We start from the raw sequence: 72089 nt of genomic DNA on the forward strand, positions 1-72089 counted from the left end.
TACAAAAATTAATACTTTTATTTCGTATTTTATCACACATGGTAAGCACACCAAAAACAACATACACACATGACGATACTAACGAAATTCACACGTTTCATACACATCACTAGCCAAACACTACTGTATACTTCCGCACAAGACATGATTCAGCGTCACATATACAGTTATTATAACTACAGAGATAGGATTACATTAGATAAACTTCGCACGATATTGCGTGAAGCCGAATTTTTGAAGGCTTCAGTTAATCGTTGCGACTGGAGCACCACAGTAATAAATATAACTGCTCAGCACAATGTTGTGGCGTGGCGCAATGGTTAGCGTATAAACCGGCCCTGTAGAAGGTCATGTGTTAGAATCCCTTCAAAGGTTTCGAGATTTTTTTCTTATTTCTAAATCTAATCAAAAGACTTTAATTATTGTTTTTATTCAATGTATTGGTTTAAATGTAATTTTAATATTTATAATTCCTTACAGTGTCATTGTCATCATCGTACTGACTTTATTTGCTTTTATCATTCTTCCTATCATTCTTTTTGCGTTTGAACTCTGCCTATGTCACTTATAATCTCCAAGTGCCATCGAGGACTGCTCATCGATTGGTAATGCGGCAGCTCGTATAGCTAGTGTCAGGACAATTTCAGGTAAGCAAGGATAGCGAGTAATTACAGTTTATTTTTGCCGCTGAAACTGGATTCTTTCTGTCTTGAGTTTGCTCGTAAAGGTTAGCTTTAATCGCCGTGAACAAAGCGATCTTGATTTTAGTACTGCCGCAAATTTCTGACCGATGTTTTTTCAGATACATTGCACACCGTAGGTTGTGGTTAGTTTAGGAAATGAGCTTAACTTCAGGGCTACAAATCGCGTTGCCTACTACACTTCAGTCTTGATCATTTAAAATCAGCTGTAGACAGAGCATTCCTCATTTTCGACATACCTAGCAGCATTGCTCCGCTTTATACATAAACGGCATTTATGGAGAGACCCGCTGTGAGTGAGTGAGTGAGTGTGTGTGTGTGTGTGTGTGTGTGTGTGTGTGTGTGTGTGTGTGTATGTACTTACTGGCAGCCGATGAAGCAATACAGTAGTGGCAAGTGACAGACACCAACTACCTAGTAATTTTAATCGGACTATAGCATTACAGCTTTCTTGTATACAATACCATCACCTGCGTACAGCTTCACCAGTGTTCCGATGTTAACAATCAGATAATTTGTACACAGTTATCGTGAACTGTAACGTCGACAACATCAAACGGTACTTCTCAAGTTTCTTTTACATCTGACTGTTGTACTGTATCACCATAAAGATGAGAATTCGCCAAAAAACGGTTATCTGTTTTTATGGTCTTCTGTCAGAAGACAAATTTAATGCAACTATGCAGCCTAGTGTATACAGTGCATTGCTCTCCAACCTACATCAACTGAACCTGTTTATTGTATGCAAGCATTCGTTTCCCTGTACAATTCAAACCCTCACCCCAATTTCTAATAAAAATTCTTTGATGCCTAAGAAATTTGTGGTAAGATCTTGGAAACAAACTGCAATTTGCGATGCTCAAGACAGTGTCCTATCAGTCGACCCCCGCGTTCAACTTTGGAAGGTTGTGTCACAAATTTCTTTTCTCCACGATCTTCTTCGTACTTCCTCATTAGCTGTCTAATTTATCCTTCTAATTATTTACTATTCTTCTTCCCTACTTCATAAACTTCCGTTCCATTGTCTTCCGTGCGTTTATTGTCCACGTTACACTCCCATACGAGGCTACCCTCCCGACAAATACTCAAGGAGAAAACTTCCTACAACTTGAATACAGCCGGCCGGAGTGGGCGAGTGGTTCTAGGCGCTTCAGTCGGGAACCGCGCGACCGCTACGGTCGCAGGTTCGAATCTTGTTTGGGGCATGGATGTGTGTGATGTCCTTATATTAGTTAGGTTTAAGTAGTTCTAAGTTATAGAGGACTGATGACCTAAGATGTTAAGTCCCATAGTGCTCAGAGCCATTTGAAGCATTTTTGAACTTGAATACATATATCAGATGTTGGAAGATAGCCACTTTAGTGCGAGCATCTTTCATAATCGCGCTCTCACGCGCCACATGTGAATCACTTGTCGTCTCAAAGTCGACCACACCCTAGTCTACTCTGTCTGCTTTTTCCAAGAGTCGGCATATATTTGTTAAGAATTCAAATGGTTTAAACGGCTCTGAAAACTATGGGACTTAACATCTGAGGTCATCAGTCCCCTAGACTTAGAACTACTTAAACCTAACTAACCTAAGGACATCACATACATCCATCCTGAGGCAGGATTCGAACCGGTGACCGTAGCAGCTGCGCTGTTCCGGACTGAAGCGCCTAGAACCTATCGGCCATCTGTTAAGGACACAGAAAGCTTTGATCGGTGCCAGGCAGTCAGAGCCCTGGGCTCATATTTTTCAGTTGCCTCGTGGAGTTTGAGCACGAAGAACTCTGAATCCGGGCAGCACATCGGGTTGGCGTTATTTCAACAGTTGCCTTGTGCTTTCAATATGGCTGCGTTAGACCGACAGCTTTCAGCACTATGGTGAGACTACAGGTAACGTCGAGCATTCTCATCCTATTAATGCGGTAGGAATTCGCTCTTGCTTTGAGGTTGTTTGGAATTGTGTCCTTTCTGCACTGCATTTTCCATTCTAACTAGTCGAGCGGTTCTGGGCGCTTCAGTCCGCACCCACGCGGCTGCTACGGTCGCAGGTTCGAATCCTGCCTCGGGCATGGATGTGTGTGATGTCCTTAAGTAAGTTAGGTTTACGTGGCTCTAAATCTAGGGGACTGATGACCTCAGATGTTATGTCCCATAGTGCTTAGAGCCATTTGAATCATTTTTAAACCATTCTAACTTGCCGTTAATAACGATATCCGTAATTATCGGTTTTGATCTCTTCAGAACACATTGTGATCGGTATGCATTTTTTAGTTAACCATTCAAGAGTCTTATAGCTTCTCTCAGTCGTGGTTCATAAATTGGTAACATTATTTTAAATATCCTTGTGCTGTGGCTTTTGGTGCGGATGTTAAACGATTTTATTCGGTACGTATCCCTGACTTCTACCCTTATGCAAGAGACAATCAAATGAAAACGAGGCACATGGAAAAAACTAAGCAAACTGTTAATTAATTCAAAAGTAATCGTCATAACTGTTAATGTATTTATACCGCTGTAAGACAGGATGATCAGTACCATCATGGAACAATGTTTGCGGTTGTCTACAGAAGACGATTGTACCCAGGTGTGCAAATCGACGACCATGAATGTCTCTGCAGAGCTACAAAAATATTGAAAATCCATGGGGAGAGATCGGGACTGTATGTAGGAGGTGCAATGGATTCCGTACGAAACTTCTGCAGCGTACTCGAAATAATCTTGGCTACATGTCGGAGAGCATTGTTCAGCGAGTTGGTTTCGAATACGCTGCAGGAGTCCCGCTGGGAAGGCCTTACGCATCTTCCATACAGTCCTGATCACTTCCCATGCGATTTCCATATTTCTGGAGCTCTGAAGAAAGACTTTTGTGGCTGTTTATTTTCTTCAGACGAAGAGGTGCACGCCTGAGTACGGTCATAGTTCCCTTAGGCAAGCGGAAACACCATTCCATGAAGACATTTACCCTCTTGAATCACAATGGCATTACTTTTGAAATAATAAACAGTTTTCTTACTGTTTTCCATTTGTAACGTTTTCATTACACTTTGAGGCAGGATAGTTTGATGTAAGCAATCCGTGTTGCAACTCAAATTTGAGCAGCATTACTTCCGAGTAACCTTTCCCCTTCTTTCGTTGAACTTTGCGGGAGTTTTGTCATCTCCGAAACTCCATATGTGTAGTGAGACTGTCTCAGTTACGTGACTGGATTTGTCATTTCCTGTCAGAGAAGTCACAGTTCGTAGTAAATGACGGAAAGTCATCGAGTAAAACAGAAATGATTTCTGGCGTTCCGCAAGGTAGTGTTATAGGCCCTTTCCTGTTCTTTATCAATATTTCCTGGCATAGAGGTCATAGTACGTAGTAACTGACGGAAAGTCATCGAGTAAAACAGAAGTGATTTCTAGCGTTCCCCCAAGGTAGTGTTACAGGCCCTTTGCTGTTCTTTACCAATATAAACGATTTGGGAAACAATCTGAGCAACCGTCTTCGGTTGTTTGCAGATGACACTGTCGTTTATCGACTAATAAAGTCATCAAAAGATCAAAACAAACGTTTTAGAAAAGATATCTAACTGATGCGAAAAGTGGCAGTTGACCCTAAATAACGAAAACTGTGAGGTCATCCACATGAGTGCTTAAAGAAACTCGTTAAACTTCGGGTGTACGATAAATCTGTCTAATCTAAAAGCCGTAAATTCAACTAACTACCTAGTAATTACAATTAAGAACAACTTAAATTAGAAGGAACACACAGAAAATGTTGTGGGGAAGGAAAACCAAAGACTGCGTTTTACTGGCAGCACACTTAGAAAATGTAACAGATCTACTAAGGCGACTACCTACACTACGCTTGTCCTTCCTGTTAGAATTCTGCTGCGCGGTTTGGGATCCTTACCAGGTAGGACTGACGGAGTACATCGAAACAATTCAGAGGAAGGAAGAACGTTTTGCATTATCACGAAATATGGGAGAGAATGTCACAGAAATGATACAGGATTTGGGCTGAAAATCATTAAAAGAAAGGCGTTTTTCGTTGCGTCGAAATCTTATCATGAAATTCCAATCACCAACTTTTTCCTCCGCATGCGAAAATATTTTTTTGGCACCGACTTACATAGGGAGGTACTATCACCACGATAAAATAAGGGAAATCAGAGCTCGTACGGAAAGATATAGGTGTTCGTTCTTTCCGCGCTATACGAGATTGGAATAATAGAGAATCGTGAAGGTGGTTCGATGAACTCTCTGGCAGGCACTTGAATGTGATTTGCAGAATATCCATGAAAGTGTTATTAGTAAATCATGTTCAGTTTCTCAGAGTGTATAGTGTGTAACGAGTATAAGAGCAGATATTTCTATTGGTGACTGAGGACACTGTAATAAACAATATTATATCAGTATTTACGTCATTTGAAAACTAATAATTATAGCTATTACAAGTCGTATGTTTTTAGGTTAGCTCGTACCTCCAAGTACATGCGGCAAGAGCAAGCCCAAAATGCTTCTTTTTCTCTTAGCAGCAGGTCAGATGTTGGAAATGTGGACGTGTGGATGCAAAACGGTTAGTCTATACTGACAGGTGCTGTTCACTTAGAGGTGCAGTTAAAGAAAACATCATGTCGTAATGTTCATGACATGTCTGTGGGAAGACTATTCGACGCAGTAAAATACGACTAACACATTGATGTGTGAACATATTAAGGTACCAGATATAAAAATATCTGTCTAACAGGTATATGTTACACCCTGTATTTCAGGACAGAACCTAGGTACATAGTTATATGTCAGGACTCATGTTCAGTTTCAAAATGTTTATATCTTTATGGTGTTGGATGAATTATGAGGTTTGAAAACGAAATATGAAGACACGAGGTTAACTCCTTGATCGCATCACGCACACTGCTGTCCTCATGAGGGAACGTGCAATTGCTCTCACACAGGCAACATATGTTCGTCCAAGAGTGCCCAAAGGCATTGAAATTGACAATGGGGTGTTCGAAAATTTACTGTGAATTGTACGACAGCTGTAACGTGACGTTTACGATAATGCTTAGAAACTCATTTGTCCTGCGCGAATTGAGGATATAAGGCCCAGTTTTATTTTATTTTATATCTACTAAATATCTACTTTACTTCTGTTATCATTAGTTATTTTGCTACCCAAACATCAAAGGTGGTCTACAGCTTTGACTGTATCCCATTGACCTTCCTTGCCACGAGTTCTCCCTTGAGCAACGGTGTGTGTGTTGTCCTTAGCGTAAGTTAGTATAAGTTAGATTAAGTAGTGTGTAAGCCTAGGGACCGATGACCTCAGCAGTTTGGTCCCATAGAACTTACCACAAATTTCCAACTCCATCGCCCTTGTTCCACTGTTATTAACTTTAGTCAACTGGTCTTCTACGTCCTTTGCGTCTCGTATAAAATGTCATCAGGCAAGTATTCCGGTTATTTTTTTATTTCTGCTCCTTGTACAAACTGCTTCTCCAAATCTTTGCTTAGTTTCTCTTAATGCTTTGTCAGTGTACAAATTGAATACCTTTAAAGATAGCTTACAACACTGTCTCACTCCTCTTTCAACTACAGCCTCCTTGTCATGTCTTTTGGCCCTTATAACTGCAGTCTGGTTTCTGTAATAGTTGTAGACAACTTTTCTTTCCCTTAGTATATCCCTGATAACTTTATAATTTCAAATATCGTATTCCAGGCAGCAGTATCAAAAGCTTTTTCAACATCCAGAACCGCTATAAGTCTAGGTGTGTCTTTATTAAATCTATCTTCCAAGACAGGTCATAAAATCACTATTGCCTCGAGTATTTCTTACAATTTTTCTTTCTCTTCGTATATCCCTGATAACTTTATAATTTCAAATACCATATTCCAGGCAGCAGCATCAGAAGCTTTTTCTACATCCAGGACCGCTATAAGTCTAGGTGTGCCTTTATTAAATCTATCTTCCAAGACAGCTCGTAAAATCAGTATTGCCTCGAGTGTTTCTATATTTCTCCAGAACCTAAACTGATCTTCACCTAGGTCATCACCTTTAGGTGGCAGAAATCTATTACGGACACGGACCGCTTTTCGGAGAAGACAGCGAGTTTTGGCCGGAAACTCGGTGCATGCGAGAATGCGGCTGGCGTAATGAACGGGGCGCTGGGAGCGGCGTGCAAACTGCCAAGCCACGTCTGCACTCACGTCCCGGCATTGGCTCTGCAGCGGCGGTACCGCAAGCGCCAGCCGCCTCCGTGCTGCAAACATTTACATTTCCTTCCCGGGAGCGTCCCATCCCAACTGCACCACTTGTCGCAACGTATAGATGTTACGCATATTCGTGAACACGGAATGGGGCGCAAATTAGGGACTCGCGTAAGTAAGAGAGGTAAGTAATTTGCTTGCCAGTGCAATGTAGCGAAAGCACGGTCCCCGCGCCACAGCCATTTGTGACGACGCGTTCCCGCTATGCCGCGTATTTGCACTACCGCCGGCGAAAGGGAAACTACACTCCTGGAAATTGAAATAAGAACACCGTGAATTCATTGTCCCAGGAAGGGGAAACTTTATTGACACATTCCTGGGGTCAGATACATCACATGATCACACTGACAGAACCACAGGCACATAGACACAGGCAACAGAGCATGCACAATGTCGGCACTAGTACAGTGTATATCCACCTTTCGCAGCAATGCAGGCTGCTATTCTCCCATGGAGACGATCGTAGAGATGCTGGATGTAGTCCTGTGGAACGGCTTGCCATGCCATTTCCACCTGGCACCTCAGTTGGACCAGCGTTCGTGCTGGACGTGCAGACCGCGTGAGACGACGCTTCCTCCAGTCCCAAACATGCTCAATGGGGGACAGATCCGGAGATCTTGCTGGCCAGGGTAGTTGACTTACACCTTCTAGAGTACGTTGGCTGGCACGGGATACATGCGGACGTGCATTGTCCTGTTGGAACAGCAAGTTCCCTTGCCGGTCTAGGAATGGTAGAACGATGGGTTCGATGACGGTTTGGATGTACCGTGCACTATTCAGTGTCCCCTCGACGATCACCAGAGGTGTACGGCCAGTGTAGGAGATGGCTCCCCACACTATGATGCCGGGTGTTGGCCCTGTGTGCCTCAGTCGTATGCAGTCCTGATTGTGGCGCTCACCTGCACGGCGCCAAACACGCATACGACCATCATTGGCACCAAGGCAGAAGCGACTCTCATCGCTGAAGACGACACGTCTCCATTCGTCCCTCCATTCACGCCTGTCGCGACACCACTGGAGACGGGCTGCACGATGTTGGGGCGTGAGCGGAAGACGGCCTAACGGTGTGCGGGACCGTAGCCCAGCTTCGTGGAGACGGTTGCGAATGGTCCTCGCCGATACCCCAGGAGCAACAGTGTCCCTAATTTGCTGGGAAGTGGCGTTGCGGTCCCCTACGGCACTGCGCAGGATCCTACGGTCTTGGCGTGCATCCGTGCGTCGCTGCGGTCCGGTCCCAGGTCGACGGGCACGTGCACCTTCCGCCGACCACTGGCGACAACATCGATGTACTGTGGAGACCTCACGCTCCACGTGTTGAGCAATTCGGCGGTACGTCCACCCGGCCTCCCGCATGTCCACTATACGCCCTCGCTCAAAGTCCGTCAACTGCACATACGGTTCACGTCCACGCTGTCGCGGCATGCTACCAGTGTTAAAGACTGCGATGGAGCTCCGTATGCCACGGCAAACTGGCTGACACTGACGGCGGCGGTGCACAAATGCTGCGCAGCTAGCGCCATTCGACGGCCAACACCGCGGTTCCTGGTGTGTCCGCTGTGCCGTGCGTGTGATCATAGCTTTTACAGCCCTCTCGCAGTGTCCGGAGCAAGTATGGTGGGTCTGACACATCGGTGTCAATGTGTTCTTTTTTCCGTTTCCAGGAGTGTATTTTACCGGCGAACCCAGAGCGGACCTCTGCACTGCTATAATGTTCAAATGTGTGTAAAACCTTATGGGACTTAACTGCCAACGTCATCAGTCCCTAAGCTTACACACTACTTAACCTAAATTATCCTAAGGACAAACACACACACCCATGCCCGAGGGAGGACTCGAACCTCCGCCGGGACCAGCCGCACAGTGCACTGCTATATTAGTGAATATTTTTTTTTTATAAGGGTCCCCATTCTCGTCTTAGCCAGCCGTACAAGGCTAAGAAGTCGTAGCTGTGACACAGCTGAACTGCCCTGTAGCAATACGACTACACTTACATGGGGAGCTCCGAATCGGATCACAAGTTTCACAGCATGCATAAAAACCACCTGTATGGATTCATGTACGTAGCGCGTCTACTGAACTGTAGGCGTTTCCCATCGATGGTTTGGATACAAAACGCCTTTAGTTTTCAAATTTAAAAGTATTCTTAGCGCGCCAGTTCTTTTAGATACATGTATCTAGAGGAACAATAAAGTACAGTAATATTTTACTGTCTTTAATTAACGAAGTTACGCAATTCACTCCAACGCAATTGGTGTTGGCGCTGTAGCAATGCGGAGAAACGCTCGGTATCCCATGCGAAATGTAACGAAAGATGTAGAACGTGTAAAACAATCTAATAAAATCTACCACTGGCAGAAAATTTGTTCCAAACTGGCGAATCATTTGATACATGTTCAGGACGACTATCGTCCTAAAACTGTTTAATGTAAAAATGTTATTGTTGTTGTTGTGGTCCACAGTCCACGGACTGGTCTGGTGCAGCTCTCCATGCTACTCTACCCTGTGCAAGCCTCTTCATCTCCAAATACCTACTGCAACCGACATTCTTTTGAACCTGCTTATCGTATTCATCTCTCGGTCTTCCTCTATGATTTTTACTCACCATGCTTTCCTCCAGAACTAAATTGGTGATCCATTTATGCCTCAGAATGTGTCCTACCAACCAATCCCTACATCTAGTCATGTTGAACCACAAATTTCTCTTCTCCCCTATTCTATTCAGTACCTCGTCAAGTGTTATGTGATCTACCCATTTAATCTTCAGCATTCTTCTGTAGCACCAAATTTCTAAAGCTTCTATTCTCTTCTTGTCTAAACTATTTATAGTCCATGTTTCACTTGCATACAAGGCTACACTCCACACAAATGCTTTCATAAAGGACTTCTTCGGAAACGGCTTTCTTGCCATTGCCAGTCTACATTTTATATCCTCCCTATTTCGACCATCATAAGTTATTTTGCTCCCCAAATAGCAAAACTCATTTATTACTTTATGTGTCTCATTTCCTAATCAAATTCCCTCAGCTTCACCTGATTTAATTCGACTACATTTCATTATCCTCGTTTTGCTTTTGTCAATGTTCATCTTATGCCCTCTTTTCTCTGTCCATTCCGTTCACCTACTCTTCCAAGTCTTTGCTGTCTCTGACAGAATTACAATGTCATCGGCAAACCTCAAAGTTTTTATTTCTTCTCCCCAGATTTAAATTCCTACACCAAATTATTCTTTGTTTCCTTTACTGCTTGCTCAATATACAGATGGAATAACGTCGGGGATAGGCTACAACCCTGTCTCACTCCCTTCTCAGCGACTACTTCCCTTTCGTACCGCTCGACTCTTATAACAGCTCTCTGGATTCTGTACAAATTCTAAACAGCATTTCGCTCTCTGTATTTTATCCCTGCCATCTTCAGATTTTGAAAGAGAGTGTTCCAGTCAACATTGTCAAAAGCTTTCTCTAAGCCTACAAATGCCATAACGTAAAAATAAACTGCCGTTAATGGAAGTGTTACACATGACCACATTGAGCGACTGCCACCACAGTGAAAAATTGCAGTTTATTGTTTTCTATATGTTTATTAACCTCAAGTCCGCTCCTGGTAGCTGAGTGATCAGCGCGACAGAATGTCAATCCTAAGGGCACGGGTTCGATTCCCGGCTGGATCAGAGATTTTCTCCGCTCAGGAACTGGGTGTTGTGATGTCCTAATCATCATCATTTCATCCCCATCGACGCGTAAGTCGCCGAAGTGGCATCAAACCGAAAGACGTGCACCCGGCTAACGGTATACCCGACGGGAGGTCCTAGTCACACGACATTTACATTTATTAAGCTCAAACAATACATAAGTAAATGCAACTAGTAAATTCTGGATTCCTCCAAATTTACAAACTGGATGTGAAGGGTTAATTTATTCCAGGGTTTCAGTTGGAATTAGTCTCTATTCTTTTTGCAGGACCTCCCACAAATGTGTCCCACACATTACTCTCCGTTTTGAGATCTTCCTGTCCAACTCACCCAACAGCAGCATGATTGAGTTAGTCAGATGACTGTGGACGTCATGCCAAGTTTTTCAAAATTTTTGAACCTCTAGAGACTTCACATAGTCCTGAAGCAAGCGAGGTGTATGTTTCGGGTTGCTGTCTTGCTGTAAGTCAAACCCTTTCGCAATCCGATGCAAACCAAAGGTCGTGACATGTCGCTGGAGAATAGCATGATCATCCTTTTGTTTCATTTTTCCATCTGCTTTCACCAAATCCCCGACTTACCTCCCTCCAAAAGATCTCCATACCATCACAGAACCCCCTCCATGCTTCAGAGTTGGAATGACGCACTGAGGATTGAAGCGTTCGTGGGGTAAACGGCCTACGAACAGACGGAATTTACTTCCAAATATTTCGAATTTAGATTCATCAATGAATAAGATTCTTTGTAATCCCCTGCTGTCGAATGTCGGTGTTTCGTAGCCTACTGAAGCCGTTTCTTCCTATTAACTGTGCGCAACAATGGTTTCCCTGCTGCTACATAACCCTGAAAGTTGTTTTCTGGTAGGCGTCGTGTCACTGTTGACTCATTGACTGGTGTATATCTAGTTGTGTTTAGCTCAGCAGTAAGTTCACTGGTAGTTTAGAATCTATTACATATACTGGTCACTACAAAATACTTTTCCTGACATTCTGGCGTTTTCCTGGGTACTCCTAAGTGAGGAAGATTATAACAGGAGCCTATATCTCGATGGCGGTGTATGGTCTTGACAACTCCGCTGATGGAAATCTTCTATTTCTTTGATATTTGTCGAACGCTATTGTATTATTGGTGCAAAGTGATTTCTTTGCCCGTCACTCACTTTGGGGCCATTTTGAGCTACTTTCACTGCGCGTACTGCTTTCTTTCGTGGCCTTCAAAGAAACGGAACTAAAACTGAACAGAACTGTAAACATGTAACTCCACACAGTCTACTGGTGGCACGTGGCGTGTTTAGTAGAACTTCTCGGACAGGTAAAATCAGTTTATATAAAAGAGAAAAATTCCAACATGTACCAGTATGTTTGTATATGTACAATAATTATCGGTACAAAATGTGTCATTCTTAGTCGTTATTTGAGCATACTATTCTGTATTCTAACCAGTAACTCACATACATCTCTCCCATGTCGCTCCGTTGTTATACGCAGCATGGTGTTTCCAAACTTATGCTGGGTTGTGTATACTAACAGAAATGGAAAATGTTACACCCTGAAGCACCAATCCGGTATTTATCAAACTTACTGGAATGTTTATCACATAAGGATTATTAAATGTATAAAATTTAATTTCACTCGGAAGTGAGGTCCTTCATCAACACCACTATAAGGTGTGACCTCCACAAGCACTAATACAATCTTGTACTCATTGTCGTATGCAAGTAAACAGCTTCCGAACTTCACCTTTAGGAATTTCCTGCCACTCTTGAAACGTGCACTTTCAGTTCATGAAGATTGCTGGTTGGAGGCTGGTATAAATTATAGCTCTTCCTATCACATTGCAGACGTGCTCTGGAGGGCAGAGTAGTCAGTTATCCGTATACTTGTGGTGTTAACTGCAGTGGCGCTGTTGCATTATCTTGCTGTAATATGCCATTTTGTATCCTGGTCAATGGATATCACAATAGGGTTTCCTGTTCTTGCCACATACTGGTGAGCATTCAGCCTCTCTTCAGCAGTTATCATATCACTCCTGTTGTCAAATGGTTCAAATGGCTCTGAGCACTATGGGACTTAACATCTCAGGTCATCAGTCCCCTAGAACTTAGAACTACTGAAACCTGACTGACCTAAGGACAACACACACATCCATGCCCGAGGCAGGATTCGAACCTGCGACCGTAGCGGTCACGCGGTTCCAGACTGTAGCGCCTAGAACCGCTCGGCCATCGCGGTCGGCTCCTGCTGTCATCTCCATTAGCTTCCGACACCGCGATCCCAGCAGTTGGGACTTGTGACTCGTAGCTTCCTTTGACCTTTCAATACGTCGTCTGCGGACAGGTTGGTGTCAATCTGACCGCTACAAATGTGAACTAGATTCGTTCCTGAACTCTATAGGCTGCCACTCAATGTCTCATTTGTCTCTGGCTCTATACCTTGCAAGAGTCTGTTGTCTCTGGTATGGTGTGAGCGGTGGACGATCCATGACGACTCGAAATCTCAACACAGCTGACGGTTCGTGGTGACTCTCCGCCTGCAACCTAAAAACAAATTTCAATTATTTTCACCTGTCTATTCGTCGGAGGCAGTGGAACAATACCACTATCTTCTCGTAGTGCATATCTGGAAGGAGCCGTGGCTCCTCTTCTTGTCACACTGTTGTCCTGAGTCCAACTCGTCACCACTCGTTTTACAGTCATTACCCTACGCAAAAGTCTGACAGCGAAAGGTCTGACATGACTAGACTGTACTCACGTGCAATCGAATGAACGGTATGTTCGAAATCCAGGTGAACATTATTTTTGTTTTAAGAGATATGTCATTACACGGTCCAGTCGCATTAATGTGACCACCACCTATGTTCGACGTCAACGTGCAATAACCACTCACAGACGGCAGGTGGCACAGTACTAGAGTGGACCGTATATAAAGTGCGTCGGAGGGACGCGGAAAACAGTGCAGTCATTGTCGCAATGCGAAAACTGACTAAAACTAAAGGTCATGATCATAGGCTTTCAGACCAAGGGTGGAAACATTTCCGAAATGGCTAAGTTTGTAAACTGTTTGCGTACCACCATGGTTAAAGTATCCGTGCACGGAAAAATGGCGCTGTGCAGAACTCACGCCAAAGCGCCTGTCATGTCCCAAGGGCCATGGTTGACAGAGATGAACTAATGTTACAGAGATAAGTACGTGCTCATAGACGTGCAACTGTTGGCCAACTGACCGCCCAGGTGAACCAAGGGGCTCCTCCACAGCAGGCGCTTGGTTCATGCACCCATGCTGACTGCCGTTCGTCGGCGACGAGTGTCGAGTGAGTACTCACCCACTCAATGTGATCACGCCAGTACCGTAACAGGTCGTCCACTGAGCGGCCACAGATGGCGTTTTCAGATGAACGTCGTGAAACATCTGAAAGCAAACATCTTTCAACAATCGTCAGAGCGTTATGGTCTGCGGAATGTTTTAGGGACATTCCCTGGGTGATATAGTCAAGCTGAAAAGCACAATGGATCAACGCAAGTTCGCATCTCTCTTTGGGGACCATGTCCACCCGTGCATGCAGTTTGTCTTCCTCGACACGATGGCATCTACACTCTTGTTCATAAATTAAGGATAACTTCAAAATATGGTACCACACAACGTGGCACTACACAAAACTGGCGCTAATAGCAAAGGCACATAGGTAACACACACGACACAAACCTGTAAGTCCACAGCATTAGTGATAAGTTGCGACAAGCGTCCCGAAACACATGTGCTACAAAACCCCACTGTTTCCTGCGCATGTACCCCGACATTAATATGGGATATAATCACTATGCACATGTACACAGGCCGCACAACGGGTTGGCATACTCTGGATCAGGTGGTCGAGCAGCTGCTGAAGTATAGCCTCCCATTCTTGCACCAGTGAATGTGGAGCTCCTGAAGTGTCCTAGTGGTTTGAAGACGTGCAGCGATACGTCGACCGAGAGCATCCCAGACGTACTCGATGGTGTCTAAGTCTGGAGAACAGGGTAGCCACTCCATTCGTCTGATATCTTCTGTTTCAGGGTACTCCTCCACGACGGCAGCTCGGCGGGGTGGTGCGTTATCATCCCTCAGGAGGAAGATGGGGCCCACGCTTCCCTGAAAAGGCGGATATACTGGTGAAAAATGATGTCCTGATACACCTGACCTGTTACAGTTCCTCTGTCAAAGACATGCAGGGGTGTAGGTGCACCAATCATAATCGCACTCCACACCATCAAACCACGACCTCCATACAGGTCCCTTTCACGCCAGATGAAAACCCGGCGAGAATCACTGTTCAGACTACACCAGGACTCGTCCGTGAATATAACCTGGGACCATTGTTCCAATGACCATGTACTGTGTTCTCGACACCAGGCTTATGGGCTCTCCTATGACCAGAGGTCAGTGGAATGCACCTTGCAGGTCTCCGGGCAAATAAACCACGTCTGTTCCAGTGGCTGCGGTAAGGTCCCGACCGAGGCTACCTGCAGTAGCCCGTGGCTGTCTGCGGGCACTGATTGTGAGATATCGGTCTTCTTGTGGTGTTGTATACTGTCGACGTCCCGTACTGTAGCGCCTGGACACGTTTCCTGTCTGCTGGAATCGTTCCCATAATCTTGAGATCACACTTTGTGGCACACGGAGGGCCCGTACTACGAACTGCTGTGTTTGACCTGCCTCCAGTCGCCCTAGTATTCTATCCCTCATAACGTCGTCAATGTGTGTCCTTTGAGCCATTTTCAACACACAGTCACTTCAGCGCGTCTGAAAACGTCTGCACACTTACTCGCAGCACCGTACTCTGACATGCACCAACACAGCTCTGCGTATGTGGACTGCTGCCAGCGCCAAAGTGCGACGACCGCAGGTCAAATGCACCGCATGGTCATACCCCAAGGTGATTTAAAACCGCAAACCGCCCACCAGAGCGTTGTTTCACCATGTAGCTGCATTATCCTTAATTTATAAGCATGAGTGTGGCAGTGGGACAATGTAACATGTCACAGAGTTCGCATGGTACGCCCGTGGTTAACAGCACCAAGATGAGTGTACCGTACTTCCCTGCCCACTTTTTTTTTAATCTAATTTTTTCTAATTTTTTTTGTTCGCTTTTGTTCGTTTCGTCTGCTGGGGACGGACGTCGTAAGATATCCTTTTAATTTCATTGATGATCGATTAACTCATTTTTTTTTTATTACAGAGGGCACGTAACCCTCTGACCGAACACGCTGAGCTACCGTGCCGGCTAACTCCCCGGATCAAAACCATATCGAAAATCTGTGAAACTACCTCTATCGGGCTGTTCGTAGCATGGATCTTTCACCGAGAAACCTAGCGCAGCTGCCACCGTACCTGGGTTGGCATTGCTCCTCATCCTTTTCGGTACCTTCTACAGACTCACTGATTTTCCTCCTGCACATCCGCGCTGCAACAGGTAGTTATTAAGGCTTTTGACATGTGGTCACATTAATGTGGCTGGATTGAATGGATGTCTTTTGAATGAACGTATGTGATTCAGTTCTCTGATACGGAGGAGGGGCGGGGGGAATCAGAAAATCGTTATCCCGCTATGAAATAGGATGAAGAGAAGGTTGCTGCGAAATGGAATGGAAGATGTTAAAAGCAAAAGAGTTAATGCGTCCGACATCACAGCATTTCGGCATTCAAAATGCAAAGCGACGCTGTTCACGTGCCAACTGTTGGCTGGGGTAGCTGCGATTCGCAGACAGTTGTAGCCCAATGCAATGGAAAATGTGCCATCGGAACAACCTGTAGCAGCCGACATCCAACCACAGACACAGAAGGACCTTTGCAGTGCTCCTGCAGTGACGCAACACCTTGGACGGAGCTGTACAGTGTGGTGGGACCGCGCAGACAAAATGACGACTTCCCGCTCTGTGGCCACATTGAGTGGATTAGTACTCACTCGGCCCTGCTTCCTTCCCTCTTCTATCCTCTGTTCCCGCGGACGCATCACTGGCGTAGTAGCCGCCTTTTCCCTGAGGCTTAGAGGCTATTCGTACTGCCTCGTTGTAACTCGTACTGTTATGTGACCCTTTGATGCCAAATAAAAGCAATGGCCTTGTTTTCAAGTTTCTGTTAGGGACTCTTTAAGTGAAGGAGAACGGTGTAACGTTGTTCTCTCCTATTACGCAGTAGAGGGTGCTGCTGAGTCTATGATCACGAAACGTTTCTACTATCTTCCGCACTTTCACCGAGTCTGTATTAATTCGGGGTGTTCTCTATGTTTGTAACAGTTATCACAAAATTCAGTATATTTCGAAGCGCTAGAAAGTACTTTCTGAATAAGAAATGAATTTAAAATCAGAACCCTCCCGTGTTTTGCGATGGATGTTAATTTGTCACCAAGCCTCAAAGGGTTATTTCATTCTTAGACGGTGAGTTTATTATCAACAAGGGAAGTGTAACTCAACATTGCCGTACATTACAGTGTGTCGACGACTGCTGAGCTAACGCCGTTTCCAAGTACTCGTACACCATAATTATTCTACCACGCAAACATTTGGAATTACACTAGTCTGGTATGAGACTTTCCCGGGAGGTCCACTGGGGGCCGAACAACACAGCAACCCTGGGTTCGGTGTGGGGCGGCGATGGGGTGGGTGGACTGCTGTAACCTGTTAAGGAGTTGTGAACCACTGAATGCTACGGTGGGACGAAGCCTCTCCGTCGTTTCTATGACCCCGGTTTCATACATACATACATGCATACATACAAGTACAGGAATACTCTACCTTTTTCGACTTCTTTCTAATAGGTGATTTGCTGAAAGTACCATATCTACATCTACATCTTTACTCTGCTATTCACAATTAACTGCCTGGGAGAGGGTTCATCTAACCACCTTCAAGCTCGTTCTCCACCGTTCCACTCTCGAGCGGCGCCCGGGAAAACGAGCATTTAAATCTTTCTGTGCAAGCTCTGATTTCTCTTATTTTGCCATGATGACCATTTCTACATATTAGGTGGATGCCAACAGAATATTTTTATAATCGGAGAAAAAAGTTGGTGACTGAATTTTCACTAGAAGGTACTGCCGCAACGAAAAACGTCTTTGTTCCAAAGATTCCCACCCAATTCACATATAAATCCGCGTCACTCTCTCCCCTATTTCGCGATAATACAAAAGGAGTTTCCCTTCTTTTCACTTCTTCGATGTCCTCCGTCAGTCCCTTCTGACATGGATCCCACATCGCACAGCAGTACTCTAGCGGATGGCGACCAAGCCCACTGTAAGCAGTCTCTTTAGTAGACCTGTTGCACTAACTGTTCTCCCAATGAATCGTAGTCTTTCGTTAGCTATGCCCACAAAATTATCTACATGATCGTTCCTATTTAAGTTGTTCGTAATTGTTAGTTGAATTTACAGCCTTTAGATTTGTGTGATTTATCGTCTAACCGAAATTTAGCGAGTTTCTTTTAGTACTGAGGTGAATGACTTCACACCCATTTTTCGGACCATACAGATATCTTGTCTAAATAATTTTGCAATTGGTTTTGATTGTCTGATGACTTTACAAGACGGTAAATGAGTTCATCATCTGCAGAAAATCTAAGAGGGCTGCTCAGATTGTCTTTCATGTCGTTCATGTAGATCAGCAAAATCAGGAGGCCTGTAACACTTCCCTGGGGAACGCCAGATTCTACTTCTGTTTTGTTCGACGACTTTCCGTCAGTAACTACGAACTGTGATCTTTCCGACAGGAAATTAGGAATCCAGTCGCACAGCTGTGGTGACACTCCACAGACACACAATGTGATTAGAAGACGAATGTTAGGAACGGTATCGAAAGTGTTACGGCGTTAAGTCAAGCGCTGACACTCCAGTAGAGAACGACAAGGGAGAGAAGGCTGTGAGACGCCAGCCAATCGCACACTGACCGACCTCCCTTCCAGGACGACAACGTTACAGCAGCGGCCCCTAGGTGAAGAAATCATAAGCTCCGCACCCGAACGGTGGCGGCCCAGTTCGACAACAGCTTTGAGATTAGTGACTTGCATAGTATCGTCAACGACAGCAACTTCGATAGCAGTTGCTTGCGACACATCTGTGTAGTAACCAAAGTTAAGTATTGTATTTGATTAACTGTAATAAAACTCATTGATACAAGTTGTTTGATTGTTTGTCTAGCAAATGGAGTATGCGGACTTATTAGACACAACAAGATTGACGACGAGTCTGAACGAAACAGAAAGCCTCTGAATATCTGAAAGTATGGAATCAATTTGATATCCCCTGTCGACAGCATTCATTACTTCGTGAGAATAAAGAGATAGTTGTGTCTCACAAAAATGATATTTTCTGAATACGTGCTGACTATTTGCAATAAATCGTTTTCTTCGAAGTTAGAACACATTAGATGTTCCAAAATCCTACTTCAAATTGACGTTAGTGATATTCAGCGGATTACTCCTATTTCCTTTCTTGGGGATTGGTGTGACTTGCGGAACTTTCCAGTCTTTAGACACGAATCTTTCGAAGAGCGAGTGGTTGTGTATGATTGATGCATCAGCATTCTCTCAAATGAATCGCTACACCGCGGGTATCTACTTCCAAGTTACTGACGTTGGCAGTCGTTATGAATTCGAATAATTCTGTAATGTTTCGTTTGCTTCTTTGGTGAAAGAGTTTCGGGAAATCGAGTTTAGTAACTCTGCTTTAGTGGCGCTGCCATCAGTGACATCACCATTGTTGTCAAGCGGTGAAAGTACTGATTGCGTCTTGCCGCTGGTGTACTTTACATATGACCAGAACTTATTTGGGTTTCTGCCAGATTTCTAAACAGAGTTTCGTTGTGGAAACTGTTAAAAGCATCTCGCATTGAAGTTCATACTAAACCTAGAGCTTCTCTGAAACATAGCCATCCTGGGGATTTTGCGTTCTTTTAAATTTGGCATGCTTTTCTCGTTCCTAATGCAACAGTGCTCTGACCGTGTTGTGTACCATGGGGTATCACCACCACCTCTTATTAATTTATGTGATATACGTATATATCTCAATTGCCGTCGATACCAGTTCTTTGAATTCAAACCACAGCTGGTCTACGTTTACATAATCAGATCAGGAGTGAAAACTGTCTCTTAGAAAGGCGTTAAACGAATTTTCATTTGCTTTCTTAAATAGATGACGTTTTTTTCATCTTTGGTGGTTTTGGATGTTACGGTATGCAGTCTCGCTGCAACTGCCTTGGGGTCACTAAACCCTGTCTCCGTCAGGATGCTCCCTGTTTGCTCAAGATTATTTGTTGCTAAGAGGTCAAGTATGTTTTCGCAACCTGTTACACTTCGAGTGGGCTCCTGAACTAATTGTTAGAAATAATTTTCTGAGAAAGCATTGAGTGCAGTTTCGGGCGATGTTTTGTGCCTACTGGGGGCTTTAAAAATGTATTTCTGCCAGACTGAACTCACCACCAAGTATAATTGTGTAAGAGGTGTACCTATTTGAAATAATACTCTGGTTTTCTTTGAACTGTTCAGCAACTATATCATCTGAGTCATGAGATCTGTAAACCGAAGCAATTATTAATTTATTATGGTTGTCAAGTATAACCTATACTCATACTAATTTACAGTAGCTATCTACTTCAAATTCACTATAAGGTAAACTACTTCTTACAGCAATAAACATTCCAATACCAACTGTATTTAATAGATCCCTTCTGAACACGGTTAGATCCTTTGATAAAATTTCGGTTGAACTTGTTTCCGGCCTTAGCCAGCTTTCCTTACCTATAACGATTTGAGCTTCAGTGTTTTCTATTAGCGCTTGGAGCTCTGTTTCTTTCGCAACACAACCACGACAATTTACAACTACAGTAGCGGCTGTTGCTAGGTCTACCCTTTTAATCTGATATAACGTGAAAAACCGCCCAGTCCCTTCCACACATCCCCTGCTACTCGTGTAGCCATTTCCTGGGTGTACCCTATAATGGTACTCGAGAGTAGGTCTTTTGCTTGAGGCCTCCATTCCAGGTTCACTATACTTCCAGAATGCTCCCAGCAAATCATAGCCTTTGTCCTCCTTACAGTGTCTTGTGTGTCTTCCTTTAACTTTACGACTCTCGCTGAGCTATTCCTTCATTATTATTAAGAACCCTGTAATTAAATAGTACCTGACATTTTTTCTTTTTTCGTTAATGACATTTCTTGACAGGTACTATGAGCATTCGCTCAGTATATGAGGTGTTTTAACCACTCGTGACTTTCCTTATCGTTAGCCAGATCATTTCTCGTGGACAATGATATTGTCAGACCAACGTATGAGGGTGCTGTACACTTACACTACCTTTAAAGTTCCCACGCAGATGCTCTCAACATAAATTGTTCGAGTAGCCCAAGAAACAAATCAAAGGATCGGAATATCTATTCTGACAGCAACTTATATGTAAATGAAATAAACGGGCATTGTTTTTGTTCACTATACCTGTACTGTACTGAAAATTTCATAGTTGGCACGTTAGTTGGCAGAAGTAGTATGCACGAATCTGAGCCACCGTTTGCATTTTTATTCCTTAGTGGCACGTTTAACTAAATATGATCACACTCGTCGACTAAGCGGAGAAAAGACTTTAATTCTTGTTCGTGTGTCGTAATTACGATGAAAAGTATTTAAGATAATCTAAAGTAACAAAGACAATATTGCGTAATCTGTAGTATTCTGGTAACCGTTTTTTAGTTCTGATATAAAGTGCCTCTTATTTCCTCGTGTATCTTTTTCCGTCGTCCCACGATGTCATGTTTTAGTAGCTGGTCCCACACTTCCATAAAATGCTCTGGTCGTATCTCAAGAGTGTTAACATCTATGTTAAACTCACTCAATTTTTGCAATGCTTCTTTCTGATGTGATCAGTTTTCCTGTTTTTATAGTTCTGCATTTTTAATCACTACTTACTTGTTTTATTAACCACTGCGAATAATTCACATGTACCGTAACTTTGCTCTGTTTATTCTTTGGTACTTGAACTTCGAGTAGTTTTATAGGGTAAAGAACACAGATCTTATTAAAATTTCGGAACGAAGTAGCGTAAACACATACATGAACGTTGCATATCAGTAAAAAATATTATTGTTGCTGTACTTTGGTAAAGATAAATTGAAAGACTTCCTCGAGTTCAATATATCACCATCAATTAGTAACTAAAGTCGCTGATATCATGAAGATTCATATTCTGCTTCTACTATTCACGCTTTTATTTATACACGTTTCAATTATTTTGGGAGATTGCTACTGCTTTCTGAAAAAATATGGACAACCGATAGACAAGATGTAACTGTTCCTTCATGTCTGTGCTGGATGTGATGCAAATTGTGAGTGACTGAGAAGAAAATCGAAAAACAAGAATAGAGAAAGGGAGACAGAGGTAGAGAGACGAATGGGCTGTGAGACAAGTGACATCGGAAGATGCAAGAACAGCGCAGTGTGAGCAACTTCTGTTTTCATATTAACGCTCAATAGGAACTAAGAGCAAGATAAAAACCGTGGCGACAGTTCAACGGGAAAACCGAGAAAACAAATTACCTAACTCAGCAGGTAGCCTAATGTAATCATATGTTGTTTCCTCCTTACGAGCCTTTCCACTTGTTTTTATTCAATACGAAATGGCAGTATTCCCAATTAGAGCGATTATTAGCAGAGGCTCACAATGACACAGCGGGCTGCCTCGCCTCGCTTGACACATTATTAATAAGCTTCCAAACAAAGAAGATCGAAGCGAAGGAGCAAAAAGAGCGTCCCGTGTTGCCAGACTGCGCTTTACCGGATCTCGAGCCCAGCCATGCGCCCTCGGGCCGGCTACTCATATTTTTCTGCTGGATCACATACAACACTCACGGGTCTCAAACACAAGTTTTGGTACCTTTGATCCACATCTTTCACTCATCATTTCAATTCAGTTTGCCTCGAGGATGTCTTATTTTCTTGACAGTTCATTCTGAAGTTGTCACAAGGTACTTATTCAGAAGACACTCATCACCGTACGGAAGTGATCCTCTTCCTCCACCTGTGTCTCTAAAATTACGGACCGTTTCCGTACTTTGGAGACATTGGGGCACAAAACATTGCAGGAATATAAAAACAGCAAGATAGTCAGGAACAAGAGGAGTAAGATTCGAATTAAGTGCCACGATAGTACTTCCCTCGTGAGATACAACCGGAAACTTGTGAGTGTGTGCAGGACCATTTATGATAACAACATAGCTGGGAACAAACAAATATTTATATAGAACGTGAATAAAATATGGATCTCAATATGTTGCGACTTCTTTCACTAAAACCAAATCCCGCTTAAAATATTTACAGAATAACCACGATCAGTATAATCTATCACGGTTTACAGCTGCCCATCATTGTCTTTGTTACCTCACATCTTTCTAAATAATTTTCGTCGTTATTGCAACACACGCACAAACACGAAAAGCTTTTGTGTATATGATTATATTTAGTGAAAGATACCAGTAATGAATACAAACACAAGTCGTGCGACAGCATGCATTTGAATATCGGTACAAGATGCGCCTACGACATGTATTGTGCAACTTTTGGCTAAATCGTTATCTGTCGATCTCGACAGCAATTTTCCAATTACAGTTCCCTTATGGGAAAGAAAAAGAGATGGAGTTTATATTCCTACAGTTCTGTTGGTCGGAAATACTCATTCAGTTGTTTTATTTTGGGCCTTAGGCTATTCGAACAATTTGTGTGGAGTGCTTCTCCAATGATGCAAGCAATGGGACGTGTAATAAAATGATGAGAAGATACCTCTGTTCGGTGGTCCCGTTTCTTAAATGTTACAGTCCCATACTGGAAGGTGCGAACAGTTACAATGATTTGTATTCTTAGGCAACTAACAGGTTAAATTATTAGTTATAGACAGGGTGCAAGAGACAGGCTGTTTGCAGACGATAGTGTCGTATATCAACAAGTAAACTCATGAGAAGATCAAAACAAATCGCAAAACGATTTAGAAAAGATATCTGTAAGGTGCGCAAATTGGCAATTGATCCTGAACAACGAAAAGTGTGAGGTCACCCACATAAGAGCTATAAGGAATCCGTTAAACTTCGGTTAAGCGATAAATCAGTCAAATCTAAAGGCCGTAAGTTCAACTAAATCCCTAGGAATTACAATGACTACTAACTATGTGTTCCGCCTTACTGCAGGTCTTGTCATGGGGGAAGCCACATCAGAGAGGTCGACCGCATGAAAGTCTAGGGAAGTAATTCCAGTGGTGGTTTCCCGTTGCCTTCCACTAGTGATAATGGAATGATAATGAGGACAATGCAACACCCAGTCCCTGAGCGGACAAAATCTCTGACCCAGCCGGGAATCGAACCCGGGCTCCTTGGCGCGCCAGACCGCCGCGCTGACCGAGTGGTCAGCCATCGGGGCTGACTTCAAATTACGAACAAATTAAATTGGAAGGAACACATAGAAAATGTTGTGGGGATAGCTAAACAAAGAGTGCGTTTTACTGGCAGGACACAAAATGTAACACATCTGTTAGAAAGACTGCCTGCACTACGCTTGTCCATAATGATGATGAAGTTTAGTTCGTGGGGCGCTCAACTAAGCGGTTATCAGCGCCCGTACAAATCCCCAAACTTTGCTCCGTCCAATCTCGCCACTTTCATGAACGATGATGAAATGATCAGAACAACACAAACACCCAGTCATCTCGAGGAAGGTGAAAATCACTGACGTCGCTGGGATTCAAACCCGGGACCTCGGACGCGGGAACGCCACCGCGAAACCACGAGCTGCGGACCACGTTTATCCGTCCTCTTTCAGAATACAGCTACGTGGTGTCGGATCCTTACCAGATAGGATTGACGGAGTACATCGAGAAAGTTCAAAGAAGGCCAGTACGTTTTGTATTATAATGAAATAGGAGAGACGGTGTCACTGAAATTATACAGGATTTGGGCTGGATATCATTAACACAATGGCGTTTTTCGTTGCGGCGAAATCTTCTCACGAAGTTTGTCACCAACTTTCTCCTCCGAATGCGAAAATATTTTGTTGACGCCGACCTACAGAACGAGAAATGATCACCATAATAAAATAACGGAAATCAGAGTTCGCAAGGGGAGATATAGGATAGCGGGATAATAGAAAATTCTTGTTAATGGGGTACGATAAACCCTATCCCAGGCACTTAAATGTGGTTTGCAAAGTATCCATGCAGATGCAGATGTAAATGTGTACGTAAGCTTAAGTGAGTAGCTATGTATTTTCAAGTATGAAATCTGGAACGTAAATTACGGCAGTTGTTTCTACTTTCATTCATGTGACCGTCAAGTGCAATTTTTAATTTGCGAATCGAGATCGTTCAGGAAAGGTACATCCTCATTCCTTTATTTTATCTCCTAACTTTTCTCTCGCTGGCGTTTTTATTTTTACACGTGACAGCTCAAAAACTGGCCGGTGGAAATCGCAGCCAGAGTTAAAGTACGGTACAACATTAACGCGAATGACATTCAGCATGCCATATCTTTCTGTAAACCTTTGGCAAGTAGAGAAGAGGGAATATTGCTTCAAAAATTGCAAGAAACTGGTCCTGCCAGTATTGCAAATCTGTTCCAAGAAGGCCCAAAGTATTTTTGGAAATAGAATATGCTGGTATTATACATACAGTATTTGATCAAAAGTATCCGGGCACCTGGCTGAAAATGACTAACAAGTTCATGGCGCCCTCCATCGATAATGCTGGAATTCAGTAAGGTGCTGGCCCACCCTTAGCCCTGATGACAGCTCCCACTCTCGCAGACATACGTTCTATCAGGTGTTGGAAGGTTTCTTGTGGAATGGCAGCCAATTCTTCGCGGAGAGCTGCACTGAGGAAAGGTATCGACGTCGGTCGGTGAGGCCTGGCACGAAGTCGGCGTTCCAAAACATCCCAAAGGTGTTCTATAGGATTCAGTTCAGGACTTTGTACAGGCCAGTACATTACAGGGATGTTATTGTCGTGTAACCACTCCACCACAGGCCGTGCATTATGAACAGGTGGCTCGATCGTGTTGAAAGATGCAATCGCTACCCTCCAATTGCTCTTCAACAGTGGGAAGCAAGAAGGTGCCTAAATAATCGATGTAGGCCTGTACTGTGATAGTGCCACGTAAAACAATATTGGGTGCAAGCCCCCTCCATGAAAAACCTCACCACAACACCACCGCCTCCGAATTTTACTGTTGCCACTACTCACGCTAGCAGATGACTTTCACCGGGCATTCGCCATACCCACACCCTGCAGTCGGATCGCCACATTGTTCACCATGATTCGTCAGTCCACACAATGTTTTTCCACTGTTCAGTCGTGTAATGTTTACGCTCCTTACACCAGGGGAGGCGTTGTTTGGCATTTACCGGCGTGATGTGTGGTTCATGAGCAGCTGCTCGACCATGAAATCTAAGTTTTATCCCATACCACCTAACTGTCATAGTACTTGCAGTGGCTCCTGATGCAGTTTGGAATTCCTGTATGATGGTCTGGATAGATGTCTGCCTATTACACATTACGACCACCTTCAACTGTCGGCAGTCTCTGTCAGTCATCTGACTAGGTCAGCATGTACGCTTTTGTGCTGTACGTGTCCCTACACGTTTCCACTTCACTATCACATCGGAAACAGAGGAGCTATGGATGTTTAAGAATGTGGAAATCTCGGGTACAGACGTATGACACAAGTGACACCCAATCATCTGACCATGTTCGAAGTCCGTGAATTCCTCAGAGCTCCCCATTTTGCCCTCTCACGATGTCTAATGATTTCTGAGGTCACTGGTACGGAGCACCTGGCAGTAGGTGGCTGCACAATGCACCTAATATGAAAAACGTAATTTTTGTGCGCGTCGGGATACTTTTGAACACAGAGTGTAGATACACGTCGTGCATTTTAACTGAATAGATGTAAGTCTGTAAATGTTCACTGTAGATGAATAAACAGTGTCCCCTGTTCGAATCCTTATGACTTTTTTTGCCATAAAAGACACATTGTTTTGTTTCGATAATTGGTTGTCTACAAACTCTCCACTGTATTACATGCAAACACATTTAGACGATGTGCAGCTGATTTCCCACAGAAGATGCGACAGAATTTGGGCTAAAATCAATGAGTGTCCCTTGTGGTGAAGAGTAAATTGTCTGAAGTCTAAAAATTAAATTAGCTCCCTCTATTTGACATAATACGTGAGAATTATTCACACAGTTTCATTGATATTACACGGTGCAGACTGACAGTCTGTGGCGAAAGGTTAGGTCTTCATATGCTCTATTTGTTCTCTAACAGCCAGTGATAATACACGAGCGAGTTTAAAATACCTGCACCACATCACTTTCAGCCCAGCCACATATTATTGCGCCAAGCCTCATCGTCAACAAGTTATTCGTACCCTCCTCATTGCTCGTTTGGAGCAAGTGGATTTGCAGGCATCGGATGTCGGAACACTGTATTGCGTTCCTCACAAGTTGGGGCACGTCGCGATGATGTGTAAAACGTTACTGAGATACTGGAACATCCAGTAGGCGTGTGGGAACTGCACTCAGAGTGTAATAGCACTCGGCCAGGATAATTAACTTGCCAGTATGTCATGGCAAAATTCTTTTTTAATGCAGTGCAGTTGAAACATACTACTGCGCTTCCTGGTTCGATACATATGGCTCAGCACCGGATTCAGGAAGCCAGACTGATTATTAAACGTGCTGCCATCAAGGAGATTATCATCAACTCTATTGATTAGCGCTAATCAAGAACAATGGCAATGGTGACCCGCGGAACGTGATATTTTCCCACGAGTTGCTATTATACTCGTCGAATGGAAATTCAGCTCGAGTACACAGACCGTAAGATGCACGTGTCGACTTCAGAAACAACCTTGACTCATATGGCAGTGGCCGTGTGTCTGTAACAGTTTGGGAATCGATGTGTTCCTGTAGAATAGGAATACTTCACAGCATAGATGGTCGACTTGATGCCGTCCAGTATACCCGTATTATGAGTGATGTTGTGGTCCCATCAATGTGGCAACTAAACCCGGGGGGTAATCTGTCTTCAGCAGGATCACTCTCCTATGCACGTGTCAGCGATGGTTGCAGAAGTGGTTTGCAGGAGAGAATGAAATTTCTCTTCTCGAGAGGTCTCCTCCTGAACCAGACGTAAACCCTACTATAAACGTATGGGCAGAGGAGAAAGGGAACTTAGGAGAAAACTGGCCTCACCCTGCACCAAGAACCCATGATGATTATTAACCACCAGATAGACTCCGTTCATTGCAGACTGCAGACAATCTGGAGGCCTTTGGACGGGATATTAAGTGGTAAAGAATCCACATACTGTGTCCTTTTGAGTGACGAAAATATCTTCATTAGAACTGTGAAATGTTCGTTCAGTTAATGTCGTGATTTGTGCGCATTAAACCAATTAACGGAGTAGCGCAAGAAAGAAATTGCACCAAGCCGGATACGAGCCAACCTTGCCGCCAGGGATTTATCTATCAGACCGCCGACTGTGTTACTGAGCTACGAATGCATTATGTTACACCATCCAACGTTTGGATACTTCTTACCGTTCTTGACCGCACACCACGAAATGAGGTGGCTTAAGTAGATCTGCAATGCTGCGAATAACATGGAGCAGTCTTCTTGCGTCTTCAAATTCAAATGGCTCTAAGCCCTATGGAACTTAACATCTGAGGTCATCAGTCCCCTAAACTTAGAACTACTTAAACCTAACTAACCTAAGGACATCACACACATCCATGCCCGAGGCAGGATTCGAACCTGTGACCGTAGCAGTCGCGCGGTTCCGGGCTGAAGCGCCTAGAACCCCTCTGTCACAGCGGCCGGCTTTCTTGCGTCTATTTAGATTGTGGGTCCTTCTGTTGAGTGTCACAATTACTGTACTAACAATTACATGTGGTCTTTACTTCTATGAGCAGATCTGTACTCCCCGTAATGTGATTGGCTGATGCGTAACATGGCGGCTAGTTCAAATTTCAGCCATGGCTATCGATTGTAACTATGTAAATGTTTTAGCGTATTTATTTAATATTGCGTTTTCATTTCTCTTGGACAGGACAACTGCAGGAAATGTACATTGGTCTGAAACATGCCCAGTGTTATGTACAAAAATTTGTAGCGCAGCCACAGGTGTGACTAGATTCCGCCATTTGATCAGTGAGTGACGATGATATGCCGACGAAGCCCACGGCAAATTCTACATTAACCAGCAACATTTAGCAACAGACAGGTTTATTGTCACGACCCATGACGGTAAGGTATGAATGTTAGAATTTAGAGGTCTGTTGATCTCATGGGCATTAGAGCGTGACACAAACTCAGATTTGGGGCGAAAGAGCATGGAAATTGACTTTCACTCATATAAGGAGCCATTGTATCGTTTATATCGAATTTTTTGGCTATAGTAGACTAAGCTTACATCAGAATAGCGAGACTAGAAAGTCTTATCATCTCCGAATAAGAGTCCACAGACTTGATTACTGCGCCACATAGCTCGTTGCTTCTGTACTCCTTCAGTTTGAAATATTTTTCATTTTCCACTCTCTCGTCCATACACTCTTCTTTACTAAAGTCTCTGATGCACTGAAGAGAGTGTATGGAGTGTAGCGGTATTCCTGCTTGTTAATCTTGACGTATTTCTTTCACTTTCTACACCGCTACGGTCGCAGGTTCGAATCCTGCCTCGGGCATGGATGTGTGTGATGTCCTTAGGTTAGTTAGGTTTAAGTAGTTCTAAGTTCTAGGCGACTCATGACCTCCGAAGTTAAGCCGCATAGTGCTCAGGGCCATTTGAACCATTTTTCACTTTCTACAGATTTAGTAGAGCAGGAAATTGAGCAAGTTAATTATTTCGAAATTTTACTAGCGTCCACATCTAGGGATTAAATGAAAGGTAGAGGTGATCGAAGCGGATGACTGGTATAAAGAAAATAAATGGACAGCGTGTCTGCTATACCTCATGTTACGGATCAACTGGGCACAAGAATATCATATAACGTAATTCCTTGTGAACTAACAGAAGGAAAGTAAACCAACGTTTCAGCACGCTCTGGCCGGTCGGGGTGGCCGAGCGGTTCTAGGCGCTACAGTCTGGAACCGCGCGACCGCTACGGTCGCAAGTTCGAATCCTACCTCGGGCATGGATGTGTGAGATGTCCCTAGGTTAGTTAGGTTTAAGTAGTCCTAAGTTCTAGGGGCTGATTACCTCAGAAGTTAAGTCTCATAGTGCTCAGAGCCATTTGACCCAGCACGCTCTTAGGCCTACAGTATTTTACTGCTTCTCTGAATTTGAAATGGCAAAGAGCTTCTTGTCGTTGCGGTTATTCCCACACCATTATGGCAGAAATTATCTGCCTCGCTTAATGACAGTCTCATATGAGACGTCATGAAAGATAATTAAGAGGAAATTATCGTAAGATATGAAAACAATTGCTTTTCGTTCTGTTATTTCAAACTTATTTTCAAATTCGTTAGTGAGGTATTTCAATACCTTGAAAGCCATAAACAAAAAGTAAGACGACGTATTATTTATTTAGTGTGTGGAAAATCGGTAAGATGACAAGGGTTCCGTATGACTCAATATATGTGGTGGTTATCTTTGCTCTACATATTTTGCCTACTGTCCCTGACGTCTAGTGCAGCCCTCAAAAGGTTCCACAGAAAAGTGTTGATGCTAGAAACAGCGGTAATATATACTTTAATTGCTGGTGAAGATTAATAACGCAACAGAGTAGGTAATGTCACATGCAAGTAGTCATATATTTCGAGAATTTGCTGATTCTAAACAAGATCGAAACTATTTCTGATAATACTCGATCATTATAAAGTGAAGTTGCTGGTAGGTGACCGGTTTGAAGCTACAGCTGCAACACAACATTCCAGATAGACGAAATTTCATTTCAGATAACTCAGTATTTAATACCTTTTCTTAAACTGTTAAATGTAGGTAAAAAGAAAATAATGCAATACGGATTTATTAAACTTGCGTACCAAATGTCTTATGGATGTATTCAGTTTTCTTGAAATTCAAAAACGTGATTCTGAATTTTTATAAGCTATTGTTTCGCGTGAAATAAGTGGACGCCCAAAAAATAAATTAGCTTTGTATGCGGCTTTTTTCCCTTTGGCAGAAACGCTGCCGGGACGACTGAAAGCATGGCCTAATACCGGTTATTAAAGAATGTGCCGTTACACGTCAGTACACACTGCTCGTAGCAGCCAGTCACAAGCCGTATATGTGATGAAGTTAAATGTAATTGTGTAGAGACAGTTAACGACTCTTTGCTCGACAAAAGAAAGAACTATTCCAGTAAATCTATCAGATCTTAGACGCGTTTTTTCTTCTTGTAAACGAGTTCTGCTGGAAACCCCTGGTGGACATGTGACACAAGTACAGTTATGAATATTCGTTGTCATTACACGAAATACGATGATCGACGGCAAGTGAATTCCTCTGAGAATGGTAGATGCACGAACGTTCTCGACACATGTTCTAATATTAAAAAAGAAATTACAATTTTATTTCCCGTTACCGACGAGGTGATCAGAAGCAGACCACAGCATCTAAGAGATCTTAGATGTGCAAGGAAGCTGTCGTGTCCTCTTCGAAGAAACCATCCCGGAAATCGCCTAAATAAATTCAGGGGAACCACTGAAAACATAACAGCGGATGATAGGACTTGGATCTAATATTAATCCTAATTTCGTTGCCTACCATCTTGCAAGATCTACACCCATCAATAACAGTATGGTAAAGGCTTTCGCTTATTGCGCTCTGTTGTGTAATACAGTCGAACTTAGCTACAACATTTCTCAGTATAGTGTCAAATGTTTCTCTTTAAATTAAACTTGCTCCCACTCGAGGGAGAATAGAAGAAAGACCGGCTTACCCACTTTTGTGACGCCATTTTTCATGTCTGAGAAATGAATATGTAAAACAGAAACGATGAAGACCCTCTAAAAACATTAACAAGAACGGGAGAGCTCCTTTTTTATACAAAATTCCTGAAGACACTTCATAGCCGTAGCGCTGTTTTAGTCTCTCTGAAGATTTCGAAACTTATAACCCAATCAGATAGGGATTTTGTTTCATTGAGCTAGATGTGTGACAATATTTGTATATCCAACATCGGCCCCTCCCAAAACTAGCTGTAAAACATGCAGAATTGAAAAGGCGATGTTGACGGGACGTTAAACTGTAATCTTCATTTTTTAAAAAGATTAATAAAATGCAAGAGAGGAAAATTCAAATCGTTAAATTAAGTTTTATTCATAATATAGCCATGAAACTGCAGTTCGTACACACACAACGTATGCATTCCTCACCGTATTTCAGTTAACATTACGTTGTCGTTGTTCTAACAATGACTAACTACTCTTCTGTTATGCCGCCGACAGTTCAGAGAAATACAGAGAATCGAAGTTATTATGATCTGACAGTGATATATCCTTCTTCTGTCGCAATCTTTGATTAGATTGAATCCAGGATAAGGATGACGACGTAAAGTCACGTGAAAGCTGACAGCTGTGAGTGACTTTCCTCAAAGGAATCGGGATCGCCCTTTCTCGTCAACCTGACATGACGCTGCCAGCTTTCTTAACATCTCACATATACTGTGTATCGATACAAAGAAACGGCTCTCAAATTAGATTTAAAACAGCTCAAATAACCTATCTTTCTACCTGATTGTATCTTTCGAGGGTAACAAATCTTTTTAGAAGCAATTGCTGCCGTCAGCACGCAGCTTTGGAACACCGGTGCGAGATAAAGGAAGGGTTTTCTGAATTTATGTGAACGCCGCAAGATATAAGTTAAAATACTGACAACGGGAAAGCCAGAAAGACGGAAGCTGTACGAGTGGCATGTTCTGCTGTGTGCAGGACAGGAAGAATCTTTTCAGAACGACAGACACGAGCTGTGTGGACTAGCACTCGCATTGTACCACCTCGGTACAATAGTGAAGAAATTTGAATCGCCTTACCGAAAAATGACATTCAAGTCACTATCCGGCCACCATAGTTTACGTTATCTGTGGTTTCATCAAATCTCTTAAGGAGAAAGAAAGGACGTTTTCTCATGTAAGATGACGAGGAGTTCCTTCCTAATTTGCAGCGAAGCTGTGACCCTAATGAACGAACAAATCAGAGAACTGTAGTGATAGCAGTCGTAAAAGCACTTGTAGAAACCGTGGTACCAACAGTTCTTTTTTGTAGTGTCAGATTTTTGCAGCCGGGCGGAGTGGCCGAGCGGTTCTAGGCGCTACAGTCCGGAACCGCGTGACCGCTACGGTCGCAGGTTCGAATCCTGCCTCGGGCATGGATGTGTGTGATGTCCTTAGGTTAGTTAGGTTTAAGTAGTTCTAAGTTCTAGGGGACTGATGACCAAAGAAGTTAAGTCCCATAGTGCTCAGAGCCTTTTTAGATTTTTGCAATATCAGTACGTCAGAGGTAGCAATTATTATTATGCATATTTTTATTATGCTCAGACACATGGGTTGTATGACTGTTTTAGATAAACAGATAATATACTGTAATCGCGAAGGTGAACAAACAGAGAAAATAAAAATAAACATCCTTCCTAGACCTCCAGCTGAGCTTGTTCTGTGTCGCTAATGATACGCTGTCGACTAGTCGTTAACAACATCCTACACTCCTCTTTTGTTAAATAACTGAAGAAACAAATTAAGAAATCGGATGTGATGTGAGTTTCTTTTAGCGTTTATTGCATATTGACATGTTGTCGTGGATTTCCTGATTCGATCCAAACAAGTAACGTGACAGTTTTTTGTTACCTACAAACTAAAAATAGTCGCAAAGGGAAAACAATAATTAATAGTTAGAATGACGCACCAGGTAATTACTAAAAGAGCACATATAACATTAATGTCTTATGACTACAGGCTTTTGTAATCTGAAAATGATCTTCTGTCTGTAGAATTTTCAACTAGATTATGAGCCCAACTTTTGGCTAATAATTACTGAAAAACGATAAGAAAATGCAGCTCTTTTCCGAGAAAGGCGAAACACTGAGCATGAGTTGCACTCAGAAATTTCTTTCAGTCCTGAAGTAAAATTATGTGCATCCGACTTTAAAGTAGTTTATGTTATCATAAACTAAGTTACTAACTAATACTGATTTGAACACAGAGCTCACTATGTATTAATTTATTTTTCTCTCAATAGTTTTTCAGCCTATTCCGCGTTTTAATATCACCATAAAATATAAGCTGCTATATTATGAACTTGCTGCACTGTTTGTGTTTGTTAGTTTGTTCCTATTACTCTGTTTACACCTCTGTTGAAGGCCCTTCGATTTGGAGTTCACTGAATGACCTGAAATTTGCATGCCACTTACACTTATCGATCCGCGTCGTGTATTATCTCTACGACTGAGCGGGCTGGTGTAGTGGTAACATACTAAACTAACTTTCGGAAGCACGGTGGTTCAGATTGCTGTCTAGTCGCCCACATTTACTTTTTACGTGATTTCCTTAAATCGTTTAATCCCGGGCGGGAAGGAGCGCCTGGTCCCCGGCACGAAATCCGCCCGACGGATTTGTGTCGAGGTCCGGTGAACCGGCCAGTCTGTGGATGGTTTTTAGGCGGTTTTCCATATGCCTCGGCGAATGCGGGCTGGTTCTCCTTATACTACCTCAGTTACACTATGTCGGCAACTGCTGCGCAAACAAGTTCTCCACGTATGCGTACACCACCATTACTCTACCACGCAAACATAGGGGATACACTCGTCTGGTGTGAGACGTTCCCTGGGGGCTCCACCGGGGGCCGAAACGCACAATTACCCTGGGTTCGGTGTGGGGCGGCGGAGGGGTGAAGTGGACTGCGGTAGTCGTCGTGGGTTCGTGGACCACTGCGGCTGCGGCGGGGACGAAGCCTCTCCTCCGCCTTTCCGTCGTTTCTAGGTCCCCGGTTCACATACAATACAATAAATCGTTTAAGGTAATTACCGATATGTTTCATCTAAAAAGGATATGTTCCTTCGCCACTCTTGCTAAGTGTTCCATCTCTAGTCACCTCGTCCTCGACGGGACGTTAAACGTAATCTTCGTTCAGCTTTCTATACTTCCTCTGTCAGAAACCAGCTATGCCATCGGCTTATTATTGACTAATGGTTCATTACTGGAACCATGCATACCATATGAACACGAAGGAGTGCGTGCGAGTATTGAATCTATCACATATTCTGAGTTTCGGATAATGGAAATCGTATGCATTGAAGTACTGGATGAATACTCTCGACGAAACAGCTTGCTGGCAAGTCTCTTAGAGGTCTATAGAGCAAGACTGCTAAAGGTAGTTTGTTGGATACATATAAGTTTGGACTAACAAGGGACAGCATGCGAAGATGATGAGCACAAATGATGATATCTATCTCGTTTACTCTGGCATGGTGCAAGCGAGCTGCTGTAAAATATCGACTGCCAGTCTACATTCCAACAACTGGTTTTAACTGGTTTCAAGGGTGGAATAAGAAAACTAATAACAACCAAAGTATTTCCCACGCTCCATATGTAAATAGAACATCACTTTATAGTGATTTTATATCCATAGAGCTAGGTGTAAATGTAGACAGAGGTTCGTAAGTTCTCTGCTTTAATTGTGGGGTGATGTCTATTCTTTTAGCACTTGTCCTGCTTTAAAGTGAGGCTTGATTTGCTGACCTGTGACCCGTCTGTCTGTTGTTGTCGACTGGGTCTTACGCCATCAACAAGCTATTCGCCACAGTTGACTCGGTTCGTCCTCGACAAATCAGCGTGTGAGAAGCTCAATGTTTGCTTAGTGTCCGAGACACTGTCATCGGGAGGGTCTTGCTCACTCTGTGATCCGCTGTCACACCGTCGGCCAGTGCCAGATCTGACATCTCAGTCACGTAAACAGCCGAAATACCACAGCACATCTGGCGTGGCAGCCCGGGCACGCTATAACAGCTTCGTCTAACTGCTTACGTGTGTGAATAATCTCACTGCTCTAACAGTGAAGTTACAAGCTTCAAACATTGAGCACAGACGCACTCAAACGTGAGCCCCATTTGTGTATTACGACACACTTCTGCGGCGTGTTCCTATTCGAGCCATTCCCTATCAAGCAGATTTGGTACTGTCCTCAACAGGAGATTTAAGACACTCAAATTTGTTCGGACAAAAATGTGATGGGGATCCATTTTGTTGAAAAAACACATGCTTCTTCCCCAAGTTGTGGAATTAAGGAATTTTCGAACATGTCCTGATAAATCAGGTCCTCTTACAGTTGCCTCGGTGAAGTAAATTGATTGAAACATGTGTCGGTCAGAAATGCTTCATAATCCACTCGCTTCTGAGGAGCGACATTTCATCTCAGTGGCTTTTTGGGGTTTCCGGCTCCCATTCGCGAACACAGACTTTAAATGCGAACATCCAGACAGCATCTTTGTTTACAAAACATGACAGTATACATGCACTGTGATATTATACAGGAAGGAGCCTGTGACCGCTGGAGGCAGTGCCGCAAGTTACCCCAAAATCGTAACACAACATACACATATGTCATACTAACGCATGTAAGGTTTAAGTATTCGAATCGCGTTGTGGATATGAAGAAACAATGACTAGTAACAGTAAAATTGTTGTTTCATTCGAACACAGACTATTTACTATAAAGGTGATGCCTGATGACCTCAGATGTTAAGTCCCATAGTGCTCAGAGCCATTTGAACCTTGGCGCCGCTTGAGACGGTGTAAAGAGAGAGGCCTCTGGACAGAGGATGAGTAATTTGCAGCGATGACTCACGTTATACCACGTGGAAATGCGATGGAAAGGTTTGTATTTGGTAAAGGCCTGGAGAAATTCGTTGCCTTCATGTTTAGTGTGGAGAAGGTGTTCTGATACACCACTGTTATTCGTGATTACGGTGTGTTCCCCTTATTACACTTAAGAAAACGCTGAATCTGGAAGGATATCAGCAAATTTTGCAGCAGTGTTTACTGCGTATAGTAGAGGAACAGTTCGGAGACGATGATTGTTTCTTTCAGCATGAAAATGCTACCTGTCATGAAGTAACATCCGTAAGGCAATGGTTTGTGGACAACAGCATACCAGAAATGGACTGACCTGCCCCGGGTACCGACCTGAACCCAATGGATCTCGTTTGAGATGAGTTAGAACTTCGACCTCGCTCCAGACCAAGCGTCCAACACCTCTACCTTTTCTGCTTTCAGATCTTGAGGAAGAAGAGGCTGCCATTCCTCATTTAAAGTGTCAGCATTAGAGTTCATCTCATCATAACAGTGAAGTGATAACACACCCAATATTAATATCCAATCAGATAGTGTTCGTGTGGAATTAAATTTGAGGAAGTTCATTCTATAGTATAAGAAACACAAATATTTGTGGCTTTTATTGCATGCTTTATTTGATGTGTCTCATGAAGGACGTAAAGCGATGTTGATAGGAAAGATTTTACTTTCTTGCGCGACACGTGGCGCAGGTTCGACCACGGGCTCCAGCCCTCTGAAAAACGAGAAAAACACAGACATTTGGGCAGACGATCCTTTTGTGGGTCGGGCCAGGTGGGTACTCCGCACAGAAAGGAGAAGCTACGTGCGCGCCGCGCCGCCGGGCAGAGACAATGCGGCCCTCTTCAGCAGCGCTTCTTCCGATTCGGCATCGCCAGTGCCATTCTCTCGTCCCCGGCATACTCTTTCATCTTATTGAAAAGTGCAGGAGGCGGCACAGGAGTAAACAGCGCATCACACAGTTCCTTACAGAACCATTTACAACTTTCAGCGGAGTGAGGGGTGAGTGGCAGGCAGAACAACAAGAGAGAATGGTGTAAATTTATATCGTAGGAATAGATACCTCATAAATTACTGAGAATATTCGTACGCAGAATGAAATGTTTTACACCCAACGCTGTGAAACTGATACATCAGTATTTCCATGTATGCGGATTTTGTTTAAAATGTCAGCCATATTACAGCTTATTTTCACTACAGCAAATATTACTGATACTTTTCAGGTCAAGAGAATAACACAGCATGCCTAGCGGGTATGCACGTGGAGCTTATCTTTCACACCGAGAAAAGGCAAAGCTGTGGGTTTGTCTGCCGTTTTAGATGAGCGGTCAGAGAGTCTGAATCCTATGCAGTGGGGCCCTGGTTCGATTCCCTGCCCGATCGGAGATTTTCTCCTTTCGGGAAATGGGGGTTTTGTTGACTTCATCATCATCGACACGCAAGTCGCCTAATGTGGCCTCAACTGAGACTACTTGCAACACGGCGGCCGGACATCCCTAGGTGGCGACTCATGCTCATGGCCATTGATGCCGTACGACCAGTTCTCCCTTTCTTTCTTTTTTTTTCATTGGCGTGAGGAACATGGAGCACTATTCCGATAGAGGCCATCGACTGCTGGCTGCAATGCAATGACTACAGTACGAGTGAAGACGAGAGACACCTAGGACAACTGCGTGGCATGAAGGATAGGCACAAGTCCTTTCAGAAGGACTACACCACGAGAAGTTCGTAGGAGTGTTCGATTGATTCTGACGAACAGATGGATGACAACAGCTGATCCACAAAATGTTGGGGATAGATTGCTGGAACCGGGGTTAGGATCTCGCTTTGAAATGTGACGTTCACCGCTGACACCATGTTAGATTAGTTGGTTGATTTGGGGAAGAGACCAAACGGCGAGGTCATCGGTTCCATCGGATTAGGGAATGATGGGGAAGGACGTCAGCCGTGCCCTGTCAAAGGAACCATCCCGGCATTTGCCTGAAGTGACTTAGCGAAATCAGGATGGCCGAACGCTGGTTTCAACTGTCGTCCTATCGAACACGCGTCCAGTGTACTAACCACTGCGTCACCCTTGGTCCGCACTAGAGACAACGGAGATTTGCATGATGTAGACTCAGAGGTAACTGAGACATTGAATGGTATTCTTTGACGTTCAGCGACGAATTTCGCTTCTGTTTATAGCGGTTAGATAGATGCCAGAGTGTAAGGTGACCTGGTGAAACGCCACAGCAGGAAGCGATTCTCAAAGCCCATACCTCCCCATCTGTTGCAATCATTGTGTGAGAATTTATTGGATATGGCAACAGGAATGATTTCTCGATTCATAAAACTTACCAAGAGCCGTATATTTTGGGTTATTTTATTTTTTATATCAAATGCTAACAGTTTAGGTAACCCAATATTGCCATCTTCAGGCCCCATACGCGTGTGGGGCCTCAATATGCCAATACTGAGTTGCCGAAACTGGTAGCATTTGATATAAAAAATAAAACAACTCAAAATATATGGCTCTTGGTATGTTTTCTGAATCGAGAAATACGTACCAGCCGATGTCCCTGGCCGTAATGGACCGACAGAAACATAAGTTAGTTGTTAACTGTTGAAAAAAGACATTATTTACGAGTATGTGGCAAAGATTAGTACACCCTTTCGTCGCACCCTTCATGACCAGAGTACCAAACGTCGTACTGCAGCAAGAAAATGTAAAACCTTACACTGCAACGCACACCAAACTTATGACAAGGACACGCATCTACCTACACCAAATTTCGGCAAACCGCTTTCAAGTGCATGGCGGAAGATAAATCCCGTTGGTGCTCCATCCCCTTCCATTCGTGGAAAGAACCACTGCTTGAATACTTCTGTGAGCGCTGTAATTGCTCTAATACTTTCTTCGCGTTCCCAACAAGAGCGGTATGTAGGGCGCTGTAATATATTCCTAGATTCTTCATTTAACACACATACCAAAAAAGTTTTGCATCATCTCGAGTTCCAGAACTCCTGGACATAGACGTTGACTGTGGATACTGTATCACAGACACAGTCCCTTTGACTGTTCAGAGATGTCACTAGACCCGCCCAAAGATGTAAACAATCATGCATGAGCAGCGCCTATTAGACAGAGGGGGTCCCACAGCCGATTAGATCCAGTCATTCCACCGGGAAGGAGGTACACGGCTCGTGTTGCCTTTAGCTCAACCATGCCGAGACGTTCAATAGCGCGGTTTGATCGCGTCCGCTTTGTTACTTTGTGCCTGGAAGGGCTCGCAACAAGCGACGTGTTCAGGCGTCTTGAAGTGAATGAAAGGGATGTTTTTTGGACATGGATGAGATACAGAGAGACAGGAACTGTCGATGAAATGCCTCGCTCAGGCCGCCCAAGCGCTACTACTGCAGTGGATGACCGCTACCTACGGATTATGTGTCAGAGGAACTCTGACAGCAACGCCACCATGTTGAATAACGCTTTTCGTGCAGCCACAGGACATCGTGTTACTACTCAAACTGTGCGCAATAGGCTGCATGATGTGCAACTTCACTTCCGGCGTCTTTGCAAACACGAAACCATTTAGCGCGGTGAAGATGGGCCCAACGACATGTCGAATGGACCACTCAGGATTGGCATCACGTTCTCTTCACCGATGAGCGTCGCACATGCCTTCAACCAAACAATCGTCGGAGACCTGTTTGGAGGCAACCCGGTCAGGTTGAACGCTTTAGACACCCTGTCCAGCGAGTGCAAAAAAATGGCTCTGAGCAGTATGGGACTTAACGTTGGAGGTCATCAGTCCATTAGAACTTAGAACTACTTAAACCTAAGGACATCGGCACATCCATGCCCGAGGCAGGATTCGAACCTGCGAGTGCATCAAGGTGGAGGTTCTCTGCTGTTTCGGGGTGATATTATGTGGCGCCGACGTAGGCCGCTGGGGGTCATGGAAGGCGCCGTAACGGCTGTACGATACGTGAATGCCATCCTCCGACCGATAGTGCAACCATATTGGCAGCATATTGGCGAGTTACTCGTCTTCATGGACGACAATTTGCGCGCCCCTATCGTGCACATCTTGTGAATGACTTCCTTCAGGATAACGATATAGCTCGACTAGAGTGGCCGGCATGTTTTCCAGACATGAACCCTATCAGACATGCCTGGGATAGACTGAAAAGGGCTGTTAATGGATAACGTGACCCACGAACCACTCTGAGGAACCTGCGCCGTATCGCCTTTGAGGAGTGGAACAATCTGACCAACAGTGCCTTGATAAACTTGTGGATATTACGCCACGATGAATACAGGCATGCTACAGTGCAAGAGGACGTGCTACTGGGTATTAGAGGTTCTGGTGTGTACAGCAATCTGGACCACCATCCCATGGTCTCGCTGTGTGGTGGTACAACATGCAATGTGTGGTTTTCCTGAGCAATAAAAAGGGCGGAAATGATGTTCATGTTGATCCTGTACAGGTTCCGGGACTCTTAGGACCGAGGTGTTGAAAAACTTTTTTGATGTGTGTACAAGCTCTCAAAACTATGATGGACGTCTGTGGCTCAGTTGACGTCTGTTTTTAAGCATCTGCCAGTTCAGGTTCTTCAGCATTTCCGTGACACTCGCTCGCTATAAGAAAAAAAGAAAGAAAAAAATTCAAGGGCCATTCGTACTGCCCTTTTTCGCAAATGAGCAATATCCCTGTCAGACCTATTTGGTATGAGTCCACACATGAGCAAATTTTTCTTAGAATCCTTTCAATGAACCGAAGTCTACTACCTGGTTTACCTACGATTGAACCTATGTGATCATTCTATTTCATAACACCACAAATTGTTACACCCAGGTATTTGTATAAGTTGAGTGATTCCAGCTGTGATTCGTTGATATTGAAATCATAGTGTACTACAATTCTATGTTTTGTGAAGTGTATCATTTCAGATTTCTGAAAGTTTAAGGGACATTGCCAATATTGGGATCATTTTAAAATCTGATCACGATCTGAATGTCTAATTTTGTAACTCTTGGCAGACAGTATTTCGTTGTAGGTACATCTACATCAGTACTTCAAATTTCAATTAATGGGGTGGGGCGAAGGGTACTTCTTGAACACTACCCGATTCCCTCTATTCTGTTCCACTCGCGAGTGGCGCGTGGGGAAGAGTGATTGTTGGTAAGTCTCTTTGTTGCATGTAATTTCTCGAATTTTCTCGCCTTAGTCATTACGCGAGATGTTTGTGTAAGGAAGAAATGTGTTAATCGACTCTCCCCCAAAAGTGCTCTCTCGAAATGACAATAGTAAACCTCTCCGTTATGCAAAATGCCTCTCTTGTAACGTCTGCCGGTCGCGGTGGTCTCGCGGTTCTGGGCGCGCAGTCCGGAACCGTGCGACTGCTACGGTCGCAGGTTCGAATCCTGCCTCGGGCATGGATGTGTGTGATGTCCTTAGGTTAGTTAGGTTTAAGTAGTTCTAAGTTCTAGGGGACTAATGACCACAGCAGTTGAGTCCCATAGTGCTCAGAGCCATTTGAACCATTTTTGTAACGTCTGCCAATGCAGTTTGTTGATCATTTCGGTAACTGTCTCGCACCGACTAAACGATCCCGTAAGTGCGTAATCAGGAAAAACTGACTGATCGTCTGACTGATCATTAATAATTATACAACATGAACAGGAAGTGTCCTAAACACATCTTTGGGGCACGCTTGAAGTTACTTCCGTTCTGTTAATGACTCTCTACCCAAGACAACATGCTCAGTTCTGCCTACGAAGAAATTTCAATCCAGTCGCAAATTTCGTCCGCACAGACATTTCCATTGCTGCCATACAGACTAACTACACTTAATTTACCAGCAAATTGAATGTTGGAAGCTCAGATGACGATTGTCTTGTAGATATCATTAGAGATTTCGTATTGCAGTTTAGTCGAAATATGGCTCCCATTTAGGAGTGGCTACTTGAGGTGTGCCTTGTAATGACCTACTACGAGTATTTCCTGCTTCTCGAAACCGATGGCAGAGCATTAAATTGAGTTGGTTGATTTGACAAAGACCTGTGTCTGGTGTAGTTCGTGGCCTTTTGAGTTTCTACCTTAGGAAAAGGTAAACACCTCGAACACGGTGGTCACAGCGAAAGAGCAGGCATAGCTGAGACAATAAGGATTTAGTGTAATTCTTTTCGTTACCTTTGAATTAAATACGTATTAGAAATAGGGACAACTTCTTATTTATAAAAATATCAACCTTCATTTTCGTGGGAAAATCTTTGCGCAACTACATAAAACGTTTTACTTACGTAAAAGCAAATAGAGTAAATTCCTCGTCACGTCAAAACACCATGAGGGACATTTCATCAAAAACAATTCATTATCGAAGCAAATGATTTATATCACCCCCACAGACTTCATGCAGCACGTTTTAAATTTCAGTACAGGAAATGTAGGTCGCATCTTTCCCTATAAAGACCACTTCTTGCATTGTTTGTCAGTGTTTTCACACATTTCTCTTTCATTTTCTTGGAACATGATCGAAACGAGTTGCTGCCAAGGAAAGGAACAAAAAGCTTTAAAAACGAGCACTGATTGTGGGAAGGAATACTCATCACTTTACAATCGAATAACCCGCACGAAACAGGGGCTTATAAAATCGTATGAATGTGATACAAACGTATATTCCTGTATCAAAAATTCATTATGAAAACAGTACGAAGCATTTCTGCTTGAATTCGGTTCAAATTCGGATTTGTTTTTGGACAGTGTTAGTTGCAATACTAACAGCCAGCGGTATGAACTGATGAAGAGTTGACATATGCTCCTCGTGTATCGGTCACTGACTGCAATGGAAGAGCGGGGCGACGACGCATGCTGAGCTCTTCCCGTACCGAAACCAGTTCATAGAATTTTTATATCTGTACGTAAATACATATAAGTGTTGTGTTGTACATTTTGTAGGCGCGCAGTCTGGAACCGTGCGACTGCTACGGTCGCAGGTTCGAATCCTGCCTCGGGCATGGATGTGTGTGATGTCCTTAGGTTAGTTAGGTTTAAATAGTTCTAAGTTCTAGGGGACTAATGACCACAGCAGTTGAGTCCCATAGTGCTCAGAGCCATTTGAACCATTTTGTTGTACATTTTGGTGACTGCACATTACTGACTTTTTCAGTATTCTGCAGTTATTTTTACAGAAAAAGAGATAATTGATCTAACATTGAATTATTGCTCTTTAACGAGTCATTGAAGACCAGGGGTCTGTTACACCAGAAGACACAGACAGTATCCAGAACAACTTTAAAAACTTTGTCCAAGGAGTTCAGGTTCACGCTGTATATTTGAAGAAGCAGAAACCGATGGATATTGAGACCCATGTAGATCGTGCAACCAGTGCTCCTGTTACGTATCGCATTTCAAGATGGCGGGAGATGCAGAATGTTGGGATCATCCACCTTCACACATACTGGCATTATTTTCAGAGCATGACGATAAAGAGTGAGTGCACAGTTCTATTACAACGTAGTCACTCGGATTCATGTCGTTCTGCGTTGCTCTCCAGTGATCAAAGTCTGTGTCACTAGTCATTCAAAGCAGAAATAATCAGTCACTCAGCAGGTGCGACCTCGTTTATTTAACTTGTGCGTATCGGTTGCAATAAAACTGTTGGAAGAAAATACAAAACTCTCCGTTGACACTGTGCCAAAGCAAATTATTTTACAGTGCTCTAGGCGACACACTAGATTTAGACCATGTAACTTCTTCTTCGGTCTTCAGTCAACAGGTTCGTTAACAGCAAATGGTTCAAATGACTCTAAGCACAATGGGACCTCACGTCTGAGGTCAACAGTCCCCTAGACTTAGAACTACTTAAACCTAACTAACCTAAGGACATCACACACATCCATGCCCGAGGCACGATTCGAACCTGCGACCGTAGGAGCAGCGCGGTTCCGGACTGAATCGCCTAGAACCGCTCGGCCAAAGCGGCCGACTCCGCTGGCAGCAGCTCGCATTGCAACCTTCCCCTTCAGAGCGGTATATGTGGTGCAGCTGGTATCCTTGATCTGGCTGATGAATTCTAGGTTCATGTAACCAACCAAGTATAATGGAATCTCTCCCACCTCCCCCCCTCCCCTCCCCTCTCTCTAAGTGTCTCTCTGAATTCCTTTCTTTCTGTCTTTCTCTCTCTTTTCCAATTACTTTCTCTCTCTCCCCCTTCCTCCCCCCCCCCCTCTCTCTCTCTCTCTCTCTCTCCTCTCCCTCTGTTTCTGTATTAGCCTCTGTGTGCCTTTCTGTTTCTCCATCTCTGTCAACAACTGCTTTTGAAGAGAGTATCATTGTTAGAGTACGTGGCGGACTTTTGGTGTATTAGGAGCAGTGACCATGGCGATGGCGTGATACAGAACTCGAAGCAGGACACCACCAGAAATGAGCTACGGCGGACGCAAACCAATCTTCAGTGATCGATACTAACGTATACTGTAGAAGTTTCTCATAAAGAATCGTAGAACTAATGCGACCAAGTAATCTCGTAACTCAGTGAAGTATCAGACAACCTGTTGCCGCAATCACTGTCACTAAACAGACGAGACAACACGACAACCTCCAAATAAGCAGCAAAACGCGTCATTACACCACGAATTATGCCTCCACTCAGTGAAGCGGTGCAACGGTTAAGACATTGCTCTCGCATACAGGAGGAGCACGCTTAACCGCCAGCCAACATTGCTGTAGTGTTTGTAAGTTCCATAAATCACCCTGCGAAAATTCCGGAATGGTTTCTATGAAAGACTGCAACTGATTTGTTCTGTGATGTCGACGTCGAATGAACGTTTGTTGGAGTTTAATGCCTGGTGGTTGGTGAGTTACTAGGATCGTAGTACATACTCAATAGGGCAAAGATTAGAAACGAAATCGGCGGAGGGTTTGTGGAAAAAAACCACCTCGTTATTGCTATAAGTAAACCACGTAAAACCTACATGAGGTTGTCCGGGTAATGATTTGAACTCATCCCCTGCACAATACAAGGCAAGGACCCTAATTACTTCACCACCCCCTCGACAATGCGTAAATCTCTATGCTTCTCTACCTCTTCATTCTAGAGGGACAGACCGAAACGGAAGGAGAGTAACATCGCCCGACGAGCTTTCATTCGTTTTCCTTCGTACAAGAGGTCAGATTTATGAGTGGCGGACGCCAAAAGAAACTTCTGCATATCGATGCCTTCACCAAATTGTCAAATTGTCGGGCTGCAGTTCATGATAATTTATTGCTTCAGCGACTACTCATCAAGATAGTGCATTCCAGACCGGAAGTTTTGGTGCTAATTCCCCCCCTCCCCCCCCCCCCCCCCCCCCCCATTTCACTAGCTGTAGCGAAGAATTGCAGATGAACAAAGGTAAAAGGTAGTCCAACATCTGCATATACATCTATATCTGTTCTCGATTATCCTTCTTACGGAGTGAGGTGGAGCGTATTTAATGTACGACTGTTACTTCCCTCTTTTTATACACTGAAGAGCCAAAGACATTGGTATAGGCATGAGTCTTCAAATACAGAGACATGTAAATAGGCAGAATGCGGCACTGCGTCCGGCAACGCCGATATAAGACAGTAAGTGTCAGGCGCAGGTGTTAGAGCGATTACTGCTGCTACAATGGCAGGTTATCAAAATTTATTTGAGTTTGAACGTGGTGTTATAGTTGGAACACAAGAGATGGAACATACCATCCCCGAGGTAGCGATGAAATTGGGATTTTCCCGTACGATCATTTCACAAGTGTACCGTGAATATCAATAATCAGGTAAAACATCAAGTCTCCAACATCGCTGCGGCCGGAAAAATATACTGCAAGAACGGGACCAACGACGACTGAAGAGAACCGTTCAACGTGACAGACGTGCAAGCCTTCCGTAAACTGCTACAGATTTCAGTGCTGAGCCATCAGCAAGCACGAATTTGCGAACCATTCAACCAAACATCAACAATATCGGCTTTCGGAGCCGAAGACTCGTGTACCCTTGATGACAGCACGACAAAAAGCTTTACGCCGACATCGGACTGTTGGTGACTCGAAACATGTTGCTTCTCGGACGAGTGTCGTTTCAAATTGTATGGAGCGAAAGGACGTGTAGGGGTATGGAGACAACCACATGAATCCACGAACACTGCATGTTAGCAGGGTACTGTTCCAGCTGGTGGATGGTCTGTAATGGCGTGTGGCGTGCGTCTTTGGAGTAATATGGGGCCTCTGACACGTGAGACGGACGTAAGCAGCCTGTCCGATCACCTACATCCGTTCATATCCATTGTGCATTCCGACAGACTTCGGCAATTCCAGCAGGACAATGCGACACCCCACACGTCCATAATTGCTACAGAGTGGCTACAGCAACACTCTTACGAGTTTAAATACTTCCGCTAGCCACCAAACTCCCGAGACATGAACATTATTGAGCACATCTGGGATGCCTCGCAACGTGCTGTTCGGGAGAGATCTTCACCCCCTCGTACTCTTACGGATTTATGGACAGCCCTGCAGGTTTCATGGTGTCAGCTCACTACAGTACTACTTCAGACATTAGTCGCGTCCATGCCACGTCGTGTTGTGGCATTTCTGCGTGCTCGCGTGGGCCCTACACGATATTAGGCAAGTGTACCAGTTTCTCTGGCTTTTCAGTGTATTTACAGTCGCGAATAGTGTGGATGAGAAAGACTGACGTTAGACCTCAACTCTGCTAGGAACGCTTTAAATGGGCTGTCTGAATGTCTGTGGATGAATGGCAGCCCATTTTTCCTCAAGGAGCGAAACGCAAAGAAGGTAGTGATCTTAGCCGCTGGAGCCTGGAGCGAAATCGACGTTCTAACTCGATTTAAACGAATGTGTTCCACTGCGTTCAGGTCAGGACTCCAGGCAGGTCAGTCTATTTCAGGAATGTTCTTGTCTACAAACCATTGCCTCACAGATGCCGCTTTATAACAGTGTGCACTGTCATACTAATACAAGCAGTCATCGTCGCCGACCTGTTTCTCTACTGTACTCAGTACGCAATGCTGCAAAATGTGTTCATATCCTTCCGCGTATACTGTTTTCTTAAGGGCATAAGGAGACCACACCATAAGTACGAAAAATACCTGCATTTCACAACACCACCACCTCCTTCGTACTTCACTATTGGCGCTACACATGATGCCAAGTAACGTTCTCCAAGTATTCGCCAAACCCAAAACCTTCCATTGGGGTTGCTATAGGGTATAACGTCATCACTCCAAATCACTCTTTTCCTGTCATTCACTCTCCAGTATCGTCGCTCTTTACATCGCCGCAAACGTGAACTAGCACTGACTACAGAAATGTGTAGTTTATGACAAGCTGATCTACCAATGTGCCCCATTATTAACTCGGTGCAAACAGTCATTGTGCTAGCTGCAATACTGGTAGCACTTTGGAACTGACAAGTGATTCCTTCCACCGATATCATGCGAACTTTTATCTCCACTGTATCAGTCATGTCGCAAAGGTATCCAGAAATGCACTAGTATCTGTCAACGACGGTTCTGTAAGCTATCTTGTCCGTGAATCTATAGCCGTTTCGTTCCACTACAGCTTTCTAGCTTTTCAATTTCTCCATCTACAACAGCATCATCCAGGGGCCGACTCACGGAGTTTCTGACGTTACCCACTAGCTCATTTACATACAGTGATGAGCCAAAACACAACGATCACTGCCCAAAGCGAAACTGAATACTGTATGGTACCGTTGCAGGAACATGACACGTTAAGGATAGTATGTAAGCAGATCAGAGACGAAAGGGGAATCATTCTAGCTACCATACTGGCCGCATGTGGGAAAATCTACTAATATAGGCGACCATGACAAAGGGTAGATACTTATGGCCCCGCGCTTCAGAACAAGCATCGCGGAAGTGGCGAAGCTGGTCGGCTGTTGGCTTAACACAGTCGTGAGAACGTATCTAAAGTAGTTGACGGATGGTGAAACCACGAGCAGGCAACAAGATGTTGGACGTCCACAGCTCATCACAGAGCATGGTCTGTTAAGCACGATAGGCAGCAATCTGTGGTAGATATGAGAACAGAGTGCAATCTTGGTGCATGCACACGTGTATCGGAGCACACCTTTCTCCGCACGTTGTTAAGGATGGGTCTCTGCAGCAGACGACCCCTGTCTGACCCTACGACGCCGTTCATTAAGATAGCAGATTGTACCGAGTCATCGAAACTGGACCGTGGTTGATTGGAAACGCGTCGTCTGAACAGATGAACCACCGTTTCTTGTTGCACCAGGTGGATGGTCGTTGCTACTTTCACCGTAATGCAGGAGAACGGCAGCTCGAAATATACACCGCACCACGCACGGAAGCCGATAGGGGGTAGTGTTATGGGCATTATGGTATGGGAAACTTTTACCTGAGCTTCCAAGGGACATATGGTAGTAAGGGAAGGCACCATGACAGTTATCTACTACGTGAACTTTATTGTGGCCCACTTGCACCCCTTCCGACTTCATGCCTTCCCCGACGGCGCTGCTGTTTTCCAACAGGATAACAGTCTGCGTTTCAAGGTCAGAACTGTGTTACAGTGGTTTAAGGAGCGCCATAGTGAACTCAAGCTGATGTCTTGGCCACTAAATTCCCCCTTATCTGAACCCTCTGGAACATATGTGTGTTCCATATGTGGTTAGTAATTTACGGGAATCGCACGAACTGTGTAAAAACATCGGATGCCACATACGTCCAGAAACCTACCAAGGGTTTTCAAGCCCATGTTTCATAGAATCTCTACTGTATTACACTTCAACACTTCAACACAGCTATTAAGCCGGTAGTAAATGATCAATTCCATTTGTGAATGAGTCGAAGTCCTGATCCTTTAGTACATCTCAGATAAACTGCTAATAGACACGGAGGAAAGAATTATCAATGTACAATAGCACCACACAGAAAAGTTTAATACAAGAACCAGTGGGAAACTTCCTGGGGCACTGAAGAGTTTAAATGAAGTGTATGGTTTAGTGACCTGTGGAATGAGTTATATTTCTATATCGATACTCTACCAGTCGCTGTGACATTGGTGGCAGACAGTACTTACAACTGTTCCGTATTTTGAGATTTCTTCCCATTTCATTCATGGATATCGTGGAAAATGAATGATTGCTTGTTCATCTCTGTGCGTGACGTTATTTGCCTGATTTTATGTGCACGGTCTTTAAGGGAATATTCGAAGTTACTTCGCTGAAAGATTTGTCTTGAGTTTGGCTAAATAATTACTGCAAGATGTTCGGTATCTTTCTTCGAGTGGCTGCTGCTCTCTCGCTAGCCAAAACAAGCTTGTCTCGATTCACACCGCCCTTCTTCCTATACGTTCTGTCTCCCACTGTAGTCCGACATGTTGTGGTTTCCATACACGTCAGTAGTATGCAAGTCTGGACCGCAGAAGTGTTTCGCATGTAGTCTCTTTCGTACACAAAATGCAGTTACGCAATCAATCGTAGAAAACCATCTGCTCTACTTACCACTGAGCCTATGTGATGTTTCCACCTCATATCGTTACATATCGTTACTCCCGAATATTTGTACGAGATGACTGACTCTGATTTTGTTTCATTAATCCAGTAGCCAAATTATATCACAGTTGTACGCTATTTGAAATGCTGAGCTTTGCGTTTCTCTACATTAAGACCTAATTACCAAGCCTTCTGCCAGGGTTGTGTTTGACATAGATCCAACCCGATGTTACTGCAATTTACGCTGGATAGAATTTCATCGCAAATTTCAGCATCATCTACGAATAGCCTGAGTTTGGAAACAATTCGGTCCCATAAGTTATTCGTCTATAAAAGTAAACTGCAATGGTTTTCTCACGCTATCCTTGGGCACAGATGATGTTACTTAAGTGCTTGCAATTGAGATTGCACCAAGAGGAACACGCTGCGTCCAGCCTCTCAGAAAATTGTCGACCAATGTCGACGGAAGCGTAGCAGAATCTCTGAACGAGTCTGGATAGGGAAGAAAATTTCGCATGTTTTATTGAGGGAGCTATTCCAGCATTGCCTTCGAGTGGTATGAGGACACCACAGGAAACTTAAATAAGGACGGCCGAGCAGGTCTTTTGGATCCCGTTTTATTGAAACAAGGCCAGTATCTTAGCGACTGCTCCACTTTGTTCGATCCTCGAAAACGTGTCTTTAGTTTCTGGGCCACTACATCTGCTGCACGACCGGCGTAAACCTGCACCATTGATCAGGGTGCTCTTCTCAGATCATAGTGTCGACGTTGATGAACTATGGCGAGACGTTGGCTCGCTCAAGTTGGACACAGCGCTGAGAAAAGCTTCGAAAGGTGTGGGCTGCGCACTCAGAAATGCGTAGTAGTGGGTGCTTTATACATACGAGTATGTCATTTATTACACGATTCCCCCCCCCTCCACATACACACACACATCCTGATAGAAGAAAAGACGATGCAGACGACGTATCACAGTATGTGCCAACGTAATTCGCAGTCCTTACTACCATATTATTTGCAGCTGTAAGAGTAGACGGTCAGCTACTTTACTTACAAAGACCATAGGATATTGTAGAAAGCTGAGATCTTAGTATAGAATTAAAGCGAACTGTGCTCGGAGAACAAATAATATTAACAGCGTAGATATTTAAGAGAGCGGCAAACTTCATTTCGTTGTTGTAATGCATGCATTCACAGAAGGAAGAATTTAACGTCCCGTCGACAGCATGGTCCTTAGAGACAGGCTCAAATTACGAAAGGATGGGGAGAAAAATCAGACGCGTTCTTTCTAAATGAACTATCCCAGCATTTGCCTCGAGAGATTTAGGGAAACCACGGGAACCTTAAATCTACACGGCCGTACTGACATCTGATCCGTCGCCCTCCTGAATGTGAGTCGAGTGTGCTAACCACTGCGATACCTCGCTCGGTGCATACATTCAGCTTGTCGGTCGTTACTTTGACAATAAGTTGTTGCTATAAGATGAGACTTACGTGTTTCAATAAAAAGCTAAATATTCATTTCCAAACATTAGCTCCTTTCCAGAATGAGATTTTCACTCTGCAGCGGAGTGTGCGGTGATATGAAACTTCCTGGCAAATTAAAACTGGCAGAAGTAAAACTGTGAGTAGGGGGCGTGAGTCGTGCTTGGGTAGCTCAGTTGGTAGAGCACTTGCTCGCGAAAGGCAAAGGTTCCGAGTTCGAATCTGGGTCCGCCACATAGTTTTAATCTGCTAGGAATTTTGATTAGTTCCTTTTCTCAAAATATTTAGTTTAAGAGTCTCTACGATGTCGATAATTTCGACCACAAAGTTTCGGAACACCCTGTATACAGAACAAAAGTGAATCGAGAATCACACTTATCCATAAATCAGTCAGCTTTGACAGCGTGAAGGAGGTCCTGCATCCCAAACCCATGTCTACGTCCTGCAAGTCATTGTCCAATAATCCTGTGGAGCCAGCTTGCCAACGCTCCGCAGATTTCTTTCTGTAGCGGAAATCTGTGAGACTGTGTATGGTAACTTGCCCCTTCACCGGCGAAAAGCTATGCCACAACATACCTGAATCATTCACCATTCTCGTTTATCCGACTACTTGTCAGTTATCTAGGTAATGTCTCACTTATTTTGTTCCTGAACGGTTACGCATACCTCCGCTCTCTATTAGAGAAGTGGCCCTGTATCCTTCATTACTGGAGTTTCATCCTGTCTGTTTCTAACATGAGGCTGCAGAAAGCCAAGCGCCCACTTTCACATGCTGCTGCGTGCGTAGCCCGCATCTATATGAATCGCTTCGCTGTAGCGAAGATCAGCGTTACGGCAAGTACGGAAATGTAGAAACATTTCGTGTTGCCGCAAGCAGTCCAAATAACGAGAACTTGAGAACCGATTCTAGTCGACTTAGCCATGAAGAGGCTGTGGAACTTGGAATGTGTGTCAACAACAATAAAGATACAAATCCCTCCACTTACTCAAGCTGTACCACAAATTTTGTTTTTTGGTAATCCAATTCAGTACCTGCTCATTTGTTATTCCGTTTAACTGTCTAACTGTAGCACCACATTTCAAAAACTTCTATTCTCTTCTTGTCTAAACTGCTTATTTTCCACGTTACGTATCCATACGAGGCTACACTCCAGACAAATACCTCCAGAAAAGACTTACTAACGTTTAGATTTATATTCTATATTAACAAATTCCCCTTTTCAGAAGTTCTTTCCTTGCTATTGCCAGTCTACCTTCAGTGTTTCATTGTCTAATCTATTTCCCTTAGAATCGCTTGTATTTTTCGATTACATTCCATTACCATTGTTTTACTTTTTTTGATGTTCATTTTATAATCACTTTTCAAGACACTATCCGTTCCCTTCCGTACTCTGGCAAGTCCTTAGCCGTCTCTGATAGAATTACAATGTCATCGGCAAAATCTCAAAGTTTTTAATTCTTCTCCATTAACTTTAATTCCCTTTCCAAATTTTTCCTCGGTTTCCTTCGATCTCAGATAATCATTTAATATAATCTGTGTAATTTACGCATGCTGTAATTGCATATTAAATAAGATCGGGGATAGGCTACAACCCTGTCACACTCCCTTCTCAACTATGGGTTTCCTTTCATGTCCTTCGGTTCTTATAACTGCAATCAGGTTTTCGTACAGGTTTCAAAGCAGTACTCATTCGTCTGCGAAGTTGCATTTACCTTTAAAATGTCAAAGAGAGAATTAAGTCGTCTTTCTTTCTAGGACTCCCATTTCAGTTCCCGGAGCATTTGTGTTACACTTTCGTGTGAACTATATCGAACTGTTACGATCCTACCAACTTGTCTCTGAGTTAAATGAAACTCCATCCTTGGTTCATTAGCTGGGACAGCGGTTGGTCGATGAAATATAATAATACTGTACCAACAGAAGTTATTTTGATATTGTTTTATAAGGCAACCAGTTTCGACGTTCCAACCACGTCTTCTTCAGGGGTGTCGCACGAATGGCACCAAGTACCACTCTGCATGTTTAAGGCAAAGCATCATTATTCGTATCTGGTACCGTAGATATCCGAGCATGCGATGCTCCTGAAGTGCGGATATCTACGGAAACATGCCTTGTCTTATAGATGCACGAGTGGTACTTGGTGTCATTCATACGACAGGCCTGAAGATGACGTCTTTCGAAACTGAAAACTGGTTGCCTAATAAAAAAACATCAAAATAACGGCTCTTGGTACAGTATTCTTACATGTCTCTCACTTCGTTCGGTGCCTGTAGTCATGTATATTGACAGAGAATCCAAAAACTGGAAAAAAATTCTAGAACTGATAATACAGTGCCCTATATATGATTTCCTATACAGATGTATTACATTTTTCCAGAATCTTCCCAGCAAATCCAAGCCTCCAATTCGTCATCCCTAAAATTGATATTAGGTAATCGTCCCGTTTCATATCGCTTCTTATTATCATATCTAGATACTTATACGACGTGATCTGCTCAATATGTCCACCACTACTGTTGTAATAAAATATTACATCGTTTTTTCTGTCTTATGATCTCACATTTATCCGCATTTAAAGACAGGCGACATTCATTACACAAAATGAAAATACCGTCAAAGTTTTTTTTGCAATTCACCGTGATTGACCAACGGCGATACTTTCAAATACAGAACAAAAGTGTCAACGAAAACTAATAAAACAGTACCAGTTAATACACTCTAGCGCTTGCACAGTTTGGGACACCGTCCATAGACATGCAACAGGAATATCTATGTAGCAAGCATACCGCACCATCGTCAGCATCAAACCGAAATTGTCACTTCACTTATGTATAGCGCTGTTTCTTGGACTGAAACTTTAATATTACACTTATTTGCCACAATTATTTATTAGTAACGGGAATGGTGAATAGTTTTTGGTTATACGGATGCAAATGAAATACGCCAAAGGAAGAAAACTTACTTTGCGTAGGTAAGCACCGCAATGGTTATTATACCAGAAAGTTTTTACACCATAAAGAGCTGTTTCAAGTGTTAAAAATATTGAGAGCTAGTAATACAGAGTTAATATTGCAGGGCTAATTTATGTGATTCTTCAGTCATTGCCTCCGGATTATATAGAAGGCGCAGAAAACGACGTATAGAAAACTTTGCAGTATTTAGAAGAGAGAAAAATAAACGGTTTTTATGTGGCAAAAGTTACACATGTGCACAGTCACCTCGCTAGAGGTCCATGAATGTTTTTGGAGCTACAGATGTTCAGAGACGGTCTATGACAAACATTGTTTTAGAGATGTTGCTCACTCCTATGGACTTCTTTTCGTGGGGGAGAGATGAAACAGGTGGTGTGCAAGACAGCAATAGACGCTGCAGAAGAGGTAATCTCCCGTTTGGCTGACGCTGCAGCCATTATTCGTGAAACACCTGGTTGTTTTGAGCGTGTTAGACAAGCATTAGCAAGCATACGGCTGTTACCCATTAATGTAGAAGAACGACATTTTCAGGAATATCTCTAAAACTATTTTCATCATACGGCAGTTTGAATACCGTCTTAATATATAACTAGCGTGAAGCCTAGAGTGACGGTGCAACCGTGACATTTTGTCAAGTAAAAAAAGAAGTTTCGTTCCGTCTCCTCTATACACACTAAATTTTTTGATAGGTAGTTTTTTACACCCTGCTCGTCTCCAAACCATTGTGCTTATTTTAAAGTACTCACAACAGAAAATTAGTACCGACCTCTGCCATGGAGAATGAGTATGCACAGCCGGCCAGAGTGGCCGAGCGGTTGTAGACGCTACAGTCTGGAACCACGCTACCGCTAGGGTCGCAGGTTCGAATCCTGCCTCGGGCATGCATTGTGTGATGTCCTTAGGTTAGTTAGGCTTAAGTAGTTCTAAGTTCTAGGGGACTGATGACCAAAGAAGTTAAGTCCCATAGTGCTCAGAGGCATTTTTTGAGTATGCACGATTAATAATTTAGCTCGTGAAAAGTGAGCGAAGATAAAAAATATGGCATTAAAAGTGAAGAATTTCGTCCCTACAAATATTTCAGTGCGTGATAAATTGCTGATTTTCTGCATATCGTAACTACAAATTGGATGATTTATCAAGACTCTTTCAACTCAGTGCTGTCGGAAACCATTTCACAATGCCGGTACAGCATAATTTATTTAAAAAGTGTCGGTAGTCCGATATGGGGAATCACAGATCCTAAAAAATAGCGGCGGTATCCCTTCTGTTCCTATAACAAAAGAGAAAGAATAGCTTCATTTCAGTTTTTCGCAGAGAAGCGAAATGCCCTCGTACTTGTCTCTTCAAAGTTGTAAGGCAAATGCTTTCCAGATATCGAATACGCGTTGTTAAGATGCAAACGAAACACGTGTTCAAAATCCACGGTACTTTTGAACGATAACTGTGAACTAGCTGCCACCATATTCGAAACAACAAATTGGGTGTTTTTTCAAGACTCTCACCTCAGTGCTCTCTGAAATCATTTCGCAATGCCGGTAAAGCATCACTTACTTAAAATGTGTTGGTAGTCCGATATGGGGAAGCACAGATTCTAAAAAACTGCGGCGGTATCCCTTCTGTTCCTATAATTAAAGAGAAAAAATAGCTTCATCTCAGTTTTTCGCAGCGAAGAGAAATGCCCTCGTACTTGTCTCTTCAAAGCTGTAAGGCAAATGCTTTCCAGATATCGAATACGCGTTGTTAAGATGCAAACGAAACACGTGTTCAAAATTCACGGTACTTTTGAACGGCAGATTCGAAACAGCAAATAGGGTGTTTTTTCAAGACTCTTTCACCTCAGTGCTCTCGGAAATCATTTCGCAATGCCGATAAAGCTTCATTTATTTAAAAAGTGTCGGTAGTCCCATATGGGGAAGCACAAATCGGAAAAATTAGCTGCGGTATCCCTTCTGTTCCTATATCAAAAGAGAAAAAATAGCTTCATCTCAGTTTTTCGCTAAGAAGCGAAATGCCCTCGTACTTGTCTCTTCAAAGCTGTAAGGCAAATGCTTACCAGATATCGAATACGCGTTGTTAAGATGCAAACGAAACACGTGTTCAAAATCCACGATACCTGTGCACTAGCTATGTGTCAAGATTCGAAATGTGCAGAGCGCTTACGGGCAAACCCTACGCGAGTTCTGGAGTGAGTGTGTGTTGCCGGCAAGAATGGTGTTGCGCGCATCGGAACGGCCGCTCCTTGTCTGAGGCTCTGCCGTGGCGGGGCAGCTGAGCGCGTCGCGTCGTTGTGGCGGCGTCCGCTGGCGGCGCGCACGCTGCGTGCGGAGGCGTGGTGAGGCGGCCGGCGCTAGTGCGGCAGTAGTTAGCGCGTGCAGATCGATATGGCCACTGCATCTGATAATGCCGCGCAGGCCACGCCTCTCACTCCGCCTTTCTGCTACGCAATTGGTTACGTTCTCTCATCAATCTCCTCCCTTTTTTAAATATCGGCGAGCGTGCGCCAGGTAGCCGGCCCTGCCGCACGCCCATTCTCCGCTCTGCTCTTCGCGCAGCAATTACTCGCAGCGCTAGTCGCCACCAGCCAAATGCGATAAATCTCGCCCTAGCCGCATCTTCTTATTTGGGTCTGCCGGAGAGCTGTCTCTCCCCGACCTGCGGAAAATACGAAGTAGCGACTCCGCTATATTCTCTCGTACGGTCTTCTGGCGTAGGCGTTTGATTCGTCTGCATCTTTTACGCTGGGTATCTTTACGGCCCTCTGGATCTTCTGGGATATAAAGCTGCAATATGACAAGCACGACATGAAGTGCTGACTCTCACAGATTAACAATTAAAGTAAGAAACAAACCGCAACCGGTAAAATTTTTCACGAATCGAGCATTTACTTACCCATAACAGGTTTTGGGCAAATCCTTCTTCATACAGGAGCGTTCGCTTCTATTGCAGATTACGTATATTAAGAACTCGAGTATGGTGCTTGCATCGTACATCTGACTAGATACTTTGCATCGAAAGATATTACCTGCTTGATCTGATGATGGCCACTGGCCGAAACGAGCTATTTGAGAAGTTAATGCGATATAATTGCGATCCTGACTTCCTTAATTATAAATAGCTATCAAAAATGATTGTGTATTCTTACCCTGTCTTGGTTACTCAGTGGATGGAGTACGTATTATTTTTCACTCACGGATACCACGCTTCCTAATAGTATAAATGAATAAGGAATAGAGACACTGTGTCTCGCGAGTGAAAATGATGCATTTTGTACTAAACAAGAAACGTATACTGCCACTTAAGGGCAGGCTTAGCACAAAATGGGTTACGATATATAAACCGCACGTCCAATAAGTTTTTGATTACCTTCAGACTTCTAGTGTCAACAACTGCGTAGTTCTCCAACGTCCAAGGACGAATTAAACTTTCCTTAAATTTTTGATACATTATTTGGTATAAACGTCGAAAAGTTTGTGAAACATATTAAAATTTCCAGTCTAGAAGTGGAAATTGTTAGTGTATATGGTCAGAACTACTTTCATTTGAAAGCACGTTCTCTTTCAGGTTTTAAAGATGTTGTTCTTTATTCTGTCAAGTTTCTGTAAAATGTTACGCCCAAAGCACTCATTTTACACAGGAATGAGCTTCATGACTATAGCTATTGCTGCTCTTCACGATATTCAAATCCACAGCAGTGGTTACAAACGTATGCGTACACCACTGATTCTGTGATGTAGTGAGTGCATTCTGATGAAAAGATACCCCTTAACTACGTATCTAACCCTCCTGGACATTTAAACAGATCATATAAGCTATTTACCAACGAAGAATTATGAGAGACTTTCTGATTTGGCTCCTGTGTTAAATTATTTTTGTCAGTGTTTTCAACAATCCTTTCGGTGGCCTACATATAACTGTGATTGCAACAACACTATGCAATACAATGAATGTGAGAAAAATAGACGGAGAACTGAAGGGAGCTACCGAAGTCTGTATAGCGTGGCAACAGAAAAATGTAATGTGATGTAGGAACGATGTTGGATACCCTCATAAGGTTAATGAAACCCAACGCGAAGCAATCACGTTATGCAAATTCGTTTAGAGTCAATTCGCGGGAACAGTTAATGCAATAATCATGTAGCTTCGGTATACTCTGAGGAGAGAAAGCGGCGGACGTAAATTTATTAGCATCGCTCTAGAGAAATTGAAGTTCGTCTTATAGACAGACTGATTCAGGATTACTTCAAGACCAGTCATGGATTATGAAATCTGGCAAACGTACAATTTGGCTGACGTTAGTAATCGTGCAACAAGAAAGATAGCATCAAAGGACGCCGAGATTCTTCAAATCAGGCACAGATGTAGCAGAAATACCAGGACCGGTATATGTACGAAGAAATGTGTACCTTTGAACATGAAAAGTTACCTACAAAATTTCAAGAACGGTCTGGCCACCGGGAAGTCTGTTTGTACCATTTTTCCCTTTTATATGTAGACTATTGGCTAGTTTTTCGAGGTGCATTCGAGTTATAAGACCTCAGACTTTTTCTTAAGACTGGAAACAGAAACATTCAGTTTGGTTTAAAATCGTGTGCTCTCGTTGAGAACGCGTGACAGAGATGGCAGATCTGTACGGCACACGGAACTCTTGCGACAGCAGTGAGAGAGAGGGCTGTTTTTGAAACTTAAAATGGCGACGTTTCCATTACAAGAACAGGGTGTAATCATTCGGTTTCTCCAGTTTCGTGGTGTGACACCGATTGAAGTTCATTGCCAGTGGTATGAAACATGTAGTGATGTTGTTATGGATGTGTCTAATGTGAGTTCGGGGGCACGACAGTTCAAATAAGGCGGAACGTCGCGTGAGAACAAACCAAAACAATCTCGACCTCCTACCAGCCAGTCTGACGACATGATCGAGCGAGAGGAGGAAGTGTTTTGGAGGCTCGCCGAATGAGTGTGGAACGCATCGCCTCCAGATTTCGCATTTCCGTGGAATCTGTTTACACAATGTGGTATGAAGACCTGAAAATGTGAAAAGTGTCCTCCAGGTGGGTGCCACGAATGGTGAACGACGACCGTGCTCGCGGCATGTTGCCACACAATGTACACTACCTACTTCCGACTGCTTACAATGATAATAGACACGCTGCATGATTGCACAATCACTAGCCATTCTGCTATTACATCGGCGATTTTCCAATGCTCAAACCAGACTCCTAAAGAAGCGTTCACAGCGGTCACGGAATCATGACATCGACGTCGTGAAAAATGTGTACAGTTGCTGGGAGATTAAGTCGACAATTGACATAAGTTTCACAGTTTTCATGTGATTAGTTTGTGAGACAAAAAGCGGAGGTGGTGTAGCTTCAATGCAGCTATTATAATGCTTGAATGCAGCTCGTATAATGTTGCAGAAGACCCTTGGTTGTGCACTTCCTGCACCTATTGGAAGATCCAGTTCTGTTGTAACTACGACACACAGAGTAAGTAATTAAAGATTTACACAACATTTACATTCTGTGTACAGTATGAAAATAACCACGAAAGCTGTCTTCAAGTGAAAATGAAAATAATCAATATCTGTGAATGACAGCGTGAGTAATAGATCTAGAGTCTGCTAATGGCCAGGAAATACTGTACTAACACATCTATGTCCACCTCTAAACTTCGCAAGCCTCTTTATAGTGTGCGTCGAAAGGTACTCCCGGTATCACTATCTTTCTCCCATCCCCTGTTCCATTCGCGAATAGTTCGTGAGAAGAACGACTGTCAATAAATGATCGTATGATCTCTACTTTTTCTGATTTTATCATCGTGCTCATTTAGCGAGACGTATGTAGGACAATGCAATGTGTTTCCCTACTTTTCTTGGAACATAACGCTCCTTTACAATAGAAAACCTGTGTGATGCACAACGCCTCTCTTGTACTGTTTGCCACTGGCTTTTTTAAGAATATCCGTTACACTCTACCGCTTAGTAAATACCTAGTGACAACAAATCAAGAACTGTCACATTAAACGCAAATACAGGAAACAGCTCTATGAGCGTACTGTTGCAAAGAGAACTCGTATTTGAAATGGAACACATATCCTGTGACTCTCAACTGTATGGAGTTCGTCAAGTCAGATTCCAAAACTCCATCATGTGGGACATCGCCGACGAGCGAGACGACAGCAACGTTTCTCTCTGGACGAAGCAGAAAATTTCCTTTATGATTCAGACTGCCGCAGTTACCTACACAGATGAGCGAAAACAGTACGTGCCAAACGCGAAACTGGCGCGATAAGGAAAATATGTAGGGGGAGCAGAGACGAAACGGAAATCATTCTAGAGATCACACGGGCCGCAAATCGGGAAATACACTGACATAAGCAACCTTGATCAAAGGCAGATTTTTAGGGCCGGGCGCCTTAGAACGAGCATCACGAAAAGGGCGAAGCTATTCGGCAGTACGCATACCAATGTCGTATCTGTGGAAAGTGATTGAAGTACGATGAAACCAAGGACAGGTAATAAGGTGTTGGATGTCCACGCCTCTTCAGAGAACGTGGAGGTCGGAGGCTTACCCACTCTGTTCCGCACAATAGGCGGCGATCTGTGGTAGATCTGAGGACTGAATAGAACGCTGGTACAGACGCAAGAGTTTCATAGCACACTGCGCTGCATATTGTTGAACATGGGGCGCCTCAGCTGACGTCTCCTACGTGTTCCCATGTTGACCCAAACGACATCGTCCATAAAGGGCACGGGATCATCAAAGTTGGACCGTGGATCGATGGAAACGCGTCGCTTGGATGAATGAATCACGGTTCTTTTTACACCAGATGGATTGGCGTTTTCAGTTACGGCGTCGTACTGGCGAACAGCAACTCGAAACCTGCACCGCGTCAAGGACGTAGGCCGTTAGTGATGGTAAATGGTATGGAGAACTTTGACTTAGCCTCCCACTGTAACAGTGATAGTACAGCATGTGGCTAAAAATACGGAAAAACCAAAAAGCACAACAAATTACCTTGCTTAATATGGCGTAGGAAGCCCGTTGCTATTCGAAACAGCTTCCAGTTGTCTCGGAATGGATAACTATACGACATGTATGGTTTTCAAGAGAATCTTATACCACTCATTCTGCAAAATAGTGGCAAGTTGAGGTAAAGATGATGGAAGTGCAGAGCGATCGCACACCCTTCTCTCCAAAGTAGACGACAAAGGCTCAATAAAATAAGATCTGATGACTGTGGTGGTCAGGGGAGATGTGACAATTCACACTCAAGCTCAAAAAACAGTAATAGACAATGCAGACTGTGTGGACAGGAATTGGGGAATAAACAGAGTACCATTCGATGCACCGGATCAGTCAAAATGGTCACATAGTTTTTGGCGGTAATGTGACCTTGCAGGCTAATCATGGGGCACATGGAATACCATAGTTTAGCTGCCCAAATCCTCACCTAACCGCAGTCATGTTTCACTTTTACGACGTAAACTAGGCCAGAAGTTGGAAACAGTCTGAAACAAGACTCAGCCGATCAAGTGACCATATTCCATTGCTCCATAGTCCAGGTTGCTTCGGGTTGTTTTGCTGATGGTAGGATTCGCAGGCATTCAGTTCGGCAGTGACCTCTGCAGGTGTCGTCCTTTTATTTTTCGTCACAATCCTCTTTAGTGACCGTCTGTCAGGCTCAGTCTACATACACATTCGTCCGCGTTGTGACTTAGCGGCTAATGTTTTTCCCCTACACCTGTATGAGGTATAAATCTTAGATACGGTGCTTCTTGGAACAAACAGTTTGACTACCTTAGTTACGGATGTAACCACCATACGAGCGTCAACAGTTCGCTCACGTTCCAAATCGCTTAGCTCCAACATAATGCACTCACTGCTACACAGGACACTGTAACGATCACGGTTGACACTTGCAACGTAATGAGGATATTGCACAAGTGCCGTTCATGGTCCAATGCAATAGCAAAACCTGCAGGCTTGACTAGTGCCTGCATTTATGTTCAAGCATGCCTTCCTCGGGGTATTTCCATATTTATGTCCAACCCTTATAATAGGAGGTACCATGACTGCTGAGGACTACATGAACATTATTGGGACACCACCTGCATCGCTCCTTGCTTGGTATCTTCCTGTACGGCGATGTCATCTTCCACCAGGTAAGAGTCTGAGTGATATACAGGACATAAAATCCCGTCTGAGGCCTGCGATCATTTTTATGTTAATAACTGGCAACCAATGCTGTACAATCGCAATAAAGTCATGAGATGTTCAATTGACTCTTTTATTAGAACATGTTATGCGTTTCGGGATTACACCCATCTTCAGACATCACAAACTTCAACTCCTTCCTAACCAACCAGGCGTACAGCCTTGACAACTCAAAGAGGGTGTCTGATGCAAGACAGCTTGTGTCGCAGTCATATGTTATTCGACACCTTCTTTGAGTTGTCAAGGCTGTACGCCTGGTTGGTTAGGAAGGAGTTGAAGTTTGTGACGTCTGAAGATGAACGTAATCCCGAAACGCGTAACATGTTCTAATAAAAGAGTCAACTGAACATCTCATGACTTTATTGCGATTGTACAGCGTTGGTTGCCAATTATTAACAGTCTGAGTTAAAAGGCCAGAATAGTGCTACAATTATTTGAGATGCATGGCAGGGAACTCACATTGATGTCTTGGCCAAGAAATTCACCTGATCTGAAACAGGTGGAACGCACCTGGGACGCTACTGGGCGTCAGGACCGAGCCCACAACCACCGCCCCGTAAGTCACGGGAATTGCGTGACTTATTGGTAGAGATCTGGTTGCACATACCTCCGGAAACCTGCCCATGACTTCTCTAATCCATACCACAAAGTTGTCATAATATTTTTGTTCATCGGTGTATAAATGGAGTACTATCTGAGAAAACCTGCAAGACCATCTAATTACATTTTAATAAGGCATCACAATAGTGCAGACTTTGGCAGCTTGCTTTAGGTAAAGTCGTCCGCAGGCCATGGCGAGCCCATGTGTACCATCCCATAGCGTCACTGGATGAGGTATGGAGGGGTGTGGAGTCAGCGTACCACTTTCCCGGCCGTTTTCAGTTTTCGTGACTTCGAGCTGCTAATACTCGATCAGTGCTACAATTTGAATATATTAAATGGAATGCTCACATAGGCACAATGATAGGTAAACTGGATGACAGACTCCGGTTCATTGATAGGATGTTGTGAGTAATGTAATGAGTCAACAAAGAAGACTGCTTACAAAAGACACATGCGACGCATCCTAGATTATTGCTCATATGTCTGTGACTAATATCAAACACGACTAACAAGGTCACTGGAAGTATACAGGAAAGATAGCAGAAATGGTCACCGGTTTGATTTACTCCTGAAAGAATGTCATGGATTGTCGCAAAGCATGAAGTTGCAGGGGACTCATTTCAATGAACAAAGGGGCATTTGAGCAGTCATCTTCCGCGGCTCCATACGTGAATGGAACGAGGAGAAGGTCTACTATGTGTTAAAATGGGAAGCACACTCAGTCCTGCATTTCTCAGTAGTTTGCAGCGTAGCGGTTTAGATGGAGCTGTAGACGTAGAACTGGCGGTGCGGCAATTCTGCTGGGCACTAATTTCGTAAATGTCTTCTACGAGCAAGAAGCTTCTCGGACCATAGCTCCACGATCTCTAGCTCTACAGTACACGCTATTCGGCATATAACAGGATTGAAAATCATTTGCGAGTATCTAGGTAGGTGTTTGTATTGCACTTCCCCAGTTCTACAGTCTTAAATTTGGTCGAAATACCAGGTGATCAAAAAGTCAGTATAAATTTGAAAACTGAATAAATCACGGAATAATGTAGCTAGAGAGGTACGAATTGACACACATTCTTCGATTGACATGGAGTTTTATTAGAACCAAAAAAATATACAAAAGTTCAAAAAATGTCTGACAGATGGCGTTTCATCTGATCAGAATAGCAGTAATTAGCATAACAAAGTAAGACAAAACAACGATGATGTTCTTTACAGGAAATGCTCAATATGTCCACCATCACTCCTCAACAATAGCTGTAGTCGAGGAATAATGTTTCGAACAGCACTGTAAAGCATGACCGGAGTTATGGTGACGCAATGGCGTCGGATGTTGTCTTTCAGCAACCCTAGAGATGTCGGTCGATCACGATACACTTGCGACTTCAGGTAACCCCAAAGCCAATAATCGCACGGACTGAGGTCTGGGGACCTGGAAGACCAAGCATGACGAAAGTGGCGGCTGAGCACATGATCATCACCAAACGACGCACGCAAGAGATCTTTCACGCGTCTAGCAATTTTTTTTTGGCTCTAATAAAACCCCATGTCATTCCAAGCAAGTGTGTCAATTTTTACCTCTCTATCTACGTTATTGTGTGGTTTATCAAGTTTCCAAATTTATACTCACTTTTTGATCACCCGGTATATACCAACTAATAACGTACTGGAAGTAGGCTGTTTAGGTTTTAATCTTGGTAACACCACGTAGCGCTCTGTATGAAAATCACTGACTGTGCAGTGTGCAGTCTGTGGCTGGTTGGCATTGTTGCAATATTCGCTATTGTAGTGTTGGGCAGTTGGATGTGAACAGCCCCTAGTGTTGGGCAGTTGGAGGTGAACCGCCAGCAGTGGTGTATGTGGAGAGAGAGATGCCAGAGTTTTTGAGAGGCTGCTATAAGCGGACGATCTGGACTTGTGTCCGCCAGAAAAAGGAAATTTGTAAAGACGGTTGTCAAGAATTGATAGATATATATATTGATGACTTTTGAACATTATTAAGGTAAATACGTTGTTTGTTCTCTATCAAAATCTTCCATTTGCTAACTATGCCTTTCAGTAGTTAGTGCCTTCAGTAGTTAGAATCTTTGGCGCTCGCAGTATTGGCGCTCGCTGTATTGCAATAGTTCGAGTAACGAAGATTTTTGTGAGGTAAGTGTTTCATGAAAGGTATAGGTTAATGTTAGTCAGGGCCATTCTTTTGTAGCGATTATTGAAAGTCAGATTGCGTTGCGCTAAAAATATTGTGTGTCTGTTTCGTGTTGATCAGAATTAGTAAAGAGAGAAATGTCTGAGTACGTTCAGTTCTGCTCAGCTGTTTGAAAATCAAATACCGTAAGAAGTTTGCCAGCATAGTCAATTCATTAATTTTTCTAAGGGGATGTTTCAGTACTAGCGGCATTGTACTCATAATTTATACCCATAGAACCGTTCTCCGATCTAGGGCAGCGTGCGCTTTGAAAAGCTGACAGAGTACTCTGCCTACAGTGCCATGCATTATAGTACAAAATGTTTGAGTAACATATTGATTCCTGATAGAATTGTTCTAAGTTAAGAATTTGCAGCTTTTCCCTGGCATAGTGGTGCGGTCTACTGTGAGTATCAAGCGAAAAATGTGTGTCGAAACCACTGTATTTTTGGCCTTACTTTTGAAACATTCTGTTATTGACAGTCGACATAAACATTTTCTGGGTATGATACATCTACATCCATACTCCGCAAGCCACCTGACGGTGTATGGCGGAGGGTACCCTGAGTACCTCTATCGGTTCTCCCTTCTATTCCAGTCTCGTATTGTACGTGGAAAGAAGGATTGTCGGTATGCTTCTGTGTGGGCTCTAATCTCTCTGATTTTATCCTCACGGTCTCCTCACGAGATATACGTAGGAGGGAGCAATATACTCCTTGACTCTTCGGTGAAGATATGTTCTCGAAACTTTAACAAAAGCCCGTACCGAGCTACTGAGCGTCTCTCCTGCAGAGTCTTCCACTGGAGTTTATCTATCATCTCCGTAACGCTTTCGCGATTACTAAATGATCCTGTGACGAAGCGCGCTGCTCTCCGTTGGATCTTCTCTATCTCTTCTATCAACCCTATCTGATGCGGATCCCACACTGCTGAGCAGTATTCAAGCAGTGGGCGAACAAGCGTACTGTAACCTACTTCCTTTGTTTTCGGATTGCATTTCCTTAGGATTCTTCCAATGAATCTCAGTGTGACATCTGCATTAGCGACGATCGACTTTATATGATCATTCCATTTTAAATCACTCCTAATGCGTACTCCCAGATAATTTATGGAATTAACTGTTTCTAGTTGCTGACCTGCTATTTTATAGCTAAATGATAAGGGACCTATCTTTCTGTGTATTCGCAGCACATTACACTTGTCTACATTGAGATTAAATTGCCATTCCGTGCACCATGCGTCAATTCGCTGCACATCCTCCTGCATTTCAGTACAATTTTCCATTGTTGCAACCTCTCGATACACCACAGCATCATCTGCAAAAAGCCTTAGTGAACTTCCGATGACATCCACCAGTTCATTTATGTATATTGTGAATAGCAACGGTCCCATGACACTCCCCTGCGGCACACAACGGAAATCACTCTTACTTCGGAAGACTTCTCTCCATTGAGAATGACATGCTGCGTTCTGTTATCTAGAAACTCCTCAATCCAATCACACAATTGGTCTGATAGTCCTTATGCTCTTACTTTGTTCATTAAACGACTGTGGGGAACTGTGTCAAACGCCTTGCGGCAGTCAAGAAGCACGGCATCCACCTGTGAACCCGTGTCTATGGCCCTCTGAGTCTCGTGGACGAACAGCGCGAGCTAGGCTTCACACGACCGTCCTTTTCGAAACCCATGTGATTCCTACAGAGTAGATTTCTAGTCTCCAGAAAAGACATTATACTCGAACATAATACGTGTTCCAAAATTCTACAACTGATCGACGTTAGAGATATAGGTATATAGTTCTGCACTTATGTTCGACGTCCCTTCTTGAAAACGGGGATACCGCGTCGTAATGTGTAGAACTACTGCTGCTGGAGAAAAACCAACGTTCCGGCCACGGTTGCAGCAGCCTTCTTGTGTTATTGATATTTACAATGACATCTACATAGGTTTTGATAGAAAGATGCCGCCAGTGAAGACAGCTACTGCTGAGTCGTCGTCGCTGTGAAGGCGCTTTCCTCTAAAGTCACGCTTAAAGTGTAGTCGGAAGGTGCGAGATCGGGACTGTACGGCGGGTGATCCAACTGCAGGGACGTGCGCTGTCACGAAGCAACACAATGCCTTTACTGAGCATTCCACGCCTTTTGTTTCCAATCATGCGCAGAGGTTTTCTTAGTGTTTCACAATGTCGTACCGCATTGACGGTTCCACGTCTGGAAAGGCACACAGTAAGCACAATGCCTTGTCTGTCACAGAAGACAGTGCTGATGATATTTTTGTGCTGACAACATTGTTCTGAATTTTTTTGCGGGATCGTGAGTGCCTTTACTCCAGCGACTGTTGGTTTGTTTCTGGAGTGACAAACCGAAGTTTAATTTCTGGTCCTAGCTGTACTTAAGAATTCGACTCCCTCATCATCATATTGGGTTACAAATGTCAAAGCACTGCCAAGTCACTTCGTTTTGTGAAAATCCGTAAACATTTTCGGAACCCAACGGGAACCCAATTTGCAAAAAATTAAGCGATTTGTGGCAGTCTCATCCAAATGAGTTTTTGAAATTTGTCGACAATCATCACAAAGCATTCTTATTGTGAACTGTCTTTTTTCAAGCATCTTCTCATTCAGTTTCTCGGTCCGCACGTCGTGTTCTAGTGGTTAGCGTTCCTGCCTCTAGATCACGGGGTCACGGGATCGATTCCCGGTCGAGATGGGGATTTTCTCTGCCCAGGGACTGGGTGTTTGTGTTGTCCTCATCATTTCATCATCATCATCATCATTCGTGACAGTGGCTACATTGGATTGTGTAAAACATGGACTGTGTACAAATTGGGACTTTGTACTGGCGCTGATGACCGAGCAGTTGAGCGCCCCACAAACATCATCATCATCATCATCATCATCATCATCATCATCATTCAATTTCTCAACCGAAACGTCGTTGATAAAAAAAGGCCACCCATTCCGCTCTTCGTTATGAACTCTGGTTCGTCCATTTTTTAAATTGTCTCACTCACTTTTACGATTCCATCATTCATTACATTTAACCTATAAAACTCTAGACGTTGACGGCAAATTTCAGCAGGCTTAATATTCTTTCCGTTCAAAAACAGCATTACAAAACGTACGTGACAGTCGAGTTCACAATCCGGCTGTAGTCGGTGGAAAGAGAATTAACCCAAGAGACGAGTGGGAATATGCGAAACAGTGACACTAATACTTTGGTGGCGGCAGACCTAAACGGTACTTGCTTTCCCGGGACACCTCGTATGTAGAATGTTAGTAGTTGTAGCTAACTCTCACATGCGACATTGTTACTATACTGGCCATACCAAGACTATTTTCGATTTCTCGTCAGCGTTCTTTTGCACACTATTCATACCAAAACTTCACGTACTTAACATTTCTTATGACTGACTGGCCGTAGGGCATTGATGGCCACGAAAGTCCATTTCGTGTCGTTCGGCTGAGTGGTGCAAGTCTTTCTGTTTTTGACGCTACTTCAGCGATTTGGTAGTCATTTTGATGAAGATGAGACAACACAAACACACAATCTCCGAGTGAAGAAGATCTCAGATCCGGTTGGAAATCGAACGTAGGACTCCGCAACCTACACTACTGGCCATTAAAATTGCTGTACCAAGAAGAAATGCAGATGATAAACGGGGAATCATTGGACAAATATATTATATTGGAACTGACATGTGATTACGTTTTCATGCAATTTGGGTGGATAGATCCTGAGAAATCAGTACCCAGAACAACCTCCTCTGGCCATAATAATGGCCTTGATACGCCTGGGCATTGAGTCAAACAGAGCGGAATCGATCCTGGGCCGGTGCATATCCCGATCCCAAAAGCTGCGCTTTAACTCTCACCGCTAGCCTTGCGGTTTTTGTTTTTACTTATTTACATGCTGAGTCTAAACGTCATCGACAGCGTTTGCCATATTCTGTGTACCGTTCGAGGCATAGTGATTAGCACACTGGAGTCTCATTTGGGAGGACGACCTCTCAAATCGGCGCCCAATGATCCTGATTTACATTTTCCGCGATTGCCCTAAATTGCTCCAGGAAAATGCCACGATGGTTCCTTCGGAATGGCACGGGAGAATCCATTCCCCACACTTGAAACATTCCGGCCTTTGATCCGTCTCTAATGACCTCGTTGTCGAAAGGGCGTTAAACCGTTATCTTCCTTCCTTTCATATTGATCGGGATAGCAAACGTCATTTTCCAAGAGGGAACCTCTGCGCGGATATGAATAATTTGGGCACCGTGGAGCATCGAAATTAGAGAACGATGGCGTTCCCGTGTTTTCTGATTGCGTTTTGTAGCCTAATCATTTATGCAACCTATTGGTCATCAGTGTAAGACTGCTTCTAATAGCATTCGTCTGCATGCACTGCATCTTACCATAGCCATTCGCTCTCGGCCTGAGTATTTGAGTTTTGTACCAGTGCAGTAACAGTATTAACAGCACTATGGCACTTATCGGTACGTAAGTGAAGAAACGGTGAGATGCTTCTTGCATACAAAAATACAGCCTAACTGCTGCACGAATGTATGCGGAAAGATTTCCCGAAGAAAAATACTGAGCATCATTTGACGTTGACAGCAGTTGAGTGAACATTACGACAGACTGTCAAGTTGCAACTAAGTCGTATTTTCCGCATAGAGTTATTCAGCACTGCTGCAATTACGTCAAGTAAATTGCGCCTTCCGTGGTTGTTACATTTTTGCGCCCGGGAATACTTTCTGATAGCTAGGAATTTACTACAGAAAAAAAAATTCTAAATTTGTGTAAGATCTTATGGGACCAAACTGCTTAGGTCATCGGTCCCTAAGCTTACACACTACTTAATCTAATTTAAACTAACTTACGCTACGAACAACACACATACCCACCCCCTGCAATTTCTGTCCGTCGTTATGTGTCAAAACGGATGCTATCCGTTCACAGTTAGCTAAAACGGTCGTCATTGAAGGGTATATAGTGGAAATCTTCAAAGATGACCCTACCATCTGCATTTGTGCTGGCTACATTACGTTGACAGAGGAGATTTTCTTAAAATTTACTAGTGTTGTCCGATAGAGAGTCAATACCTCTCAGTGGTATTTCTATCAGCGGTGATTTTACTGGTGAATTCAGTAAAAGCTCTTCTCGTTTTTGGCTTTTATTACGTAAGTGTGGGCTTGCTTATTCCATTCGTGAGTTGTGGTTCAGCACAGCTGTTCTGTCAGTTGCACACAGAGCTTGCGTTGAATAGAAGAAACGGCTGTAGCATATATAAAATGGTACATATTGTATAGGTAGCTGTGGTCAGTGACAAAGCGCGAGGCCATCGTGAAAAGGGTAAGTGGTCCTCATCGAAGTATCTGGTTCATTTTTGTACGCTTGTACGACCCTTGGCAAAATTAAGGATCAGTATCCTTAACGTCGGTTGGCTGCAGAATTCTAGAGCATATTCTGAGTTCGAATATAACAATTTGCTAGAGACCGAAAAGCTCATGTTCACGATTCAGCATAGCTTTAGAACGCGTCGCTCGTGCGAAATCCAGATTGCTCTTTTCTCAGATGGTATACTGCGAACTATGGATGAAGGGCAGCAGGCTGATTCCATATTTCTAGATTTCCGAAAAGCGTTCGGCACGGTGCCCGACATCAAACTGTTAACAAAGGTATGTGGGTACGGAACAGGCTCCCAGGTATGTGACCGGCTCGAAGAATTTTTAAGTAATAGAACCCAGTATGTTGTTCTCGACGGAGAGTGTTGTTCGGAGACAGGGGTAACATCAGGAGCGCCCCAGGGAAGTGTGATAGAACCGTTCCTATTTTCTATATACATAAATGATCTGGCAGGGTCGGCAGCAATCTGCGTTTCTTCGCTGACGATGCTGTGATGTACAGGAAGGTGACGAAGATAAGTGACTGTAGGTTGATACAAGATGACCTAGGCAATATTTCTAGTTGGTGTGATAAATGACAGCTGGCTGTTAATGTAGAAAGACGTAACTTAATGCGGACGAGTAGGAAAAACAAACCCGTAATGAAAAGGTTACGGCATTAGTGGTGTCCTGCTTGACACAGTCACGTCGTTTAAATATCCGGGCGTAACGCGATATGAAATGGAACAAGCATGCGGGGATTGTGGTAGGGGAGGTGAATGGTGGTGGTTAGTTTTTAACGTCCCGTCGACAACGAGGTCATTAGAGACGGAGCTCTTGCTCGGATTATGGAAGGATTGGGAAGGAAATCGGCCGTGCCCTTTCAAAGGAACCATCCCGGCATTTGCCTGAAGCGATTTAGGAAAATCACGGAAAACCTAAATCAGGATGGCTGGAGACGGGATTGAACCGTCGTCCTCCCGAATACGAGTCCATTGTGCTAACTACTGCGCCACCTCGCTCGGTGGGAGGTGAATGGTCGACTTCGGTTTATTGGGATAATTTTAGAACAGCCTGGTTCATCTGTAAAGGAGGCCGTATATACGATGCTAATGCAACCTATTCTTGAGCACTGCTCGAGTGTTTGGGATCCGCGCCAGGTCAGACTGAAAGAAGATATCGAAGCAATTCAGAGGCGAGCTGATAGATTTGTTACCGGTATGTATGATGAGCATGCAAGCGTTACAGATATGCTTCGGGAGCTCAAGTGGGAATCCCT

Source organism: Schistocerca gregaria, chromosome X, assembly GCF_023897955.1.
Source record: "Schistocerca gregaria isolate iqSchGreg1 chromosome X, iqSchGreg1.2, whole genome shotgun sequence".
In the NCBI taxonomy this organism is placed as follows: Eukaryota; Metazoa; Arthropoda; class Insecta; order Orthoptera; family Acrididae; genus Schistocerca; species Schistocerca gregaria.